Below are 54284 nucleotides of genomic sequence, written 5' to 3'. Positions count from 1 at the left end.
TACATGTGCGCGTCTATGCGTGTGCATATGAGGAGGAATGAAAACACTTTATAATTCCTTCCTTGTGGTCAGCATCATGTCAAGAGCTGCTCTTTTATAGGAGTTACTGCGTGTGGCCTCAGGGGTTTCCTTTATCGTTTATATTCACCACAGTTTGAATTAAGCCGGTTCAAAGGATTTTGCAAACCCTTTATGATGCCCTCAAGTGTAACTGGACTGGATGTTTCTTACCTTGAGGCACTTTTTAAACGTGATGAACATCATCCAATTTTCTAGCTGTTCCAGTCAAATTTGCACGGATTTCCCCTCATAGACGTTTTGATGGAGGACTTTGAAAGTTTGAAATCAGTCTTTGAGCTGCTCATTTCAGGATTTCCTCACAGAATCATTTTTATGTTTATGAATGAAATAAAGACTGTACAAAAGGGTTTTGCAAAAATCAATATACCAAACAATAAACCTGGCTTCCCTCTGTGCTTAAACCAACACTAGACTAATCTGCTACTGCTCACTGTAAAGTTTTTAGTATCTACAGGCATCCTTTGTTTTTTTTTCCACTCGACCCATTTACAAATATTCTGCTGAACCGACTGTAACCACCCCTGTGGTTTACTCTGAGAAGACTTGCTGTTTTTCACAGAAAGGATTTACATTTCAAATCTGTTCTAGGTACTCTAAGAACATAGTGGGAGCGTGTGCGTGTGTGTAAGTTACAGGCATAATCTTTAAGGTAGAAATCCTATTAACAACCTCTTGGCTTTGTGCTTACTCTGTCAGCTGATGTCTATGTTCTGTGGTTTCTGCTTGACATTGTGTCTTGTGCCTCACTACATTTGCAGGTTTTGTTAGTTTTATAATCCGACCAAAAGAACATCTTTGCGCTTTAGCCTGTGGTTAAATTTTACTGGAGAGCCACGGGTGAGCTGATGTCCAGGAATCAAAAGATGTTTGGCACAGGAGCACTACATCCTTCATTTGGAGGGACCTTCTCTTAGCTCGTACGTAGTACACACAGACAGGCGCAGAATGATCCAGAAATAGCACAGGTACTTAAAGTCTCGACCAAAATTGTACACCTACTGACCACTTGTCAAAGAGCCACAGCGCTAAGGACATCACCTCACGTTGGGGACAATGATCCTAATTCCCCTTTCATGGGGAATACTGACGACTTTAAAATACATCAATCCTTATTTTAAGTTTAGAGAAGGGTTTACCTCTTACAGTTTAAATTAGACGGCCTCTTCAGACCTCAGATCAGTTTCATTCCTCAGTCCTCTACAATTTGACACATTCACACACACAGGGTATATGCTGAAATCCTGAGGCTAAATTCAATACCTTTTTAAGACTTTTTTAAAAACCTTTCAAAAAGTCCTCATCGCCACTTTAAGCTGTTGTTAAAAACTGATCTTTGACAGTTGTAGTTTGCATTTTAACAAAAATTAGATAAGCTGAGAAGGAATAAAGCTTGAAAGAATAAATGAAACTAAAGGCAGGTTAATTCACATTCCCATTACCACAAGTAACAGCAGTTTTTTGAGACTAACTAGCAAACAAAAAAACAAGAATTTATTTCATCATTGTCAAAATTTAGGACATGTGCTTGAGATTGTGTTATTTGCTCTTTTTTAGCGTTACACACGGACGGCTACTAAACCACTGTACGAACTGAGTTTGTTGTTGCATTAGCCTCGGATATGTTGGGCTGCTAGCCCTACATATAGCCCGCGCCTCAAAAAAGTACAACTCTGCTTGTTGTCACGTCTCAAACAACAGCGCAACGTGTCTCATCGTGTAGTATCCAGTAAAAAGGTGATTTCAACAAAGAAAATTTGTTCCAAAACAACTGAGATCAGGGGAAGCTTTTCTCTAAATCGTAAGAATTCAAGATCCCAGGTCATGAAAAGTCTGAGAAATTTTCTCAGGAGGCTTGAGAAACTCTTATGATCTAGAGTGAAATATTTTTCGATCCTAAAGCTTTTTCTAGATCCTCACGCTGGTCTGTGATGAGTGTGACGAGCAGAATGATCGTCCAATCACCAGATGTGGTTATTTTTGAAGGTTCAGACCCTGAAAACATTTTCCAACCAGATGGACGATTTCCGTGGCGGATATATGGAACTGTCTGTTTGGCGTGTCAGGTTAGTTTTTAACAGTCGCAAGGAGGAAAATAAATATTCATGGATATGTTTAGAGTCAAAGCTTGAATACCAAAAAAATTGAAGACCTCATAACATTATGATTAAGACTTTTTAATACTTTTTAAGGGCCTTAATTTTCCCACAACTGATTTATCAACTTTTAATACTTTTTAAGACCCCGCAGACACCCTGCACACAGGAATTTTCTTGCCATCAGGCCATTTTTGTTGCTTTGTTTTTTTTTGTTTTTTTATTGAAAAAATATATAACAATTTATACATACAAAAAAACAAAGCTCGAGGCTCAAACTTCATGTTCAGAACAAAAAGTACAAAAATAAAATATATATATATATTTTTTTTACAGTTCATATTCTGTGCATACATTTTTGGTCTTCTGGGCTTTGGCATTTGTGCAATAATTTAAGGACATTAGATACGAGGACAACAGTGACTTAAATACAATAAATTTTGGCTTTTGATTTAAAATGCTTACAGCTATGAATGTGATATTTGGCTAACATTTTGTTGCTTTGTTACAGTGGCTCCTGTCTGACAGCATGACCTTATTACATTACCCAGTTGTGTTAAACACTTGATCCTGAGTGCTCAGAGCTCTATAACAATCAGTTCTGTGGCAAAATCAGAGATTTTTCTAACCATATGATGTTTTCAGGTCATAGGATGAATCATGTCATATTGTGACTTAAATTTGTACCAAGCGACAACCCCTGGTTTAAAATTATGAAGACTATGTAGAAGTGCTAAAAGATACAGTTGTTTGAGAGTCCACTTGAGGCTGGCTGCAGGAAAACCAGAACCACTTCAACACTGAGCTGGTTTTGACATCAAAATAAACATGTTTACAGCTTGGTTCAAAAAATGGTTTGGGTCACAAGGGGTGAATAGGGATTAATGTCATGACTCGTTTTTTGAATGACTGATTTTTCAAGATAAAGGCTTCAAAACTCTTCATCTGAAACAAATGGTTGACATCATAGACACTATGTCCTTACATTATACAGTCTATGGCAGTGTTTCTGAATTCCAGTCCTGGGGCCCCCCTGCCCTGCATGTTTTAGATGTTACCCTACTCCAGCACACCTGATTCAAATGAATGGCTCGTTATCAGGCTCGAGCAGAGCTTGATGACGAGCTGATCATTTGAATCAGGTGTGTTGGAGTAGGGTAACATCTAAAACATGCAGGGCAGGGGGGCCCCAGGACCGGAATTGAGAAACACTGGTCTATGGTATGTACATTTTTTTTCATGTCTTACTCTAATTTTAAATGCTTTCCTTGTAAATTAAAAAAAAAACTCAAACAGGAATTTATAATTCTTTGTTGTTAACTAGGGGTCTCTCATTTTGAGAGAGAGTTTTTTTTGTTATCGCTGAGACATATCGCTCAATTGTATGTGAATCTATTACTACTACTTACATGTTTATTACTTACAGATTTTTTTTTAAAGATGACTTATTTATCACACCCAGACCTGAGAGCTGATTTTTTTTCATGTTGACATGACCAGAATTTCAATGAAACAACCTTAAATCTTGTCTATCTTCTGTTTTTCATTTGTAGGTTATTTTCTCAGCATTTTTATTCCAGCACTGAAACTTCCTGCATAATATATGTATGGGTGCACGCTCCTCCTGCATTAATGCTAGTGTAGAGTGAAGTATTAAACACAAAGATTCATGCATGAGTTTCCTCGATGCATTCACTTTCCAACATCGGTATTCAGACATTTTTTGCAGGTTTTTAAAACTCTCCAAGTTTATTTATGTGTAAAGCAGAAAGATTAGCACAAAATCAGTGAGGAAATTTGAAGTTGAACAGATTGAGCTGACTTGTAGCTTCGCTTTTACAACTTCTAAATTAGTAGGGTGAGAAAAAGATTTAGCAGAGCTTTTGGTTTTAGTGCTGATAATGTTAGAAAATGTAAGATGTTGGAAAGTGCTTGAAGGCAATTAACAATATGCTGTGATTTTAGACAAAATTAAAGGTTGACAGGGTAGATGTGAAGCAGTGAATTACGACAAATTGAAAGCTCTGCTCTGGTCCACTTTGTCATTGGCTTTGACATGAATTGGATTTAACAGCTTCGGAGTGTCACAACTAGGACGGTGTTTTGTCAGCCTGGGCCAAATCAGAGTGTCTATACAAGCATAAATTTAGAATACAAGGGGTTTAGGTGTTATATTGGCCATGAGTACAAAGCCAGGCCTGCTTTGTTGCTGCTTCATCTAAGCCTCTTTCAACACCAGGAAACATCCAGAATGAAAATTTGTTCACTGTGCACTGCATGCATGTGTTGTAAGCAACTCTTTTTCTAAATATCTTACCAGCCCTCATAAAAAGAAGTGCTGAAAAGCTTCTTATTGAACAACATGTCCCAAAGTGAAATTGTGTCAGAGGTTATAAGATGAAGGTACTTTCTTTTCACTGCTGGGACTCTGAGCCTTGGAGAAGAGGAGGTGGGTCACACACTACGAAACACAATTACACAATGAAACTGTAGATGTTGTAGGTTGCAGTTTCAGTCGGCTGTACTCCCCCCTGGGTGACATTGCTGACAATCCTGTTTATTTTTAACGCTTACATGACATAACCCCAGAGCCAGGTTGAAGGTTATGACACTCTTTGAACTGGCTGAATTAGCATGGCAGAGACTCTGTTAGTGTGCAAAGACTGAGTCTTTAACTCATCTTGTTCTCTTGCATGAGTTATTCTGATGCCTTGACATGGCGTATGGGTAAAACAAGACTATCAGCCACAAGACTAAATATTTCTTTAAAAGGACTGTGAGGAGTTTTTAAGTGATCTTGAAAAGTCTTCCTCCTAGATAGATGCCTGATCAAATCCACATTTTAAAATGAGATTATCAGCACCAATATAAGTTATTTTGAAATGCTACTTATTAACTTCCCCATCAGGTCAAACAGGGTGGGATTGATTTAAGGCACGTCTAAGTCTCTATAGCAACACCACACCGGCTGAAAAATTTTAGAAGTGAGAAGAGAGATCTGTGTTTTTCTCTGCTGAAAACAATTTCTGTGATTAAACTTGTAGCAATGGTGGACACAAGAGCCTAACTGTCAGACAGAAAAAGGACAGAAAAGCAGAAGAAAGCTAAACGGAAGAGTGATACAGCCTGACATGAAAACATGAGCTAAACTGTTTATGATAATGTTAATTCCAACCCATAGTCAGCAGTTATTCTGCAGTGGTCTGTTCAAACTTGAGAGTCTATCAATAAAATGAAGAGTGAGGTTACGTTAGCTCTGCTTGGCAGATGAGCAATGGCAGGACATAACCAGGACTCACGAACGTTACACATTACTGACATGTCTTAGAGCACTGGGCTGTGAGCAGCGCTAAATATAGACGGCTAATAAACTATGGTACAAGCTGACAAGGTTTGCCTATTGTCATGTGAGCCCAAAGATACGACAGCGCACCGGGTTGCTTCTAGCTCAACATATAGCCAGCTACTAAACTATGGTACAAACTTACCGTAACCATGTAACATAACAGCTTCATGTCCCTACAAATCAATACACAACCTCACAAATGCAATCTTCAAAAGCTGTGTCAAAAAATAAAAGTTGTATCATAAATAAAATGTGCATCACATTAATGCAAAATTCTTTGACAGTAAACTCTTTACAACAGTGGGAAATTAAATTTCCCAATTTGTTTTTCTGCTGACGCAATAGTGACAAAATCCTAAATGTACACAATTTTTATTTATATTTTCTGTTTTTCTTCATCCATATTTAAATTCACCAAAGGGCTTTTTTTTATCTGGTGAAAGTCGCTTGGTTGTTTGGTGTTCTGAACTCGTGAGGCAAACTAGACCAAGGGTGGGCAAACTTTTTGATTAGCGGGCCACAATGGGTTCTAACATTTGACAAAGGGGCCGGACCAGGGGCAGATGGATGGAGTGCTTTAGTAACTATCAGCTTTGGAATCCAAAATTGGAAAACGGATAACGACTTGTTATTCAATTTTTCGTTTTCAAATCAAAAATCAGAAAACACGTAACAGTCTTTTTTTTCGCTGTTTTGATTTTGTTTTGAAAATAAAGATAAGAATATGAGAGAATGGAATGATCATGGGATTTTTAATCTGTGTATAGTTCATTCTTTCGTTAATCTGTTTCAAAACAAAATCTGAAAAAAAAAACGAAAAAACAGACTTGTTTTTTTGTTTTTCTGTTTTAAAACCAAAACGGAAAAACAGAATTACAGAAAAACAGAAAATCATGGGTTTTTTTTAGTCCTGGTTTTAAAAATGAAAAATACAAAAAAATAATAAAAGATTGTGTCAAAATTGTTTGTGTGATATTTTGACATTAAATGTGAACTCTCTATATAGAAAACATCAGAATTGCAGGGAAAATAAAACATTAACAAGGTTCATTCATTTAATTTTTTCAAGTTTTGCGGGCCAGATTAAAATGTTTAACGGGCCCCCGGGCAGCAGTTTGCCCATGTCTGAACTAGACTCATGTATTGGATTCATGTTACCAAAAGTTCTGACTCACCCCTGTATGAAAACAACCCTACTGCTGTTGTTTTTCTAGGTTGAAAATTCAACTCTGATTTTAAAATACTATTACCATTCTACCAGAAAAAAACACCCATTTGATAGAGTCACCTGCAGACTCAAAGAGAAGCTTGAATATCACTGGCTGTTATTAAACACAAACACAATGCTTGTGTTTATTGTACCTGAGTGCATGAGATTCACACCCTTCTGACATGATAGGTTTTTCCAACAAAAATAGTAAAGTCAACAACACTGACTACATGACTTCAGCTTTTTTGTCATCAGAAAAGGTCATCTCATCAAACAGCCCTGGAAGCATCTGTAGGAACTGCATTAACGTTAAATACTAAGAAGCCTCTCGTCCCAGCCTGAGTCCATTCACAACTGAGCACACAACCTAACCCACAGAGATGAAAGGAGACTCTCCTTGGGCCCCTCCATCTACTCAATCCTTTGCTGGACTCTGACCGCTGGTGTCTCTTAGCAACACCTCCAGGCAAATCGATGGAGGGGAAAAGGGAGCCGCAGAGGGATGAATGAGGCTGGTGAGAGGACAAAAGGGGAGGCAGAAGTGGGAGAAGGGCAGATGGGTGTCAAGAGGGCAAAAAAAAGAAGAAGAGAAGACAGAGGAAGTGAAGCGTGGATGTGGTGATGGAAGGGAGAGAATTTAGCACAGAGAGGAATGGAGGGGTGACTCAGGACAGACAGGAGACAGAAGAGATGGAAGATGAGGAGGATGGGGGGAGTAGGAAAAAAGCTTGGAAAAGATGCTAAAATGTCAAGCTCACTGCATTTAATGTCATGTGGGAGGAAAATGTCAAAGCGATGCAGGTGATCCTATTCTGATGGACAGAGACGGGTTTTTTTGTACAATGAGCGCATTTCGGGGAAAATATTTCATGAGGCTTTGAAATATTAACAGGTTCACTTGCTCTCAGTGTCCTCTGGTTACTCTAAAGTAGTTGTCGTACTTTCTACTGTAATTTGTTATTCTGGAAATGAATATTGTAGATTTAGAATTACAAAATAATCAGAAATAGATTGCTAAAATAATTTTGGTAACTGAAAAGTGTTGTGAAGTAACCTCAACTGGTACCTTTACTTAAACCAAAACAACCAAAGAAGAAAAAAAGCACAATAAAGTGCAAACTAAATCAAATTATCTATAAACCTGCGTCAAACTACTCTTTATTCTTCTAAAAGTGTCAAAACGCAACTGAAGAATGAGAAATAAAACATCGCTGAAAAAAAATCAAAGATCATATAGCCTTGAATGCGATGTTTTGCGTTACTGCCTCCGGGGAAGACTCAAAGAAAAGCGAGCATTGTGAGACAGGTCACCGTCAACAAAGCATCTCCAGACGGCCAGGAGAGAAGCATGGAGCCAATGGCCTCCGACACCAGCAGCACTCACTGGAGGAGGAGAGGCGACTGCCTCCTCATCCTCAGCCCTACAACATCCCTGTTCATCACCGCTGGGAGAGTGTTAGCCCTCTGCAGAGACACGCTGGCTGGTTAAATATCTAATTCTTCAAAGCTCACCTTGCTGTGCAGGCTGTGTTTCTGAATGAAATCCTCCAAACGCGTTGGTCCTAACAGCCGGTCATTTGCAGCCTCATACGCTTGCTACTGCTGCTTATTTCAGGCATGGAGCAGTCCTCCTTTGCTCGTGGCATGCAGTCACGTTGTCTTTGCATCAGTGTGTAGGGTTTTCCTCCACTGTTTCTGAAAAAAAGGCAAACCAGTGATAACATTTCTTTGAACCTCGGTTAAGAAAGGGGGTGTTAGCTGTTTAAGAGAGTCGATGTGTACACAACGGGCAACACATGATGGAAAGGATGAAACCCACTAACCTGCTCGCTGAATAAAAATGAGTGATGAGGCGGCGTCCAATGCAAGATGAAAACCGTTGACTGTTCGTCCCGGACGGCCCTCAGACGAAGCAGCAGGAGGAGCAGGAGGCGGTGTTGGTCGGTGTCTTCCTGGGAGGGACGGTCCTCGCAGACTTCAGTAGCCACCGCTGTCATGCTAACTAGCGCTGTTCTACAACTTCCGGTTCTTTCTTAATTAAGAATATAGGCTAAACTGTTCAACCAAATAATACAGCTTTTGTCCAGCATTTTCTGTTCACGTACCATATTTGATAAATTTTGCAGAAGTCAAACATTTAAAGAATAAATTAATTTAATAAAAAAAATAATAATGTGACAATAACTTATTTGCTCCCTAGCCTTTTCCTCCTCTGTGGTGAAACATCCCGTGTTTCCTTTACATTCACACCATATAAGCAGGTGACACAGGTTTTGCCAATAAGTGAACCCCATTAGAGCTGCATTTCAAAATGTTCCTATTCAATTATAATCATCACAAATAACATTTCAACACAAGTGTCAATACATAAAAGTATATAAACTGATGGAAAAAAAATTAAACATACCCAAAACAACGTTACCCTGAATTAAATATCGCAGCTAAACAACAAATTATTCTGTTATAGTAGTTCTTCTCCACTTACTCCACTCACGTCCTCGTTTTACATCAACTTCTTATTTAGGGCTAGATCACAAAATAAAACTAAAACATTCATGCTTATTTTGTTAAAAGTTAAACAGTTTTACTTTTCACAGATTTTAGAATTACCTAACTCTTGTTCTCTATCATTCCACAACATAAATTCATCCAAAATACTTCCAATTATCAAACTTTGAAGTAATTTACTAAGGTCTTCTTCATATTCATTGTTATTCTTATGTTTAATTTGTCCTGGACAGTGTATTTTTTTTTAATTTAATTTAATTTTGTTTATTTATTTATTTTGAGGTTTTTTTTTTGTTGTTGTTGTTGTTTTTTTTGAGGTTTTTTGAGTTTTTTGCTGCTCTTAACATACTGTTTGTCTCTTGCTGCTGCTCTATAAAATTTCTCCTGTGGGAGATGGGGGAAATTTGGGGAAACAAAGGAATATTCTATTCCAGTGATATCTAACTGATCTCTTTCATGGTTTATACAAAGATATAAACTTTCTAGTTTTATGCCAACATTTATTCAAGAGTGGACCGGTTTTGTGTAAGTCGGTGTCAATAATTTGAATCACCATAATTAGAGTAAACTTTCTCTGCCAAATTATGCGCAGACTCTCCAAGAGTCCGTACTGTTTACACTCCATTGCCACAAATTATACTTCCACAACAAGATTGAATGCAATATGTGTGAATTCCTTATTTAGAATGGTAAAATGTGTTTATACAGATAAATAAATAAACTGTAATTGACCTATCGTGCGTAATAATCATGGGTAATAACTTTTATAATTCAGTCTTTGTCGACCTCTGCTGGGGATTTGCCCTGACCATACTTGCACATTTTGGTCAGGCACTTTTCACGACACCCAACATGACGTTGTTTAGACCGGTGAAGGACCCACGAACGGCGGCTAATCGTTTGAGTAACTGAGGAGTTTCTGCAAACATTATCCATCTGAAATCTGAATCATCCTACTCTGTAGGCCGGTAAATATTCTACTCGAGAAATCTTGAGCAAGTCGCAAATTAACAGACTGATTATTCTTGTAACATGCGTGCTCTTTAATAAGTAATACAGCAAGAAATCACTGGATAGCGTCAGGCAAAAGTGGCGCTCTGTATGAATGAGCGCTCCGTTCATTTACTACAAGTTGATGCATGGCCTATAAACTTTGACCATTTGAGTTAATTTCTTACATTTCCAACTTTTGTAACAGTAGCCGATATCCTACGTAATGTTGCTCTAAACAAGGTTGGAGGCGTAAACGTAAACATCAGAAAAGCGTAGTGTACGACTTCAGTATGCTAAGCTAATGTTAGCAGTGCTCTTCGCCGACTAATATGTAAACATTGAGTGCAGAGGTTTAGTTATGGTGTTCATAATTTAATTACACTCTTAACTTACTCAAGCATGTAATCTGTCAGAGTTTTTACGCCATAGGGAGCATCACATTTACGACATTTGTCAGTTCTTCATTAGTGCAGCCCAGACGAGTTTTAACATCCCTCCATTAGTGAACGTACTGTGAACTCTGAAACATATTTAGGACTAATTGTGGAAAAAGTAATGGTTCATTTCAATGAAAACCGCAATTCACTCCTTTAATGATCGAGTTACTTGGTTTGTTTCAGATCTTTTTTTCCTGGCATAGTGCTCTGTGCCCCTGAAGATCCTTTTGGGGAAGCCACACAAAGAGAGCCATGTTTCTGTACAACATCACCCTGCAGCGAGCCACAGGCATCACTCATGCCATCCATGGAAACTTCTCAGGTGATCACTGCATGCCTCTTTTTTTCACAATTTTAATGGATTATAAACTGTGCTTAAATAACAACAAGTTTCACGAAATAGAAACAAACACATTGCTAGTAATGTGTACATTTTTAAGATTATGATTTATGCCACTGGGAGTGGGAAGCATCTTCGTGGTTAATTTTCAAAACATGAGAAAAACTGAAATAGAGTGATTTTTCTTTGTTTAGGAACCAAGATGCAGGAGATTGTTGTTTCCAGAGGGAAGATCTTGGAATTGTTGCGACCAGATGCAAACACAGGAAAGGTGCACACACTTCTTACAGTGGAGGTGTTTGGCATTGTTCGGTCCTTGATGGCCTTCCGACTTACTGGGGGTACCAAAGGTATGTAACAAAGCTGCATCTAATGCTTAATGTGCCTCGTGCACATGGTGACTCTGGGTCTTACTTTCAAGGATTATACTTGGTTTGTTGATGTGATGAGATTCTCATGTCTCTTCTCTGACAATTGCTGGAGAAATATTAAATGTCTCTGATCTCAAAACAAGTTACATTATCACTCCTAGCTAAAAAAAAAAAAGACCTGAATATTTTGAAACCATAGGACATTTTATTGCTCAGCTGCAAGATTGTATATTTCCAACCCCCTGTCATCTTGTGTTTATAGATTACATTGTTGTCGGGAGTGACAGTGGCCGTATTGTCATCCTGGAGTATCATCCATCCAAAAACATGTTTGAGAAGATCCATCAGGAAACTTTTGGGAAGAGCGGCTGCAGACGCATTGTCCCAGGCCAGTTCCTGGCTGTTGACCCAAAAGGCAGAGCTGTTATGATTGGTAAGAAAAAGGACAAGCCCATATTTGTAGTTCCATAGATGCACATACAGAGGTTTGCATTAAGCTAAATTTGTGGCTGCCAGCTTTCCAACACTGTTGACCTCACCATTGTGATCATGGGTCAGAGACATTGCCTTTGAATCAGAATAAAGCAGTCTGGTTTTTAATATCTTATTTTGACTGACAGGAAAATGCCCCAAAAATTACTATGATGCACTTTCTGCTTGCTATTATTGTTTGCAGATCTAAGTGATGTTTGTGTCAGCTGCTGTTAGCCCTGAGTTGAGACTACGCTAACATGGTTATCATAGAAAACACTCATGCCGTGGCTAACTGGCTATTCTGTATATTTTGCGGATCTTGATCTGTATTTTTGTAACCATTAGAAGAAATTATTCCAGCAATACACAAGCAAAACTACCACATCAGTTTAGAACCAGACTTAATTATCTGCATTTTTTGTTACTGCCTAATAGATTTGGCAACATTTTAGCAATATTCCAGCAATATCACACTTATCTTATTTTTTTGTCACTCTCCCTCGACTCTCTGTTCTTTTTTCCTAAGATGTTGAACAGTTTTAAAAACATACTGGCTTGAGAGAGAACTATAGAAGCAAATGAGAAACACAATTATTTTAATTTAACATCCACTGAATGTTAGAAAACTGAAATAAAACACCACTGATTTCATGGCGTTGAAGAATTTTGCTATGAAAACTATGCATCTGAATTTATTTATCCAGAATTCACCTATTGAAAATTCAGACCCCCAAATATTCACTTATTCAACTTTTCAAATTCAAGCCCAAAAATATGGAATTAAGTAGTGTAATGTCTGAAGATCATTCATCCATAGAGACCGTCTGAAAATATGAACTGTAAAAGAAAAGCTTATCTTGGTCCTTAAAGTGACCATTTCCTAAAGACTGACAGGAGGGTGTGTGGGTTTATTGAGAAACGTAACCAAAACATGCCCAATACCAGAGCTGTCATCAGACTTGCTTTTGAAACACTGATCTTGTTAAGATTATATTTAAAGAGAAAAAAAAAGTTTCATGTATTTCTGTCATTACGGTATATTGCCTTTCCTGTCCCGGGTAGCCCAGATGTTGCAGTCTGAATTTTTCAACTTGAATTTTTGGGTCTGAATTTTGTCGAGGTGAATTTAAAACTGAATTTGACAAATTAAACTTGAGTGACCCAGATCTCTTTTTTTTTTTTTTTGAGTTTTGATACTTGAATTTTTAATGAGCGAATGTTTTCGGATCTGAATCTTCAATAGGTGAATTCAGGACAAATAAATTTAGGTACATAGTCTTCATAGCAAAATTGTTCAATGCCATGAATTCAGTGGAGTTTTTATTTCAGTAATTGACATTCAGTGATTAACCCTCAGTGGCTATTAAAATTCAAATAATTATGCCTCTTTATTTGCTTGCTTCAGAACCAGTGCTAGTCAGTGGCCAAGTGTAAACCTTGAATGTAATGAAATCTCCCACAGGAGTGATGGCAGTGAAGTCATAACTGATTCTCCTTTAACTTTGACGATCATACAGGCACTTGATGCTGTTGTAGGATTTAACTGTTTAACTGGAACTTAGTCTAAATTCAGAGGTCTTTCCCTAATTCTGGACAACTATAGTTATTTGAAAAGAACAGATTAAGAGAGTTCTACTTTAATGCTTGATATTGTATTTTCACAGCACAGTGAACATATTTGAACCAAATAACAGAAGGTCAAATTAAGCTAAAACTTTGATGTGTCCTTTTTGTTCTGTTTTTAGGAGCAATAGAGAAACAGAAGCTGGTCTATATTTTGAACAGAGATGCGGCTGCCAGGCTTACCATCTCCTCTCCATTGGAGGCACACAAAGCAAACACACTGGTCTACCATGTAGTTGGAGTCGATGTTGGCTTTGAGAATCCCATGTTTGCCTGCCTTGAAATGGACTATGAGGTATGGATATGTTATTATTAAAGACTTTTGTTGACAATGCGATGAGTTTGTCATGTCTCTACTCTGGAAAACCCTGGAGCAAGATTGAACCTGTATGACCTTAGCTTTTTTATGAGTATTGAAGTTTAATCATAGAAAATTTTAGTTAAAGGCTAACACTATCTTCTCATGATGTCTTTATTAATTTGATGTTTCCAGCACTCTTGAAGCAGACTGTACCCACCAAGATGTTGTCTAATTATGAAATCTCTGACCCTGTATTGTGATATTTTCTTTATTCAGGAAGCGGATAATGATCCAACAGGAGAAGCAGCAGCCAACACGCAACAGACGCTCACTTTCTATGAGCTGGATCTGGGTTTGAATCATGTGGTCCGCAAGTACAGTGAAGCTTTGGAAGAGCATGGAAACTTCCTCATTACAGGTGAGAATATTTGTCTCCCAAAATTAAACACTAAGTGTCTTTTCTGAAACATTGCAGTCTTGACTGAAACTAGCAATCACATTTAGCAAAAGTCAGGCTAATGTGCTAAAATATCTGAAATAATGATATATTCCTAGCTTTTTGATTAAAAATGTGACTTGATGTAGAAACTGATTTGTTCTAAGAAGACAAACGGTGTAAGATTTCACAATGTAAAGAATATTAAAAAATGATAAAGTGTTGTAGATGAGTCTTTTATTTCCTCTTCTCAGTATCACTAGAATTGTTTTCTAAATCTCTTATGTCACCACCAGACAGCAACACACTTAAGAGACAATTAGAGAGTAAAGGGGAAAGATTGAATTGGAAACCACCGCCCATAAAGCTCTCTTTGGTTATTATATTTTTTAAAGTCAGGATAAATGTAAAAATATATATAAATATTTACCAAAAAACTCTTTTTCTAGTCCCTGGTGGATCCGATGGACCCAGTGGAGTTCTGATCTGCTCTGAAAACTACATCACCTACAAGAATTTTGGAGACCAGCCAGACATCAGATGTCCCATCCCACGACGCAGGGTGAGGGCATTTTTTATCACAGCTGTGTAATCTGGCATCAAGCTTCTGCGCATCTTTTTAATTTGAAGGGTTTAGATATTAGTTTTAATCTCATATCAATCCTTCTCATCTGTACAATTATTTTTTCTGAATCCTGCAGAATGACTTGGATGACCCTGAGCGCGGCATGATATTTGTCTGCTCGGCAACACACAAGACAAAATCCATGTTCTTCTTCCTGGCCCAGACGGAGCAGGGGGATATTTTTAAGGTTACCCTGGAAACAGATGAGGAAATGGTGAGTAAAGAGAAAGGACACATGAATTATCGATCCTCTGTACTGCTGTGGGGTACCCATTTTCAAAGACAAAATAAGTTTGGTGGCTAAAAAAATGTTAGACCTGACACAAAACAGGACATTTTTTATTACTGTTCATTTTTTATTGTGCAACAAGACGAGACAGGGACATTTGATGGTGGAGTCTGGTGTTTCTCTGTGTAATTATGAGGTTTGACTTAAAAAAAACTGCAGTCTCTGGAGTCTCTGATGACAGAAACAAACATCAACAGCCGTCTCACATTTACTATTCCTCCACAGGTTAAACATCACCTTGCAAAACAGCTTAACATGCCATAGAAAAATACCTCACTGGTTTGTGATTGATTTGGAATAAACCTTTTGGAGTCCACAGATCTAATCCTTTAAATGTGTTGGTGCTATTTTCCAGGTCACAGAAATCCGACTGAAATACTTCGACACCATCCCCGTCGCAACAGCCATGTGTGTCCTGAAAACAGGCTTCCTGTTTGTTTCTTCAGAGTTTGGAAACCAGTAAGTCGCTTGTCAGCAGCAGTTGAACTCTCCACGAAAAGTTAATTTATTTTGACAATCTTTGACTTTGAACCTGTTTTTTTTTTACTGTTTGAATTTCTGGACTAAAAGTTCTTTATTTTTATGAATATCTTAAAACTCCCAAGAGCAAATTTGAATCATTTGGTTTGTATTTGTCAATCTGAGTGGCAAATAAGTGGGCAATTTCCCCACCACTCTGTTTAGTAGTCATGAAAAGGTCTCACAGTCACATGCTCTGCAGAGACAGATGTTTTCCTGGGAAATACTGCATGTTCTCTCTGTATGGTAATGTTTCTGCTGCTAATTACAGACTAACTTACAACATCGCTTTGTTCTAGGCAAAAGTCTTCTTTAAAATACTTAACTGTCTCTAACCTGTGAAACTCATGCTGCTGTTTTTTCCCTCCTCTAGTTACCTTTATCAGATTGCTCACTTGGGCGATGATGATGAAGAGCCAGAGTTCTCCTCCGCTATGCCTCTTGAAGAAGGAGACACCTTTTTCTTTCAGCCTCGCCCCCTCAAAAACCTTGTGCTGGTGGATGAACAGGAGAACTTGTCACCCATCATGTCATGCCAGGTCAGTGTGTGTTTGATGGGTTTGTGAAATAAATACATGTTTATGTTTGTCTAACTGGGCCACAAAATGAAAAGTAGTTTTTTTTTTCAAAATTAACTTTGCCTTTTCTTATAAGTTGTGTATGAAAATTTATGACGTAATGAGTTATTTTGTTTTGCATTGTGTTAGATTGCTGATTTGGCAAATGAAGACACACCCCAGCTGTATGTTGCATGTGGGCGAGGACCCAGGTCTACTCTGAGGGTCCTAAGACATGGACTGGAGGTATGAAAACACAAACACAACATTTAAGGCAGCATGATGTTTTGGCGAGCTTGGGCTGGACAATATGGCCGGAAAATAAAATCTCTGATTTTTTTAACAAAAAAAAAACAATTTATGATTTTTTGATGATTTTTTTCCCCACCTTTTAAAAAAACAATAAGAACAAATGACTGAGGGAACTCAAAACCAGTTTTGTTTTAATTTGATCAAAAACTTAATAAAAGTAACCCCTGTTTCAGTCCTGTGATTAGAGTTTTAGCTGTCTTTCCTTAAACAACTTCACTTTGTAGTTTTAAAAGAGGCAGACTTTTTAACATTCACATTAAAAGCTACACCATTTTATACATTTTGAATTATAAAATACAGCCAAAAAAGCTTGAAGAGTACTGTTTCAGTGGACTACAACGCTGCTAAGTTATATTCTACTTTTAATGGATTAAAAAATGCTTTGTTTTAGTCTAGTTTTATTATTTTGATACATTTATCCCAAGGGATGGGTACCTTTCACATTTGAAACGACACGGTACTGATGCCCTGTCCCTGGCAATCGGTACCGGTACTCAACGGTACCAATTTTCGGTACTTTTATGTGGTAAAAATATCAATTTGTTAAATAATAAAATATATAATTTTTACAATTTAACAAATATATTCTTCTATATATCCTTGCAATGCTGTGTTCATGTCCAGCATGGAAAATCACCTACTTTTCCACTCCCTCACAGTCACAAGGATGCATTTAGGTACCTGAACATGGTACCTTTTGGTTTTACATGAATCGATACCCGGTGCTTTTGACAGAATTCGGTCGGTACCTAAAAAAGTACCTAATTTGGTACTCATCCCAATTTATACCCTATGCTGTACTTAATCTTTTTTTTTTCTTAATGTCTGAAGCATAATTTGGACGCACTTTTCCAAAAAAGAAGGCTTGCGTCACTGGATCATGTTTAAGTGTGTCATCTCAGATAGAGATAAAACTTTAGATGTGTTAGTCAGTGGAAACTGAAGGACAAAATGACAAAATATTTCAGCTAAGAGATTTTTTTTTATTTGGAACTAAAAAAATAAATAAAAGAGTCCTTCATTTGGCTAGGAGTTGTTGACCTCATACACGAATATAACTCAGTTGATCCAGCACCATGCAGACCATTCTTGGATTGAGCCATTATAATGTATCAACAGAATGAGCAATTGTTAATGTTTATTAAATTCTTTTTTTCCCTTTCTTCTTTATTTTTCTCACTCAGGTGTCAGAGATGGCTGTGTCTGAGCTGCCCGGTAACCCCAACGCTGTGTGGACAGTGCGCAGACATGTGGAAGGTACAATCTCTCTCCCCAAACTGTCATTAATCAGATTCAGTGTATGCTTACAGCCTGGGACGGATGGCAGAAAATACTATTTATTACCACAGTTTTCACTGAAAGGCTGTTTGAAAAAATGTTATCACGCAAGTTCAGAGTTCTTCAGCTGTCATGTCCACAAACCTTCAACTGCCAAGTAAAACAGAACATTAGCTCTTTGGGTGTTAGCGTACTTGTCTGGCAGGAAGTAATTTCTTAAGTAGTTGTTTTTTCCCCGAAAGCAACATGTGCCTTAGAACAAGCATAAAACACACTTTGATAAAGACAGGAAGAAAACAACATGAGGAAGGGCCACAAACAGCTTTAAAAGCAGCCCAGGTGCTGCAATGAAGTAAAAGAGGCAACACGCAGGGAGTATCACTCTGTGACTCTGCTGCATCCTCCAGGCTGCCTTCAGCTCATCTGTGTATGGGGCTGTGTGTTCCTCATCTTCCTCTTGACAAGTGTCCAGCAGATTCTCTCGTGGGTTCATGTCAGGCGAGTTTATTGGCCAATCAAGCACAGTAATGTCGTGGTCATCAAAGCTCTTAGTTGCAGTTTTGATGCTGTGGGCGGGTGCCAGATCCTGCTGGAATGAATTCTTCAGTAAGCGTGTCAGCAGATGTCAGCATGAAGTGCTTTAAGAGTCTCCTGGTTAACAGCTGTGTTGACTTTGGACTTGATGAAACACAGTGGACCAACAGCTGCAGATAACAGGGCATCCTGAATCATGACAGGCTGCAGAAACTTCAAAATGGGCCTGTCAGTTATGATGTGTATACTCAACAAATCATGATGTGTTCCACGCAGGATGGATAAAACTACTTTATCATCGGCATTAAGAACGACATAATTTATTATATATGTTGTCTACATGTGATTGTCCCTCTCTCTGCAGACTCAAACTCTTTGAGCTCTGGCATCGCTGTGGCCACTAGGCTTCACTCATTCAAACTGAGCTTACAAGTGCTCAGAGGTGTTTCTTACCTTGCATTGACCAAGAGTCAACAGCAATCACTCATGATTGGATCTGACTTTTCAGTTTTAAACTCAAATTGACAAAGAGACCTGACGCCTGTTTGTGAATTAAAAAAAAAAAAACGATAATTAACTTTTTGCCGACACTATAAAAGAGGCAGGAGCAGCACAGCAGACTGACACAGACTGAAGTGATGTAGTTATACAACGTTTTTGTTTCAGAAAATAAAGCCGGGTGTTTCTCATTTTACAGACTTGGGCCTGTGATTACTTTAAGGGGAAGACACAATGCGATTCCCACACAGATCTGTGTTATGTTTCCAGACTTCAGTGTTCACAGGAGGGGACAGTGTTTGTCTTTCCCTTAAGTGTGTTCATTGAAAAACAGGGCAGCTTACGCCAGAGACACCATGAAAAACAGACCAACAGATCAAAGTAATATCTGTGTGTCTCCTTACGTTAACATGAAATACGATAAAAGTAATGTGTTGATCACTTTGTTGCTAACATCTTCTCTATCACTTCCATCCTCAGCATGAGATCCCTCTAAACAGAGTAGACCCGTCTTACTGAGGTCGTTGAAAACCACTGAAATGCCATTTTTAACAGGAAACAGGAGAATTAGTATGATTGACATCTTTATGATAATCTCTCAAAGAAAAAGGTGCACCTAAAGTACAACTTTATTTCAGTTTTTTTATGTCCTGCTCAGTATTCTTGTTCAGTGCTCCTTTTGTTCTTTTATGTTCAGTTCATGTTGTGGACTTACTGTTGGAGAGTCTTCTTGAACTCTGCAAATTCAGTAGTCTCCCCAAATGTTTGAGGCTGAGTGTACTGAACTGTTTCCAGGAATATAAGACCTTTATATTGTTTGTAAAATGATTTACTAAAACTCTTAATGAATTAATCAAACGTTATGAGACATGTCTTTTTACATCTTTGGGCCTTGCGTCATAATAATCAGACACAACTTGGACACAACAAGGGCTGAAAAGATGAGTTTGAAAGCAGTAAATCGTCACTCTCCTGAATAACAGATGGAAACTGCTTAACTTTTTAAAAGATATCTTAAGTTTTTTTAATGCAACTGTATTTATTGAAGACAGAATGGTGAGCATTCACACTCTGAAACATCTCATGAATGGAGGTACAGTATTAAAAACAAACTAAGAGATAAGAGTTACCCTTCAGTCCACAAGGGGGCACTAAAGGCAGTACACATTAAAAGAGCCTCACAGGAGCTTTAACCTCTTAAGACCCAGTGTCCACATATGTGGACATTACATTTCTGCCTCTGAGACCCATGATCCTATATTTTTTTAAAACTCTGACCAATGAGCCACATTTAGGGTAACTGCCCACATCATCTTTTGGTGAAATTACAACATTACACCAATTTTAGTGGAAAAAACAATGTATTTAAGTACAATAACACTACTAACAACCACCTAATGGAGAAGTCATAACACAAATAATCAAACTTCCCGTTCAAAGACCAAGTTCAGTTATCATACTTATTAGGTCTTACTTATCCAGAATAGGAAGGTGAATTAAAAAATGCACATCAGAAAAAAGTTTGGGTCTTAAGAGGTTAAGGAGCCCTTTGGGTAATGCATTTAAACACTATTTCCTCAACTAGTGCAAAAACAGTGTGTTGTTTTTTTGACACCATGTAAGGCAAAGACTGGATGGATACTTTTGTTTCATGCTGAATGACAGATGAGAGGCTATGGACCAGTGCCTGTGTTTATAAACTTTTATTTTGATTATTTTCCTGCACTTAGTTGTAATTTATTTCCAAAGTATTGTTTGTTTCATTATTCTTGTAATAACCACACTGTTATTTGTTTATTATGACATAATAATAATAATAATATTACATTTTATTTAAAAGCGCCTTTCAAAACACCCAAGGACACTGTACAGGGTAAAACAACAATAACATCAATCAAATCATCAAAAAACAGTACAACTAAAATCAGCAAAATAGAACAGAATGTGATGGATAAGTGGATAAGAGGAAATATTCAAGGTAAAGGAAAATGCGGATCGAAACAGGTGGGTTTTGAGTCTGGATTTAAAAAGAGGCAGGGAGGTTAGATTTCTGAGAACCGGGGGGGAAAGAGTTCCAGAGCTGGGGAGCAGAGCGACTGAAGGCCCTGCTCCCCATGGTGCTATGGCGAGCAGAGGGCACAGTGAGCTGGGTGGAGGAGGAGGATCTGAGGGAGCGGGCAGGAGTGACGATGTGAGGAGGTCAGATAGATATGGAGGGGCAAGGTTGTGGATGACCTTAAAGGTGAACAGGAGGAGTTTGAATTCAATCCTATGCTTGACCGGGAGCCAGTGGAGCTGCTGCAGGATGGGGGTGATGTGATGGTGGGAGGGGGTTCTGGTGATAATACGGGCAGCTGAATTCTGGACCAGTTGAAGTTTATGGAGTGACTTTTGGGGGAGACCGAAGAGGAGTGAATTACAGAAATCTAGGCGGGAGGTGACGAGGCTGTGAACAAGAATGGAGGTGCTGTGAGGCGTGAGGGAAGGGCGAAGATGGTTAATACTTCGGAGGTGGAAGTAAGCGGACCGGGTGATGTTATTGATGTGAGAATGGAAAGAGACATGTGCTGCTGACCTCTTGGCCAGGCCACCCTTGCTAAAAAGATCTATAACTCAGTGGGTTTTTATATCTGGTTAAATAAAGGTTAATAAATAAAAATTCATTCAGTAGAAGAAAAAAAGAAGATGTGTGTATAAAGTTTTTACATTGCCACCCAAAGTAGCTGCACATTACATGTATTGATGCATTTTTCTGAGCATCGCCAAACTACTGGGATTTCTGTTGTTACTTATTATATGTTTGCTTTCTCATCATACCCAGATCATCCACCATTATATATTTTCAGCTTCAGAACTCTCCTATTGATGGTTTCCTGATCTTTATGTTGCCTTATTTCCTGTCTTTAGATGAGTTTGACGCCTACATCATCGTGTCTTTCGTGAACGCCACCCTGGTCCTGTCCATCGGGGAGACTGTAGAGGAAGTGACAGATTCTGGATTTCTGGGAACAACGCCTACTCTCTCCTGCTCGCTGCTGGGTGAAGATGCTTTGGTGCAGGTGGGTGCAGTGTGTCTGTAGAATCATCTAATGATTCTGAAACCAACTTCAGTGCAGCCTAAAGAGAGCTTTTTGTAAAGACCTGTTACAGAGAGACTTGGACACAGAAAAACCTCAAATATTTACACATTGCTTATGTTAATACAGCCCTCAGCTACATGTGAATTATCTTAAATCATAAAACTCTTCAATGCAAAATAGTGACTTGCAGTGCAGTTTACTGTGCACAAGATAAAGTAAAGTTTCCTCAGAACAATCCCTCTGGATTTGCTTGCTTACCCTTGTTTCTCCTCACAGGTGTACCCTGATGGTATTCGTCACATCCGCGCTGACAAGCGTGTGAACGAGTGGAAGACTCCAGGCAAAAAAACTATCGTCCGCTGCGCCGTGAACCAGAGACAGGTTGTCATCGCACTCACTGGAGGGGAGCTGGTCTACTTTGAAATGGACCCGGTAAGAGTTCAGACATGTTGGTGTGTGTACAGGTCTCCAATGGTTAACTTTACACTTGATCACATCACGCACTCTGACAGAAATATTCCTAAAAAGTGAGTTTGAAGCAAACAGTTAAGCTTTTTCAGTATTAACGTGAAGTCTGACCTCACACGTTCTGCATTTCATGCCCCATGATTCTGAGACTTTAAGGGAAAGAAGATGAGCCGGTGCACTCGGTTCAAGCCACCACCTGTTGAATTTTTGCATCATTTCAATGCCCATAGTCTTGTCCAATGATCATTTTGTACTTTTCTGTTTCCTGTCAACAAGAAAGAGTGGGAGATATTATTTGTTTGTTGCATAGACCAAGAGGAAGAGCTCATCTTAATACTAGAGCCCGACCGATTTGGGATTTTTGGGGCCGATGCCGATTCCGATACTGGGGGCAAAAAAAAGCAGATATCCGATATATCAACCGATGTCTGATATATCGACCGATATCCTATGTATCGGCTGATATATATAATAAATTCATTGATATACACAGGATATATACTGTATATATATCATATATATAATCACAAATCATTATAAGACCCATATGATTCAAGACAGAGACAGAACACTATTAAATTAAAGGAGTCAAACTTTAAACACAGTAAGTAGAAAAAAAAAACTGTAAACACACAATGAGCAACTTACACGACGTTAAAGCGCTGTTCTATAGGCTTACATTAGATAATGGTGGACGGAGGGGGCGGGCACTCGGGAAGTGTGCAGCCCAACACACAGGAGCTGGAGTGACAGAATCTCTGTGGAGCAAAATTTTTTATAATCGGCTACATTTTGGCCGATGTTGATTAATCAGTGACAGGCATAATCGGACTGATTAATCGGTGCCGATTATACCGATTAATAGGCTTCGTGCAATATGACCGATTAATCGGTCAGGCTCGACTTTATACCCCAAACTGCATTTTTCTAAGACATCAAAGTAACAACAGAAAAGAAGTTGGGTTAAACTGTGTCTTCGTCTCATTCTTCCTTTTTTAGTCCGGCCAGCTGAATGAGTACACAGAGCGGAAGGAGATGTCTGCAGACGTGGTTTGCATGAGTCTGGCTAACGTTCCACCTGGTGAGCAGCGCTCACGGTTCCTTGCTGTTGGACTTGTTGACAACACTGTCAGGATCATCTCCTTGGACCCTTCGGTATGAACAGAAAGCCACACACACACACTCTCTGTTAATTCTTGGCAATGCCTCAAACGTACTTTGCAATGGTTTCGTGCTAGTCACTGGAGTCGTTATCGTGCATCTAAATAAAAGGCAGAACACATCAGTATCTGGTTAAAACCAAAACAGCCCTAGTTGCCAAGAGAAATCCTGTAACTTCAAAACTTTCTTTGATTTCTTCATTGGTTGAATTTGAATAATTGCCGTGGTTATCTCCTTCAAAGTTTCACCCAGTACCAAGAGGAGGATTCGTGCAACATGATGAATTTCTTCCTGCTGTCCTCAGACCCAGTGAAGCAGTTTCTCCTCTCATAGGGTGTTTTTATGCTTACCAAAACAAACAGCTGTGTGTTGTGTATCAATTAATAATAGCAAACATAATGCAATTACAAAGCTGTAACCTGAACTGCCAACCCAACTAACCAACCAGAAAGAGATTAGTTAGTTCTCTTAACTTTGTTTAATTCAGGTTTAGGATTATTTTTGGAGTTGTTCCTGCGCTACAGTACCCAGCAGGGAGTGGACCAGGTGTGTTGAGTGAATTTATTTTCAGTATGACGCACTTTTGATGTAAGCCAGTGTTGATCATTCAGATATGTGAGTGATTTTTAAACAGAGTGGACAGAGCAGGATTTACACAAGCGGTAGTGAAGAATTATTTTTTTTAGGGCAGGTCATGTTGCCATTAATATTTAACTGACTGTTCCTAAAACTTCTGTCAGCCTGTGATTAACCACATCAGGAAAGTGGCAGATGTCTCTATCTCCTGATGTTATTGAGCAAAATAAAGGCCGTAAAGCTCTTAAAACCAAGAGGTCAATGGGTCCTGTAACCTGTCTGTTTTTACGTCTACACTGGTTTAACCCTAATGCTCTGTGTCTTTATCACCCACAGGACTGCCTCCAGCCTCTGAGTATGCAGGCCCTTCCAGCCCAACCAGAGAGCCTGTGTATCGTAGAGATGGGTGGAGTAGAGAAACAGGATGAACTTGGTGAAAAGGGAACGATCGGTTTTCTCTACCTCAACATCGGACTTCAGGTATTAGGGCTTACCCATAAAACTGATCCACAAACTTTTCAAACATGCATGAGTCCCATGCAACAGTTGCTGACAATCCAAAGCAAAGGTCTTACAGTTTTAATTTATTATCTTGTGCTGTAATCCCTATATTTTTTTTAAATCTCAGAATGGTGTGCTGCTGAGGACTGTGCTGGACCCTGTGACAGGCGATCTGTCCGATACCAGAACACGCTACCTGGGTTCACGACCTGTCAAACTCTTCAGAGTCAGGATGCAGGGACAGGAAGCTGTACGTACCCTGGACATTCACGTACAATCATTACAGTGGAAAAACTGATGTTATTGACATTAATCTGACTCCTGCTCAATCATAATGGACCTGTCTCTTGCTCCAACAGCTCTAGCCATTAAAAAAAAAAAAAGACTCAATTATTTTGTTCTTTTTTCTAATAGGTGCTGGCTATGTCCAGTCGCTCCTGGCTCAGTTACTCGTACCAGTCTCGCTTCCACCTGACCCCTCTGTCCTATGAAACTCTGGAGTACGCCTCTGGTTTTGCTTCTGAGCAATGTCCTGAAGGCATCGTGGCCATTTCCACCAACACTCTGAGGTATGGGATAAACTCACTTGCAAAATCTAACATAAATCTGAGCTACCTTTGATTTATAACTGGCTAATTTGATCATACACAAGGAGGGGGAATAATCTACAAATAGGCATCTGGATTGCACAGATGCTCCCAAGCTTGTCATATGACATATTTGATGCCAGTCTCATACATTTTGTGAAGAATTAATGAAAGTTAAGGAACAGCAGCTGCTTCTCATCTTTGTCATCGAGAAATAAAACAATGTAATGAGTTTAGATTGAATTCGGGTTGCACAATTACTGCAGCACAAATACTGTTTCAGTAAGAAATTCATAGCTGTTACCAGAGCAGGAAAGTTCAAGTGCAAACCTTTCAACCATGAGTTAATGCAATAAAAAGAAATAAATCAAGCTGCTGCTAACCCGCTACACATCCATTTAAACCCTGTTTAGAAGTGAAATGATAGCAAGAGCTCGATGAGGAGGCAAACATGCAACACGACTGTTCTGCAGAGTCCATCAGGTTAAATGGTGATTTAAAACTCTCCCTTTCCTCCTTTTTCTTCATCTTCTTCTTCTTCCTATTTTCTGTCCGACAGAATCTTGGCTCTGGAGAAGCTGGGAGCTGTCTTCAACCAGGTGGCGTTTCCTCTGCAATACACACCCAGGAAATTTGTCATCCACCCGGAGACCAACAACCTTATTTTGATCGAGACTGACCACAACGCCTACACTGAGGCGACCAAAGCTCAAAGAAAGCAGCAGATGGCTGAGGTATGGATGACACCATGTTGGGATAATGATTATTCATGCCTGTCTAAGTGTTTTACAGTTCAGTTAATCGCCCATGCAGTCGCCTTTGTTGCCCACTTGTTGTTGAAGTTATTTTGCCACAAGGGTCAGATACACAAAGTGATCTTCATTTCCAAACATGCCTTAATGTTTTTGGTCATTGAGGCTTTTATTACACTATGATGGATGGGCAAAGCTTCAGTTGTTCATATATCCAAAAAAACCTTTTAATTAAAACTTTGAGAGAAGAAAAACTTTTGGGATAAATGTAAAGATTTGAACAGACTCAAATTTGCTTTACCATCATAATTTTAGGTTAGAAGCATTTTTGGAGGGGGATGATCGTAATTCCAGGTATTTAGGTCTAAATCATGTATAAATCAAGTTATTAATCATGTACTATTATAAGATGATACCACTCAGTCCCAAGGTCTCAAAGAAAGGAAAAAGACTAGTAATTCACCTAATATGTCTACTTGGATTTAACCTTCTATGTTATCTTAATCTGCACACCAAAACCGACCATGAGCTAGTAAAATACCAGCCAACACAAACTCTGGCTTCTACCAAATTTGTCAAGTTTTGTCCCAAGTCTCCAATCTGACCTGCTGTTTTCTTTCTGTCCTTGGCAGGAGATGGTTGAGGCTGCTGGCGAGGATGAGAGAGAGTTGGCTGCGGAGATGGCTGCTGCCTTCCTCAACGAAAATCTTCCTGAAGCCATTTTTGGTGCTCCCAAAGCCGGAGCAGGACAGTGGGCCTCACTGGTGCGTCTAGTCAACCCCATACAGGGAACAACTCTCGACCAGGTGCAGCTGGAACAGAACGAGGCTGCGTTCAGGTGAGCAAGTTCAGGCCCACGGTGTCCTGCTAAAGGAAATGTTGATTATTTCAGAAAGAGAAATGGAAAAAGGTTCAATAAGGCTTGAATCAAACAACTGCTGTAATGTACCAGGTCTGTCTCTTGTTTCCTGTCTTCTGAAATTGCTTCTGTTTGTTGGAAACAACACATGTGGAGAAGTAAAAGTGGTTGCGAATGATTCATTTACAGGAAGTATGGAAAAACTAATCGAGGACAAGAGGAGAATCAAACTGCTAGACAGGCACAAACTTAAGCAGCTGTAGCTGAAGATGAGGGTTCACACGACATGCTGTCATAGCTTTGACTTTAAGTGCTGCGTGGCTGTGGTGAGGTCAGTTGAGGGAAGAGAGTCCAGAGTCTGACCCTCAACTGTTTCCTGTTTATTATGTCGCTCTCACTGATTTAAGTCTGCTTCCAAAATTCCCAGAATCTCCCATTCTTGCTGAGCTGTTTCATCATTGGCTCAAATCGTTGGCAAGTACTGTAGCGAATATGGACACAAAGAATTCTTCAAAGAACCATACTTTATTGTCATCTTGCATGAACAGGCATAACTCAAGAGGGGAAATTGCTTTTTATTGTGGTCTCACAACAAAAGACATTTTGATAGATGAGTATAATCAGCTCTATTTTCTGCAATGTCTGCCTGTCAGCACTAACATGAGACATACATAATGCATTTTATTGCTTCAATTCTCTCAATCCTGTTGGATTTTATTTACAATCACATTTTGATTTGATTTTGTTTGACTTAAATAACTGAACTTGAAAAATGTTTGACTGTTAAGTTTTAATTCTCAACATAAAGTGACTCATAAACATATGAAAGTCAGGACAGAAAGCATCACCTAGCTTGCATTACTGATAATTCACTTTGGACTGTGAAGACGTTTAAGCAAAAGTGTAGAAATATCTTTAAACCCTGAGAAGTAGTTTGGGTATGGATCATGTTAGCGTTTATTTTTAAGGACTCTTCACACGATGCTCAGTATTTCTGACTTTCAGAGTAAACATCTTGATTCTGTCAACATAAATTTACTCAGTGTGTACAGTATTAATCATTTAAACTAAATTTCTCTTGCTTTTCTGTTTATTATCTTTAGTGTTGCAGTGTGCCGTTTCCCAAACACTGGAGACGATTGGTATGTTTTGGTTGGAGTTGCCAGGGACATGATTCTCAACCCTAGATCAGTGGGCGGTGGATTTATCTACACGTATCGTCTCATTGGTGGAGGGGAGAAGCTGGAGTTTGTGCACAAGGTGAGTTTGACTCAACAAAAGTTAAACTGTGATGTATGTTTTTTAACTGGTAATCAAACACAATCAATTTATCATGAATGTGTCTGCCTTCCCTTTAAAAATCAAAGCAAACGAAGCACAGTATCCAAGCAAACCTGAGATTCTTCAAAGTGAGAACTGTGATGGTTAAGGTGTAAAGACTGGCTCACACTACAGGGCTTTAAAAATCTTAGATCAAGATTGTGAAATCAGGTTGGATCACACACATAAGGTAAATATTTTTAGATCTCAAACACACACAGACACAACAAGTTTTGAAAATAATGATCATCAAACACTTCAGGATTTCATCAGGATTATCAGACCAGAGATTGCGACACACCACATGATCCTACTTCATCTCAGACGACCAGTGCGGTGCTGCTGGGTGTAGCCACTATTTGCAGTGAGACAAGAAAAAAAGAAGACTGAACAGATCTGGATAAAGAAATGGTTGGGGAGATGCAGACAAAATTTTGTCTCTGATATCTTCTGACCAACTCTGGTCTCTTGTAGGTGACTCTCTCTGATTGGCTACTGTCATCTTCAGTGAAAATGAGCAGTTATCACCCTGATAAATATCAAACAAGTCTTTGAGCCAATCGTGGAGCTTAAGATTGATCAGATAATCTGGGGTACCAGGTTTCACCACTGATGGTCAAGAGGGCTGAGTCAGGGTCAAAATGGCAGAGAATCCTGTAATGTGAGCCGGACTTAACAGGAAGAAGTTTCTTTAGCTTGTGTTATGTTAAGTCTTTGTTGATCCTGTTCAAGTGACTTAAAGGATAAGTTCGGTTCATACAGCTTTTACATAGATTGAAGTAGAACAAAATACTCACCCAGAAGGCAGCGGACATCCATATAACGGGATCCATCGGGGAATAGACAGCGCCGCTCCTAAAACTGCATTAATCGTCCAAAAACTCGTGTTTTTCACCAATATTCCATCATGGTCTGCTCCAAGTTAGTCCTCTGCTGCAGTCTGTGTCACTCCAGACAGCGCTGTGTGGCTGTACTGACCTCTGAACTGACAAAGACTTTGTTTACGATTGCCCCTCCGTGCGTCGTCATGTAGCCTGCCGTCTTCCCCTGGAACAATGAGCCGCACTGCGCATGCGCGGAGGGGCAATCGTAAACAAAGTCTTTGTCAGTTCAGAGGTCATTACAGCCACACAGCGCTGCTTGGAGTGACACAGACTGCAGCAGAGGACTAACCCGGAGCAGACCACTTAAAATGACAGTGATCAATGTTTTTAAAACGTCATTCGGGCTGATGAGAAGATTTTAATTAATTTTCCTGTACAGTGACATCAGTTTTCCTTTACTTTAGATGATTCATGTGTAAAAAAAAAACTGCACCTCTTTGTGCTTTCTTTTCATGCATTGACATTAATGCCATTACACATTATGCTAGTCTGAACCACTACTGCTTTAACTAATGCTGCCTGTAGGTGGTGCAGGTTAGCAAGAAAATGCAGATCAGACCCTTTAACATACAGGTTACCAGTCCATAGATTTAAGGCTGGCTGCATTGAGGACAGGATTGTAAAATGAAGCAAAATGAGATGACGCCACCATCAAACTGAACTTACATTTTACACATTGGGCCCATTGTGTTCCTGATATTTTAGGGGAAATTGGCATTCGTTATTGAAATGTATGTCAGTGGGTCATGGCTTAAGTTTGGATGCTCAACTCTCAGGAACACACAGCACAGATGTTACTGACTCTGGTGTGAACTACTCCCATCTTTAGAAACTAGAACAGGGTGGGTGCCCACATCCAAACTTTACCTGATGTGGATTTACAAGGGTGGTGAGTCAGGACTGTTTAACTGTAGTATAGTGTCATCAAATCCTCACATTAGAGGAAATTCCCAACCACTCAACCAGATCAGATGTTTTACATGCTTCATCCAACAAAGGTGCGTCTAAACTGTTAGGTTGTACAGAAGAAAAAAAATACTTCGAGCAGCAGCAATAAGGATGCAAAAGTTTGTGCTTTCATGCCGTGCACAGACCATCATTTTCAGGAGTTCATTTGTTAGATGTCAAACATCTTTCACACTTAATATTTCTACTCAGAGTGACGAATGAAAAACAGCTACTAAAAAGTGCCAAGTGAACTTGACTAAGCAAAATAAATGACTGGGGAGTGAGATATCCAACATCCCAACTATCTCTGCTGAGAGTCCTGCATTGCCTGCAAAGCAGCAGTAGAGTTGGGCCAGAGTTGTTGATAAAAACATACAGGAGACACGTGGCAGCACACTGCATCGTAAAACTACTAAAGTTAAATGGTGTTTCTCTGTCAGCACTGCAACAACAAAATCAACCTTTGTGAAATTTGTAGTGGACATTTCTTTTAACTTCTGTCACACCATGGTAGCTTATCAGCATGTTAATACCTGAGCATTTTAAGAGAAGGCACATCAGCTTAACAGTTCAAGCTTGATTGCTGTGGGAATTTTACAATTTCAGTGCCTCATCTTCAAGAATCACCCCATAAAAAGGTGTTTTTTCTGCTCTTCTCGTCTTTTTTTCTTCCACCTTCCCTCCCACTAAACAGCAGAGCAATCTCCTGGCATATCACTAGACCATGACCGTGACCATGCTGCAAATTCAGTCTAAAACATCTGTCTTAGTTTAACGCTGGTCAATTTTTGGAGCAAGGATTTGAATTTATATTATTAATGACAGGTATAGAATTTAAAAGAATGTTACACCACTGAACGTGACATTTAAAGCAATGTTGTAGTTTATTTTCTGACTAATCATTATGACAGTTTGTGATGAGTTACTGTTGGAAGAGTCTGAATCTCTTGCAGCCCTGGACAGTTATTCCCCAAAGTCTTCAGAAAACATCAATCATCTTTTAAACATGTGAAAACAATGATGAAATGCAGCAAGCCACTAGTTTTAAAAGTGGATTGTACTTTTTACAGTGTCTCAGGGATTGGGAACAACATGCTTTGTTTCTCTAGGAGGTCACAAAAACAGTTTGAAATTTAAAACAATCATCTGAGTTTTAGTCTTAAGCCCACTAATTTTCTTGAATCCTTATTTTATGTGAGTTTTGTGGTACTGTTTTGAAGTTTATCATTGTTTCCCTTTAGATTTTAATTTTTACTATAGGACAGTCAAATTACTGAATTTGACCAATGTAAATTCATCAGCATGGCTTCTTGTCACAAGATTTTGTAAAAGGTTTGATTCTCTTTTTGAATTAAAGAATTCATTGTCATTTTCTGAACAGGTGCATGGTGTTAAATCACAGGGTTGCAGCTCCAAAAATGTTTTTGAAGCAAATAGGTCTGTCACGATAACAAATTTTGCTAGACGGTAATTTTCCAAAATATTATTGCCGATAAACGTTATTATTGTCAATATTATTTTGATTTTTTTTTTTTTTTTTTTTCATTTTTTCATTGATGTAATTATGATAAATGGGATAATAAAGTGAGTACACCATATCAAAAGCAAGAAACTTTAATTTCTTAAGAGTATTTAACTGTAATTAAAAGTTCAGGATCTTTTAAATAAAATAAATTAAACAAAAATATAATAAATTTAACAAACAAGAAAGAGAAAAAAAATACAATGAAAATGAAATGGACTCTCTTTTAGAAAAAAAAAAACATGTCAATGAAAATAATTAATACTAATCAGAAACAATAAAACATAGACCCTGTCTCTAAAGAAAAAACGAAACTCAAAAAAACAACAACAATAAAAACTATAGCCTAAATAAAAGGGAGTTTAAACAGTTCCTGAATTGTTTGTAACATGTACTTTTTCCCAGTCAATCCGTACTGTCTGTCAAACATTTTGAACATTTCTGGCTTTCAACCGTATTGAAGGGCTGCATTTCTTTGGCAATGTAGCTGTCTTTGAGCGCCCACCATTTGGCGCTTTTATTTCTATTTACTTTGCAGAACAAAAGCCTCAGTAAGAGCGGATTGTCAAAGAACAAGGCTCCGCTGCACCTCCCCTTCTTCTTCTTCGTCGCCACTATTTTCAAACAAATGCAACATATCAGCTCGTTGGTGTTGATGAGCTCACACTTTGTTCATTCTGATAAAAAACAAAATATTCCCACACTGGGACTGAGGCAGGCAGCTTAAGAACCGTATCTTTTGTGCCATCACTCATATTAGCGTGTGTTTCCTCCTTACCCTTCAGGACGCTCGCTTCAGCTCTCTCCGTGTGTACACCCGAGCAGCCCCGTCTTCACCCCAAAGATCGCATTTTTGACAGATGCTCACTCCGCTATAAATCCGTTACAGAACCTATGCACCTGATGTTAGGAAAGATAGACGTAGTGAGCCATCTTCTCATTCAGCCTCTTTGGTCGAAAGAGAGGAGGAAAACAAACATGCATGCACGCGTCAGTTTATCGAGGCTGGCAAACTTACCGAGGACGTTTTTATTTATCGTTCAGTTAATTGATTTATTGATTATCGTGACAGGCCTAGAAGCAAATCTTAATACAAAAAAAAGACTGAATAGGTTTTGCTGTTGTTTAGTGTTGTTTATTTTTGTTGTACTGATCTTAACTGCGTCAGACAGTCAAACACTAAGGGGATTTGCAGCTGTGCTCAGTGGGACCTTCTTTTAATACGCATAACTAAAAATATGTTGCCTCCAAAACTACTCTGTCACCTACATTATTAATAAGAAAAAGTTTTCATCTTTTATTATTTGTAGACTCCTGTCGAGGACGTGCCTTTAGCCATTGCACCATTCCAAGGAAGAATCCTGGTGGGAGTTGGGAAGCTGCTGCGAATCTATGACCTCGGCAAGAAGAAGCTGCTCCGCAAATGTGAAAACAAGGTAAGGCACGACGCAAAGCCAGACACCAAAAAATGAACCAGAGGCTTGTCATACTTGTTGAGCCGCTGATATGAATATGTGTCCGCCCAATATTTATCAGCAAAGCTGTGGAAAATATATAACAGAGGGTTATTTTGAAACTACCCAACTATTGAGCCAAAAGTTTGTAAAGCCTTTCCTTGGACATTGAAATTTCTGATGACAAGGTCTTTGTGCAACCCCATTTAAAAATAATAATAAAAAGGTAAGATTGCAACTTTTATCAGGCCTAAAAAGTAATGTGAATACTCCATAATGTGCTCCACATGTGACAAATGACTTGATTTCTCTTCTCAGCACGTTCCCAACCTGGTGACGGGCATCTACACCATCGGGCAGCGTGTCATTGTGTCTGATGTTCAGGAGAGTCTGTTCTGGGTCCGGTACCGACGCAACGAGAACCAGCTCATCATCTTTGCTGATGACACATACCCACGCTGGGTGACCACAGCCTGCCTGCTTGACTACGACACCATGGCCTCTGCTGACAAGTTTGGAAACATCAGTATAGTAAGTAATTGGGTCTGTTAAATTACAGTCCATCAGTCTTGTAACAACTGGCACCGGTATCATATGTTGCCACGAAATCAATCTTGCAATACCGTTATTACCGTGGTAAAGCATTGTTACCCATAATTTAGTTCTTGTAGTGGTTAATCTATGCGGGAGATTAATTCCCCTGACGTGAGAAGACACTTTTTTGCCACAGCCATCTAAAAAAACACCTTTTAGGCCAGTAGCACCGAGTCAGTGACGTGACCAAGTAAACATTTACCGCAAGCAGAAAGCGAAACAGCTGGTGTGTGTATGATGACGGTTACCATGTTTTGGACAAAGGCTGTACATCGCCATAGGTAAGTGCCTATGGTCAAACCTCAAAACCTAAAACATGACAAAACCATTTTTTAACAAAAGTAGTGGCATCAAAATAAACATTTTGAAGCAAACTGAAGCCGTAGTTTGAGCCGCTACTTTTTTCACGGGCTTTGAACCCTGCGGCTGCACGAGACAGCACTAGTCCCTAAATACCACATATCGAAAGTGTCAGAGAACCGATTTAAATCATTCACAGAACGTGGTGTGGAATAAAATAAGATTTTATCTTTGGTCAGTACTGCCAAGCACATGTCTCTGCAAGTGTGAAAGATTGAAAACTGTGAAAGATTGAAAACTGATGGAAATGTAAAGCCTTGCCAAAAAATATACGCTAACATGATCCATACCCAAACTACTTCTCATGGTTTAAAGATATTTCAACAATACCGAGCCCAAATCAGATTTTTACAGTCTAACAAGCTTCATAGCTCTGTAGGATCAAAACCAATACATTTCTTGAATATTTTCGTAATCAATAAAATATGCGCCAACGAAAAATATGAGTTTTGTTGAGCTTTGGTGGAGTTTATGCACAAATAGCCAGCCTGCTCCAGTGCGTCAAGACGGAGTGGCCGCTGTCATGTCAGCAGGTGTTTCTGCTGGTGGGAAAGGTACAACAAGCCTTGTGCTAGTTTGCTATAAGTTTTCACTTTTTTGACCAATAACCTACAAAATGCCTTTGATAGACTCTCATTCTGAGGATGAAGCCTGAGTGCTGTTCAGGTTGTTGTTTTTACTCCCTCTGAGTGACGATGATAAATATCTTAAAACAGCATTAAATGATTCAGGAATCCTACCTTGGATTGATAAAGCTGTAGACCGAGCACCTGCCTCAAAAGTTTCTGTTCTTTTGGCCGTGGTTCAGGCTCTGAGTCTGAACTCTCTGTTCTGCCCTCTGCCCTTCAGTCAAAATCACTAATCTGTCAGTATCTCTGTGTTTGTCGTCTGGTTGTTTGTTTTGCCCGAAACATTTGATAGTGGAGGAAAAAACACGTCAGTGAAATGTTCTGTCTCATGCCACAGCCGTCTGTATTACAGCAGCAGTGTTTAGAGGAGTAAAAGCTCAGAAATCTTCAGTGCTTCATTAGAAAACCTTACAGGCTTCAGAAAACAGACAGAATGTAAATTTAGGAAACCCCATGGAACAAAAAACTAGTAATGTTAATTTTAACAAATTTATTGGCATCCAAAATGTTACCAGTTAATTGCTCACCCTTTTAAATAAAATGCAAAAAGTTATTTTTTTCTGTAAGTATTCTTCATTCCTCAGACCCAGTTTGCTCACCAGTACAGTCACTTTAAGCTTGAAATGGGATAACTGTCTCTTCCAAATGCACGTTGTGGGCAAAAGTCTTTTTTTAACACAGTATTTTCCACCTGCTAGGTAGGATGTGTACACTTATAACACAGAACAGAGTCAGAATCATGTTTTAAAAAGACCTCACTTTCTTACATGTTGGAAAACCATGATATAATACCGTTATCACAATATGAAGGAAAAATACAGTGATATAAATTTTGGGCCATATCGCCCACCCCTAGTTGAAAAACAAGAATCTGAAGGGGTTAAAGACTAAAAATGTCTGCTTTGTTGTTTTTTGTTGTTTTTTTAGGTGCGTCTCCCCCCAAACACCAGTGATGATGTGGATGAAGACCCCACAGGAAACAAAGCTTTATGGGACAGAGGCCTCCTTAATGGCGCATCACAGAAGGTAAAACAGCCCTCCTTAATAAAAAAAGAAAAACACCAGAAACAAAAAAAAACCTTAATTTCTTTAACTTAGAACATTAAATGGTAAAACAGTTTTAGCTCTGATGGGGTTTTGTCACAGGTGCTTTAAATGTTTAAACAAAAACCTAAAAAAAAGTAGGCCAAGGATGAGAAATTACTGGTTGTTGAAAGCCAGGTTGAAAAGGTAAGTCTTTAATGTACTTCATGAAACAAAGATGACCAACAGGCACTCAAATACACTCAGAAAAATGTCATGTGAAGCCACACTTGATGAACAAGGCCGAGTTTAGCTATAAAAAGATCGATCAGAACCTTTCGTACACATTTCCTCTGTGTAGAGGTTTGAAACTTGGAGTGACAGGAAGTCAGGGGGCCAAACTGAATTTAATTTTAAAGCAGCTGCTTACAGCGTTTTGCTTCTGCTGCAGCCTGAACAACAGGCTTGTGTACAACTCTGGCCCAGTGCCCTGCTCTGGCTCCTCTAACCATCAACACACACACACACTGCATAACACCACCAACCACAAGTTTAACCTACTGACAAATGCAATTGTGTACACACACTTGCACAGGATGAAGAAATACACATCGGATCACTCCTCCCGGATTGAAATGGCGGTCAGAAAGTGTTTAGGTAGCAGATAGTCCGGGAAAGTCCCTCAGGTTCAGACGTTATGAGCTGGTCCCAGTTGTCTGTGTGACACAATGTTTGTCAGCTATTTCTGCCTCTGTGCACATTGATTGAGAATTCTGTTTGACTTTGGAAATGTACTGTGTCCGTTTTTAGATGTGGGTGTGGACGCCTGCATTTACCCTTCATCCAAAATTGTGTGCGTGTGTTTAGGTCAAGCAGGTTGAACTCAATTATCCATACATGGCCTGACTAAATGCTGTCTTACATTAGATTAAACGCATACCACTTTTATTTAATTAATGTAATTCTAAAGATCAAGGCCGGAGAGGAACAGTGCTCCATTCAGCAGAATGAAAAGATCAACTGTTTTATTGAGTTCAAAAAAAGTTTCAGTAATGTTTCAAGTTCTTTCACAGTTTACTGTGGAAGTTTTCCAGTTGTGGTCAAAAGTTAAAAAGAAACAGTACAGCTGTCTGTGCTGCCTTGGATTTTGTGGCTCAAGAAGTGAAATGGCTCAAGATGTCAGTTTTATCCTGGTGTTCAAATTACATACTGCAGGCAGTATTTGAAACAAACCTGAGGATGTGTTTAACTGTTCCAGAAACATTCTGTGAACAGCACTGACAGCAAGGGCATGGCTTGAATTCAAGTTCGAAGGTTCATAAAAATGAAGGATGTGTTATTCAGTACTGCAACAAATGCGCCTACATCCTAAATCTAACTCTAAAGCAGATGCAGATCTTCAGCTGTTGGTGTTTTTCCAGAGATGAAATCAGCTTTATGGGATTGGTAATGCACCAGCCTGTATCTTCTTTAAACTTTACCATAAATGTTAACACACAATTTTGTGTTTTTTCAAGCTAATTGCTTTTTGGCATGTGTATCTTCTTTTGATTGTATCATGGCAAACAGGCGTAAGAGTCAGTTTCACGTCTGTAGAGAGCTGGGCTCAGTGCAGGGCTGAGGTGAAGCAGGTGTTTGAGGAGATAGAGATGGGGCGCACGCACCAAACACCCCCTCCCTGCTCCTCTGCTGGTTTCCTCTGCACTCAGACGGGGCCATATTTTACTTGACCAAAAACAAATAAACGGAGTCCCACCGAAAAAATCTGATATCGATCTGCATTCACGATTTATTTAGAGAATTTTCAGCGCATTACTTTCACACAAAAACACCGCTAAATAAGGCTCTAGTTCTCATTGTGTCGTAAAACGGTGCTACCTCCGCTGCAGAGCCACAGCTGTCTACGAGTCACTCGCCGCTTACCCCAGGCTCACACTGAATCCGGTGGGGGTCCGGTGCGGCTTCCGCATGTGATCCGTATCATCAAAATCACTGTTGTAGGCTCACATTAGCCCCGCGCGGTGCGAGTCTAGTCGCGCGAGCCATACAGCACTACGGAAAGAATCTGCAAGAAGTCTATCTTTTCCAGACGCCGGAGAGGGTCTGCGTCAAGCTGAATGAAATATGACAAGCTAGACCGAAAATGAATTGCCGGGGTGGCATGGAGATCCGTTGTTTTTTTTTAAGACAAAATCAGTGAACAAACTAATGTAACTTGACTCTTCTTTGACAGCACAGTCGCGCTAGTAGTAAATGTAAACATTACATCACACCCGGTGACACAAGGTTGCATTTTGAGAACAAGGGATGACGAGAGACTCATCCTTGAAGTGGAAAGTCATCCCATTTTATATGACACATCCCATACTATTATAAGAATAATTCAAGAAAAGAAAAAAGTTACGTTATTAAAAATAATAAACATTAGATGAACAAAGCTCTTGCGAAAGTCCAGACAAGAACGTGAACCCACGTGAGCTCCTCCTCTCGCGAGTGCCCTTTCCCCACCCGGCACCGGAGCCAGCTGCAGCCTCTATCTGGAGCTGGTGTGAGTGGCAGCTTGCGGAAAATCCGCACCGTATCCGGACTGCAACCGTACCGGAGCCAAAGTGAGCAAGGCGTTAGTGTATCAGTCTGCGTGCGCGGCGTGCCAGATATAAATAAATGCAGGTAGTCTGCCAGGACGAAGAGACACGATGAGAACTAGAGCCTTATTTAGCGGTGTTTTTGTGTGAAAGTAACACTCTGAATATTCTCTAAATAAAGCGTGAATGCAGACAGATATCAGATTTTTTCGGTGGGAGTCTGTTTATTTGTGTTTTTGGTCAAGTAAAATATGGCCCCGTCTGAGTACAGAGGAAACCGGCAGAGGAGCAGGGAGGGGGTGTTTGGTGCGAGCGCTCTGGGCTTCTGCTGCACAAAAACACTGCTGTAGGGATAATTTCTCCCCTAAACCTTGTGATAGGACCCAACTTATCCTGAAGTATCACTTTAAGCTTCATTTCAACCAAGCAGTCCGGTTTAGATTAGTACAGGTTTGGTACGGGTTGGATCAGTGAAGCTGGTGGATCAAGCTTCGTTGAGGGCTGTGTAACCTGAGGAGAGATACAGCTGCTGCTGTCACATGGCAAGTGGTGGTTCTTTTAACAAATCAACGGTCTGCAGTGTTGTTGCTCCATCTTCTGGGGTCGGATCGGTTTAGTCTGGCACCCCAATGGAAGGGTCCCAAAGAGTGGGGCTGTTTGTCTCATTTATTTGGGGATCTGTCCTGGGTTTAGTTTGTAGAAAAGCCACAAAATACTGAGCTGCTTGGTAGAAACAGGGCTTACAAAAGCATACAAGGGAAACACGAGTTCATCTTGGTTTTGTTATAGTAGTTAAGTTCATGACTCTTGACTTCAACAACACCACAGAGGTTATACCAGGCATTAATGTGGCGAACTAAGGCCCCATTTACAGGACAACGTTTCATCTGAAAACGCTAAAACGCAGTGAAAACTCAGTGAAAAAAATCTGCGTTTGCACGGAAACGCTGATGGACTGAAAACGCTGTAGTAAGCACCCTAGGCCTATAGGTGGTTGCTATAACTGTCTCGTCCAGAAGCCGCTTTCATGGGTTCTCCACCGAAGTAGAGTTGAGCCGGTCATCTGGTGTATTGGGGAATACTTAGTCAAAAAGTGGAGCAACAGATGCACATTTTGTTGAAAGACAGTCAGCAGATACAGCAGATTGAGCAGCACAAGCACAACATGGTAGTTCATGACGATCGTAACAATGGTACTGTTGTCCTGTTGAATGCGCGCACACGGCAGACTGTGACGTCATCATTTCCACTGAAAACGCCGGCTTACCGTTTACACAGCAACGGTGTCGGGAGCGTTTCAGAAAAATCCCACTCTGGAGGCCGTTTTCAAAAGTTTGCGTTTTAGGTCGGCTGAAACGGCGTTTCCATGTAAACCTGAGGCTGAAACGCAACAAAACTTTTGCGTTTCACCCTAAAACCGTTGTCGTGTAAACGGCCCCTGAAGTATCAACTCATATTCAGACATTACCATGGTACCTGCTGTATCACCTGGCTGTCATGTGACACAGCAGGTAAAACTTCAAGGAACAGATCTCTTACCTGTCCTCCTCAGACTCAGCTTGAGAGAATAGTCTGAATATTACTTCTACTTTTTTTTATTATCAGCAGGGGGAGAGCTCCTTTTTTCTTTATTATGCTGTTTTGTTTAGTCCTGGTGGGATTTCTTTATTTCCCAAAACATAGAAAACTTGTGTTAGCCTCTTTCAAGTCATAAACGAGACACTATGTTCAGTTTGTGTTCAACTGCGAGCCTTTGGCAAGGCTTTACATTTCCATCAATTTTCAATCTTTCACAGTTGCAGAGACATGTGCTTGGCAGTACTGACCAAAGATAAAATCTTATTTTATTCCACACCACGTTCCGTGAATGATTTAAATCGGTTCTCTGACACTTTAGATATGTGGTGTTTATGGACTGGTGCTGTCTCGTGCAGTGCTGCACACTTCCAGGTGTTGGCTGTGTGCCTGTTTGAGGTGCTCTGATAAATGAGACAAAGTCTGGAGCTGCAACAACAGGATGCATCCCCCTCTGCTTGTATTTTTTAACTCCTGTTAGCATCCTGTTGTAAGTGTTCAGTTACAGCGCCGTGATTCATACAGCCTTACAGAAATGCTACAGGGGTGGTTTTGTGTCAAGAAAAAAAAAACTTCAGACACCAATACCGTGACAGAGTTGGAAAGTCGTCCTCAGTGAAGAATGAAATAAATGGCTCATAATTTCTCAGGAGACAGTCATGTCTTCTCTCCTTCCTCCAGTTAAACTCCCACTAGAATGGAGCAATGTTCTTGTCCATGTCTGACTTTGTTGTGTCTCGTCTCAGAGTTGCATACATACATGAGACTGACGCCATGAGACCAAAATAAAGCACACACTACTTCTGAGCTTAAATTACCACTCAATGCTGTCTCTGTGTCCAAGGTACATCCACATTACTATCTCTAATTATTGTTAAAGCTGGTTTTTGATGCTTATTAGATTAGATCTTACCATCCGGACCAATTTCCTCTGAGCAGACTTTGACAGTGCGAGTCTTATTTAAGAGCTTGGCCTTGGCCCACAGCTCACAGATTGTATACTTTCTTTACAGTTGATTGATGGGAAACTGAAGTGGCTTTATCTGGAAATCAAGTTTATGATTAACTTCTCATGTCTATACTTAGCTGCTTATTACAGCTGTGGACAGTAAGAGGTCACCAACCATAGTCTGTCACAGCGGGGAAGTATCATTTTAAGCTTCACACACCAAAGGGTCTAGAATAAGAGAAGTTTCTGTGTATTTTTCATCAAAAACCAGATCAAGACTTAAGCCGCGTTTCCACCAAGCAGTCCGGGTCGGTTCGTCTCGGTACGGTGCGCTTTTAGCGGCGTTTCCACAGACTCATCCCGGGACGGATCCCTAAAAACCGAGACGAGCCGTCCCACTTTTTTGGGACCCTTTCGTATGGGTGCCAGACTGAACCGATCCGCTCTCGGGAGGTGGAGCAACACACTGCAGACCATTGATTGGTCAAAAGAATCCTCACTTACCCCGACAGCGGCTGCATGTCTCCTGGCGGCTCACAGACTTTTCTGAAACGAAGCTTGATTGCACTTTGTAACAGAGAGTTTCATGAAAATCACAGAGAGGACGAAATGCTGCATGTCTTCCATCTGTGCTCTTTGTTTACTGTGTCGCGTTTTCTTCTTTGTTGGATTTAATCGCGGGGTAAGCTGCTACGGCGTCGCGCTATTGTTTACCAGCTGTGGCTTCCGGCATGCGGCTTACACGCCGCCCACCACGAGAGGGCACAGTTTGCTGTGGAAACGCAAACGGGATGAGACTTAACTGTCCCAAACCGTCCCAAACCGTACTGAACCGACCCGCACTGCTTGGTGGAAACGCAGCTTTACACTGTCTCTATTGGGGACAGCTTCCCTTTAGCATCTTTTAAGTTTGCTTAGACCTCTCTTGTCTAAAGTAGGAGTCTTTTTATTTCAACTAAAACTACACTCAACAAGGGTCATTTGCTTATGGTAAAGTCAACTCTTGATACTATGTGATGTAGGGCTCACGATATGAAATACTCACGATACGACTTTGTTCACAATATCGCAGAAAAGATTCACTTTTTAAAAACAGCAGCTTTTTTTTCCCTGATTCTTGTCTTTTTACTTCTTCCTCAAAGATTTGATTCTTATGTCTGACTGATACAACTGGCTTCATTAGTTTAAGAATAGGGAGTAATATTGTGTAATGTTATAATTTAATCACTGAATTACAGCACAACTAATAGTGCTGAGAAATTAATGTAAAATTACTGTCCTATCCTCATAAAAAACGACGCCCATCCACAGTAGCTTTTCCACAAACAGGGCAGACTGGGTGAATTAATCAAACACACCCTCCACAACACTGTGTGTGTTAATGAAGCAGCTGGATCAGTCTGAAGACTAACAGTGAATTTGTATCTCCTGTTCATACCCGCGGAGGCTGCATTCCAGTTTTATGCCCCTAAAATCTGGAACAGTCTTCCTGAAGATGTGAGACAGGCCTCAACTCTGACAACGTTCAAATCACGGCTGAAAACATTTCTGTTTAGCTTAGCATACAGCAACTGAAAGTATTTTATCTGCACTCTCCTCTTTTAATTTAATTAATCATTTTAATAAGTGGTGGGACTTGATTAAAAAAATTAATCGAATTAATTATGCCATTTGTAATTAATTAATCATAATTAATCGCATTTTAATCACATGAATATTCAACATCAGAAGCAACACTTTTCAATTCAAACAGTTTTTGGTAGAAGACTAAATCATTGAATACGCAAGTTTAAACAACAAAATCCTGTTTATTTTGGTTAGAAGATGTTTTTTTGAGGACACTACTTTCAAGTACATTCATCAGCTGTTATGTGGTAAATAGTGCTGTCAGGAGATTAAAAAATAATCTTAATTACAGGATTTGTAATTGATTGATCTAATTAATCACATTTTAATCTTATACCTGCTTAAGGTCCCCACAAAAATAATTTGAATTCTAAAGCTTTACAAAATCATAGTGCATGACTAATGAGTGAATGAATGTATTCAAATGAATACACGAAAAAGAGAAGATTTGTAAATCCCTTTTTTTTCAACTGGACAATGTTAATTAAAATGTCTGTGTTCCCTGCCATGACATTCAATTACTGTATGCGTCTATAGAGGTAAATTATGTTTTTCAGCGGAGAGAGGAGGAGTCTAGTGGAGCTTGTCATTTAAAATCCTGCTCGTAAACTACTGTGGGTGGTGCGCTCTTTGGACGAGAGCTCAGCATGGATATGAGGAGAAATGTGAGATGACAGAGACACAGAGAGACGCTGCAAGTCAGGAAAGTTCAGGCAGCTCACGCTCCAACTGAGGATGTGTTGCTGTAGCTCAGAGAGAAAGAGCGGCGCCATCGTGAGAAAAGACAACGGAGATCATGGAGAGGATCGAAGGATGGAGCGCATGACCATGAAAGATGCAGATGGTTGCTCTGAGCACAACAAAAATCAGATGAATTGAGTCCAACCATTTTTATCTACTCTTAACGTTAACATTTAGTAGGTTCACCTTTCGCAGTAATTAAAGTGACACATCTCTAGCATAGTGTCAGTATATTTCCTTAAGCTTCGACACTAATGGTATCCCATGCCTTCTGCAGCTCAAACCAAAGTCTGTCATTGAAATGTTCAGCAGATGTGTCCAGTTTATTTTCCAACTCACCAAATTTTGCTGGATGGGGTTGAGGTCCAAATTTGAGGGGGTCATTTTCAATCTTCCTTTTTTTTTTTTTTTTTTTTAAGAAAATGACCTGAATCTCCTTATGATAGCTTTAGTCTGTGATTCATAGAGCTTAGTGACATAATGACTTTCATTTGTTTTATTGGGACTTAAACAACAACGAAATGTCATAAATACGCAAAGTGTTTTAACAATTCTGGCCACCGCTGTACATTACAGGAGTTTCTTTCAACATACCATTGAAATAATTATATTTTACTGCACACACCTCATTTTTTGTCACACAACAAATGTTTCAACATACCTGGTGACTGCAGTGCACCTCTCCATACATTAAAGGGTTAAAGATATTTAAATGCATTTTTTTAATTTAAGCTTAACAAATTCCTAGAAGTCATCCACTGAGGTTTCTCCAACCCTGGTTTTTCAAGCCCACTCTTGGTTTTATTACAGCTAAGTCTTTAATAGAAGTCACAGGAAATATACGTCTTCAGCAATTTATAGGATAATTGACTGGATGTATTTTTATTATATTACAAAATATAATTCTGGTCACATGAAGTTTGGCTCCAAACAGTTCAGTTCTGGGTTATTACAGGTAACGAAGAGCCACAAGGGTCTGAGAGAAATGCAGGCCGTCCATTTGTCTGTTTGTGTCATGGATTACACTCGAGGGGTGAATTCAAAGATAAGAAAAACACATGACTGACTGTCTCTCTCTGCTTCTGTGTCTCTGTCAGGCTGAAGTGGTGGTGAACTACCACGTAGGAGAAACCGTGTTATCACTCCAGAAAACAACCCTGATCCCTGGAGGCTCAGAGTCCCTGGTTTACACCACGCTCTCTGGGGGCATCGGCATTCTGGTGCCGTTTACGTCACACGAGGTAATAAACAAAGTATCAAAACAGAGACACAGGAGGCTGTGAGTGTGTGGTAGGAGGATGTTAGATCGTAAAGAAACAGAAACACTCTTTTAATCAGTTTTTGTCTTTAACATGATTGATTTTATTTTACATATAAACTGATGATTAACCTATTAATGCTTCACTTTTTATCTTGTCCAAATGCCTTAGCCTGTCTCTAAAAATAAACAGTAACTTTGACTTTCTAATACAAAGATTCATTTATTTACAAATAATTGGTATGAAGATTTTCTTTTCCACTAACCTCATATCTGTCTTTGTTCAGGACCACGACTTCTTCCAGCATTTAGAGATGCACATGCGCTCCGAGTTCCCGCCACTGTGTGGCAGAGATCACCTCAGCTTCCGGTCGTACTACTTCCCAGTCAAGGTTTGTTTCAGGTTTAATTCTCGGCAGAGATAAATTGACCTGGTCTGGTGATCTGTGTAAGAGGTGCATTGCAGTGCAAAAAGACATCAATAGACGCCGCTTCATGTTTTTTTCCTCTTTGTCGTCTTCAGAATGTGATCGATGGAGATCTGTGCGAGCAGTTTAACAGCATGGACCCTCACAAACAGAAGAGTGTGGCAGAAGAGCTGGACAGGACGCCCCCTGAGGTCTCCAAGAAACTAGAGGACATCCGCACTCGTTACGCCTTCTAAACCAATGCACTCTGCCTACCCTCACACACACCCTTACAGACACAAACACACAAATTGCATTGCCACAACATGCCCCCTTTTTAAGAACAGGAATCAATGGACTTGTGTATATTGTTTTTATCTGACTATGGGCAAACAAACTTCTGATAACATGGAAACTATCAGATGCCTAATGCCGTAATCCATGTAAATGTTCACATGCAGCTGTGTGAACTTTATCTGTGTCACTTTCCCACATATGTACAAACTGACAGTTACTGAGAAGTTTCTGAGTTGTCAGCAACTCATTCACACCTCCTCTGCTGTTGTCGGCAAAACCTGCACACTTGCAGCAACAAATTCAATCAATTCCACAGAAACATCACAGGAAACTCAGTCAGTAGTTGTCTTCCATTGCTACATTATGTTGCAGTTTTCTCACACCCTCATCTGTTCATAAACACACACACACATACACACAGATGTGTGTGTAGAAGTCTCTTGGTCCTTCTGTCAAAAAAGATGTTCACCAGCCGCTCATCTGAGCCTGTTTCTCAGAACTACCATTCAGAAAGCTAGCTCACTTCTGTCAACACAACCTGGGCCTGAGTGAGGGTACAAGACGTGTCTCACACTGGGGCATTAGATGAACTCAGTCTGAATGGGTGGGTGGAAGAATACTGAAGGTTGGGTTGGGTGGTGTTTCTCTCAGTCCTGTAAAATTCCCAACCTCAGCCACAAGCGCAGACATAGCATTCCTCAGTGCTCACTGAATTTAGGGGTTTGTGGCGTGGGGCAGTGGACTGTTTTTTGTAAATAAAGTTGTTGTTTTTTGTGCTTTATAATACCATGTGTTTGTGTGTCATTTCCTGCCACTGTGCGTGTGGAGAACCAAAGCTCAGCCAGAAGATTTGTCTCTACCTCTGTCTCCATCATTTCACACACTGGAGGTTTAAAATCCAGTTTTCTGGTCTAATGTTAGCAGATATTTTAATGGTGAACACTTTGTTGCATAAGATAGATTTGGGCCTGAAATCTTAATTTGAAATCTTAATCCTGTAAATGAAGGTTTAATTGATGGAATCAGCTGACCTGAAGTAAAGGAGCCATTCAAGCTGCTCCAGTGAGGTCTTTCATTCAGGTGCAGATGAGATTTGTGCTTTAAGCTCCATACAAGACATGAAGTCAATAATCAGAGCGATCATTAAGTTAAATTAAGGAAACTAGAGGGTCCTTTAAAAAGCAGTAATGACTGGGTTTTAAAATGTACTCGACGTTATCTGTTATTAAAGAGAGTGAACCTTTTTTCTAAATATGTCCCTACCGTCACACAGAGAATTCACGATCGACTGGAAAGCTAAATTTGAAATGCCTGCAATCCAGTTTTCTCTCCCTCGCTCTTTGGTTTGCTTTCTTATTTTCTTTCTTTAAGCACCTCACTCCAGGTGATCTATCTGAATAAATGTGTCTAAATGGTTCTGATTTAGTAATTTTTAAAAACTTTTTTAAAGACTTGTAAAAATAAAACTGGCCATATGAAGTGTTGAAAACAACAATCTCTTGAGTTAATTGAGGTAATGAAAAAGCCATGAGAGGTCAGGGATAAATGGTAGCTGTCTACAATCTGTTAAAGTTGTTACAAACATATCACCAATTCAACATTTAACATCTAATAAAACAATAACGGCATGCTTGTTGCATGAGACATCTTTGTCTTCCTGGCATTTTTATCACATACAATCATAAAATGTTTAACGTTATCAGGAATATTTCCTAAGGTGGAAGTTTTTTTATTGTCTCATCTGTCAACACTGAGGTTGAAATGGAAACATTTGAAAACACACCAGCATGTGATATGGAACAAGACTGAAATGTTTCCACTAAAGTACTGAAAAAAAAAACTGAAGAGAGTGAAAGACTTCCTTTGTCAAACCTGTTTCTGACATGCAACACTTGCTGAGGCTGACTCCATGTCAACATTTAAACATCTAAACTTGCATGAAAGCATGAAGAGGATAATGGTTCGTTACACAGTAGAATAACAAACACTCAGCTGCAGCAGAGTCCAGGGCTTCTGGACAAGTGTGGAGGGTTTTGCCGCTGTGGGGGCAAAGCAAAGAGCTCGGTCAGACCAAACCTTCCCACTTAGAACAATGGCATTGTAGAGTTTTATAGACCTATAACCACACAGGCTGCTTACTAAAATAACTGGAAGGCAACACAATGATGCCCCAGGGTGCATTTCACCCAGAAAACATGTGCTCCTAATTATAGTTCAGCTGGTCTTCAAGGATCAGCAAAACATTAAGATCTCACAATATCAAAGGAAATCAGTGGTCTCACATGATACCTTAACAAATCATTCTCAAATAACTTATTATTGCAGGCCAAGATGGTCCAGCCTTGTGATGTTAATTGCATAACAAATCCTGGTTTTGTTTTGTTTTTTCATTGAAAATCAGGAATTCCTGATAACAAGAAAACCGTGTTTAAGCATTACTCCTAATCAGCTATCTCCTCTTCCTTACATCTGTTTGTGTGAAGATTCCACAGTGAGCTAGATGTGACTTTTCCCTTTCTCTGGAGGTGTTGAAGCCCACAGAAACAAAGAGAAAGGGTTATCAGTCATCTTCAGACTCTCTCTCTTAATGTGAGTAACCAGGTTAGAAATCTAGGGGTGATATTGGACTCAGACCTGAACTTTAGTATTCAGGCCATTCAGGATTTTTTTAACCTGATTTTATTTTGTGCATCTTTGAATTTCATTACTCTTTTTTTATTGTTACACCCCTAGCAAAAAGTAGAATGCATTTAAGTCCATGATAATACTCTAATGAGAGAGGAAAGTCTTTAAAAAGAAGTCACACTACCAGACTGGTCCACCCTGCTTTGCACATTTCTGCAGGTGGTTTTCTTTCAGCGCCATCACATCACACAATAAAATATCCAATTGTTCAATTTGTACATGCTCCCATTAGGTCAGCTAATACGCAGCTATAACGTGTCCTACCACAGCTATGCTGATGACACTCAGATCTACGTGTCAATGACGGCAGGCGAACATGGGCCTATAGATTCACTCTGTCGCTGCGTTGAACAGATCAGTGTGTGGGTGCAGAACAATTTCCTCCAGCTGAACTCAGATAAAACTGAAACCATTGTCTGTGGCCCCCAGAAACAAAGAGAAAGGGTTATCAGTCACCTTCAGACTCTCTCTCTAAATGTGAGTAACCAGGTTAGAAATCTAGGGGTGATATTGGACTCAGACCTGAACTTTAACAGCCACATCAAATCAATAACATCAGCAGCTTTTTACCATCTGAAAAACATTGCCAGGATTAAAGGAATAGTGTCTAAACCTGACTTAGAGAGACTGATCCATGTGTTTGTCTCCACCAGGTTAGATTACTGTAATGGCCTGCTCACTGGACTCTCAAAACGAGCTGTAAGACAGCTGCAGTACATCCAGAACGCTGCTGCTCGGGTGCTGACCAGAACCAGGAAATACGACCGTGTTAGTCCAGTGCTCAGGTCTCTGCACTGGCTTCCTGTGGCTCAGAGAATAGACTTTAAAACAGCTCTGCTTGTTCACAAGTCTCTTCATGGTTTAGCACCAAAGTACATCTCTGACGTGCTAAATCCATATGAACCAGTTGCAATTGCTCTAAGACTGCAAGAGAAGCTCAGCTTTCCCTAAAATGTCCCCAAAAAAGTGGTATGTGAAAATGTACTGTGTACATTTCATTGACAAAATATACGCTCAAATTCTTTCATCTTTTGTTCAGAATCAGCTACCTGTCACATGTAACTGGCCGTTGGATACACGCTGGGCTTTGTCCAGCCCATCGGACGCTCAGCGTCTCTGGGGGTCTATGAGGCAGTGGGCTGGCCTGGACGCTGGGCTTCTGCATGATGATTGGATGATCTGTCTGAGGCCGAATCCCTTTTTGATTGACAGTGAAATGAGCCAGTCAGTGATCTTGAAGTATAACCCTCAACTGGAGCGTCTTCTGAGTTTTACAGTCAGATGTTCTGGACTGATCTGGAAGCTTTATCGATTCCCAGCGAGTTTACCTTTCTTAAAAACGACGAGCGTTGTGTTTAAAGATTCTCTCTCTTTTCACCAATAAGCAGCTACAGCTTGGTAAAGCTTCTCCTCCTGTCACTCACACTTACAGCCTGTCATAGTCTCACGTAGCAGCTCCAGCTGCTAACAAGCTGGCACGGAGGGTAGAATTTAGGTTTGAATTTATCAACAAATTTATGATGTAGGCCGGAAAAAATCAGCTTCCCCTATTTGACTGACCAGCAGCCGCCACTAATATGAACCAATTCGGTCTCTGAGAACCTCGGGGAGGGGTCTCCGGTGAGACTTCATTCCAGTTTTATGCCCCTAAAATCTGGAACAGTCTTCCAGAAGATGTGAGACAGGCCTCAACTCTGACATTCAAAACATTCTGACGTTCAAATCACGGCTGAAAACAGTTCTGTTTAGCTTAGCATACAACAACTGAAAGTATTTTATCTGCACTCTCCTCTTTTAATTTAATTAATCATTTTTAATGTTTTATGATATGATTTTATGCAATGATTTTATTTTGCCTTTTGTGATTTTATTTTATTTTTTATTTTAGCTGTAAAGCACTTTGAATTGCCTTGTGTATGAATTGTGCTCTACAAATAAACTTACCTTGCCTTTTGTGGTTTTGTTAAAAAAGGGGCAATAAATATCTCAGAGTAAGGAAATAATATTCTAAAAGCTGGAAGTGACTCAGTTAATAAAAAACCTAACATTACAGCCCTCTGCTGTGTTTTATTGGCATTGTTCATTTATGAATCAAAACATTGATCCCTCTAAAATTACACTACGGTGCAGTTGATATGAAGAAATCACTCAGCCTGTCTTTCTGTCTGATATTTAAAACTAAAATGAACAGCTGTGGGAAAAGATACCTTGTCCCTTAAATTTTGCCAGGTTTGTTCATTTCTGACTTTACAGATTTCTTCATCATTTAGTATTGAGGTGTCTGTTGCATCTGACAAAGGAGGGTTTAAGCAAACAACACTTGTTGCTAAACTGGCTGGTTTCTCATTTCTGTTGAGTTTATCTTATCAGGAGGATATACCTGAGAGCCAAGGTGAAGACAGGTGAAATAATGAAGTGTGTTTTGTAAATGCTCTTCAGCACATCCCTTTTTGGAAACTGTCTCGGTGACATTGGGTGTCCTGATTGTAATATGATCAGTTTTTCCTCTCTGCATTCCTCCTGCAGCTCCGCATCAATCTTCCCTGGAGTGATCCAGGAACTGGAGCTTCACTGGGACTTTCAAGTCTGTTATGTCACCTTTCTCTCAGTAAATCAATGAAGTTTCCCAGAGTTTGATGAAGTCAGCTCTGTTAACTGTGATAAATAGAGTAGTTGTTCCCAACAGTTACACAATAGAGACTTGGACATTTTCCCATGTTGAGAGAGACCCTGTGAACTTCGAGGTGTTCTTGATTTTTCCGGGAGCTTCTTGACATTCCATCATGAACCTCACCAGATGGTCTGCACATGAAGTTTTTCTACGTTACACCTGTTTGAAATGTGTACAGGGAAAAAGAACACCATGCTACGCTATCCTGTATTATTTATGTTCCTGAGGGCTGATCAGGGAAGCTTTGGAGCTACAACCAACTAAGTTAAAACATAGATCAGTTTAAAAGTCTTGGTAGACGCTTTACCTTTCTGACCCTCTGTTTTATTACTCACCACCAGGGATACCTACAGTATCACATGTTCACATCCAAGCACGACAAGTGCTAAAATTTTGAACTCATGATGGGTGCTATTATTTTCCAAGCTAGCTAGCTTAAATTGTTATCTCATAGTACCTCACCATCAAGCTAGCTAGCTTATTTATAATACAGCATTTATAATTCCAGTTGTTTGTTAGCGAACTAACATGCTAAAAAGTCTTTCTTTTGTTGTGAATTTAAGATAGCTTGCTAGCTAGCTTAAACCAGCCTAGCAATGCATGAATGCCAACAAACAGCATCTTAAACCAACACTACCAACATGGCGGATCCAGTTTATCAGTCTAAACAGCTTAGAAGAAGCCCACCCACCAGCCAATCCAGCAGGACCAGCTGTCGTTTGCATCTGCTTCCTGCTAGTTTCGCAGCAGGGAACAGTTTCTCAGAGTGAGAATACTGAGTACAGAGTAGGTCAACCTGTATCAGGGATCAAAGGATGTGTTTAAACTTAAAACTTCAAAGATCCTCACAGACAAAAGTCATGCAACAATGCTAACCAAGCTGCAAGGGTCTTCACCCCCATGTCCTTTTGAATGAACGAGGAACTGCGTAGTGTTTCTGCTCACACAACTATGAAGCGTTTTTTTTTTCTGAGGGATTACTGGAAAGCAGTTGTAACACCTGTTCCTAAATCAGTCACTATCACAGGTTGACTGTCTCAGCTGTGTTTTATGAACACCCTGTACTCTTCAGTCCCAGGCGATGTCTCTGTTAATGAATCCAGTGTGTTCACAGGGATTGCTCAGCTCTGCATCCTGTGAGCTACATTATGTATTTGGCATGAAACTATTCAGCTTAAAACAGCATGCTCAAGTTGAATGATAACAAATAACTATTTCAACTTTTATTCCAAACTACCAGTAAAATGTTAAACTTAAAGCAGAAAGAACATCAGAGTAAATATGGAGAAGCCTCTGTTGTCTGGCGTTCCTCTGAACGATACATCATTTAGTCCTACCTGAGATGTTTGCCACCCATCAAAAAATATCTTTTCCACATATCATCTCTGGACATAATTGATTTGATCCATTCAACTCTGCTCCAGCCTCAAGACATTGCCGCACCAAAACCAAAACAGATGCTTACCTGCAGCCAGGAAAATATGAAAGATAGTCAAGCTCAGATGACTGATGAAAAGAGAGTAAAGCTGGTAGAATGAGTGTGAATATTACTTTCTAAACTGTTTTGCTGCTGATTTTTAAAGTTTAAATGCCTGTTCAAAGTGGACTTATTGAATGGAGCTCCATTTTTTGTGGTAAATATTAAAAGAGTTGTATTCAACAAAGACAGGTTGGCAACTTATTATTAATTTAAATGTCTAATTTTAGTTAAAAAGAAGGTATCCACATAATCAAAATGTTCAAGAGGATCAAATAAAATGATTTTCATGTAAATATCAGTTGTGTGGTGTTCTGCTTTTGAAGAATCATCAATGTGCATGAGTGAGGGGGTAAAAAGCAACTGTGCAGACTGCTCAGAGGTGTGTGTCGTCCAGCCCCCCCAGCCTCATTATTGAAAAGTGCTCTAAAGTGCCCTCTTGTGTGCCAAAAGGGGTGCTGAAGTGCTCTTAAGCTAAACTACCTTCTTTGGAGCCAAAACACACTGAAATGCCCTAAAAAACACAAAAAACTTAGTGTCCCCTTCAGTGGCAAGAACACACTGTATCTGCTTTTTTTACTTTTCGCCCCTGCCCTTCAAATATTCCTGTGCATCCATCCACTCATTTGTACAATTATAAATTATTTTATAATCTATTCATCCATCTGACAATCCATCCATTCATTCTTCAGTCTATTCATACAGTCATCTATTTTTTTTTTTGGTTTGTCCTCTTAACATCTCTGCAATTATCGCCCATCTCTGTCTATCGATCATGTATCCATCCATTTGTCTACCTTTTTAGCCCATCTCTTTATCATCCTTAAATCTTTCATCAACCCTTCTCATCCACCATTCATTTCTCCATCCACCTGGCCACTAACCTATATCTGTTATTTACTTATCGTGCCATCAATCATTGGAATAATTGTCCCCTGAGCATAAGTAAATTGAATAGCAAATCATCTTTCAAGCACCACCTGAAAAGGCAATGCCTAAATACCTGAATACCCGAGCATGTACTGTAAGTAGGGGAATGGATGCGATTTTATTCAAAGGATACAACTTGAGAAAATAACCAATCCAACAATTTTCTGATGTTTGTTGTAATGATGTCTGTTATGTTTTAAGACTCCAGATCTGCATTGTGAGTTATGTTAGTTGTAACCATCATGTGCATCATGTGATGTGTTTTGTGTTGTGTTTCTGTGTGGACCATAGACTGTATAAAACATGGACGTAGTCTCATCGACGTCATCCCTCTGTTTCTGAAACGGAAAATGAAGCACATATTGGTAGTGGCAAAGGGCTTCAACTACAGCTATAGGGTGCCTATTGGTCATGTGACCCTCAACTGTGCATCTTATTGGGGGAGCTCACAATCTTAATATCCTCTGACTAAGACTTATCGGCTGACTTAGAAAAAATTTCACCCCCTGTACAGTGGGTGCCGGTAGTAAAATTAGTGACACAGAGAGGAGACGTTTTTTTAACCAGGCTGTAAATAGGTTAATTTCTGCTTAGAAAATGGCTTTTTTTGGCTTGGTGGGTATGTGACTTCCGCTACTTCCAGAGCCAGCCTCAAGTGGACACTTGAGAAACGCCCCAGGAGGATTAGATTGTCACCTTGGAGGCAACTAATGGGGACCCATCCATCCATCCATCTTCTTCTGAAGCCCAGACTTCCCTCCCTAGCTACTTCATCCGGCTCTTCCTGGGGGATCCCGAGACGTTCCCAGGCCAGCCAAGAGATGTAGTCTCCCCAGCGTGTCCTGGGTCTGCCCCGGGGTCTCCTCCCGGTGGGACGTGCCCTGAACACTTCACCAGGGAGGCATCCTGGTCAGATGCCTGAGCCACCTCATCTGGCTCCTCTCAACGCGGCTCTACCCCGAGCTCCTCCCGGATAGCCGAGCTTCTCACCCTATCTCTAAGGGAGAGCCCGGCCACCCTACGGAGGAAGCTCATTTCAGCTGCTTGTACCCGCGATCTTGTTCTTTTGGTCACTACCCAAAGCTCATGACCATAGGTGAGGGTGGGAACAAAGATCGACCGGTAAACAGAGAGCTTTGCCTTTCGGCTCAGCTCCCTCTTCACCACGACAGACCTGTGCAGAGTCTGCATTACTGCAGACGCTGCAGGATCTCCTCCTCGACCTGGAGAGGGCACTCCACCCTTTTCCAGCTGAGGACCATGGACTCGGATTTGGAGGTGCTGATTCTCATCCTAGCCGCTTCACATTCGGCTGCAAACCAATCCAGAGAGAGTTGAAGGTCACGGCTTGATGAAGCCAACAGGACTACATCATCTGCAAAAAGCAGCGATCCAATCCTGAGGTCACCAAACTGACACCCTGGCTGTGCCTAGAAATTCTGTCCATAAAAGTTATGAATAGAATAAGTGACAAAGGGCAGCCTTGGCGGAGTCAAACCCTCACTGCAATGGGGACCCTTTTAAACATTAAACAATCTGT

At 39.9% G+C, this 54284-nt stretch overlaps 1 protein-coding gene across 1 annotated transcript; it reads left to right on the top strand.

Moving 5' to 3' along the window:
* The first annotated feature begins 10066 nt into the window (after nt 1-10066).
* Nucleotides 10067-46321, top strand: sf3b3 (splicing factor 3b, subunit 3). Its single transcript, XM_074678054.1, has 27 exons — nt 10067-10206; nt 10852-10990; nt 11203-11358; nt 11642-11812; nt 13599-13771; nt 14054-14195; nt 14663-14775; nt 14915-15052; nt 15483-15586; nt 16020-16185; nt 16354-16449; nt 17700-17772; nt 21733-21884; nt 22182-22337; nt 23373-23528; nt 24447-24590; nt 24739-24861; nt 25026-25180; nt 25758-25932; nt 26583-26788; nt 27913-28069; nt 32794-32919; nt 33256-33468; nt 35448-35546; nt 44117-44260; nt 44565-44669; nt 44801-46321. Exons 2-27 carry the CDS (start codon nt 10921-10923, stop codon nt 44939-44941), a joined length of 3654 nt encoding a protein of 1217 aa, XP_074534155.1. The 5' UTR covers nt 10067-10206; nt 10852-10920; the 3' UTR covers nt 44942-46321.
* The last annotated feature ends 7963 nt before the right edge of the window (nt 46322-54284 follow it).

The sequence above is a fragment of the Halichoeres trimaculatus genome, unplaced genomic scaffold (assembly GCF_033239565.1).
Source record: "Halichoeres trimaculatus isolate MK-OKI-2021-1 unplaced genomic scaffold, fHalTri1.1 fHalTri1_scaffold_10, whole genome shotgun sequence".
Taxonomy (NCBI): domain Eukaryota; kingdom Metazoa; phylum Chordata; class Actinopteri; order Labriformes; family Labridae; genus Halichoeres; species Halichoeres trimaculatus.
Note: the sequence above shows the minus strand (reverse complement) of the source record. Positions and strands in the feature narration are given on the sequence as shown.

What these genes read in the sequence shown, in the direction of transcription:
- sf3b3 (XM_074678054.1), top strand. Translation starts at nt 10,921, where the DNA reads ATGTTTCTGTACAACATCACCCTGCAGCGAGCCACAGGCATCACTCAT. An exon ending in AGTGCGCAGACATGTGGAAG is followed by an intron (nt 17,773 to 21,732) that starts GTACAATCTCTC and finishes TCCTGTCTTTAG; the next exon opens with ATGAGTTTGACGCCTACATC. An exon ending in GTGAAGATGCTTTGGTGCAG is followed by an intron (nt 21,885 to 22,181) that starts GTGGGTGCAGTG and finishes TTCTCCTCACAG; the next exon opens with GTGTACCCTGATGGTATTCG.